Raw genomic sequence first — 72,089 nt, forward strand, 5'->3', positions numbered from 1 at the left:
AGATTAGAGTTTAGATTAGATTAAAGATTAGAGTAGATTAGATTAAAGATTAATTAGAGTTTAGATTTGATTAAAGATTAATTAATTATAAAACCAGGCTTAATTAATGTTTCAATCAAAAGATTAGAGTAGAGATCATTATCAGTAAAGACTAAAGATTTGTGTAAAGATCATCCAAAAATTAAAGATTAGAGTAAAGATTATCCAAAGATAGAAATATTAACACTAAAGAAAAAGCCCAGGTTTGCTCACCTGAACTGTATGTATACCGGATTATTTCTTTGTTGAACACCATTGTTCCCTTTTGCAGTCCCCTTGTTCTTCTTTTGCAACGGCTTCGTCATTGTTGATGAAGATTGGGAGAGAGAGGGAGGAAGAGAGAAGATGAAGAGAGTAATACGGGGTTTGGGGTTCAATCGCCAGCAAGGGTTGGGCCATTTCGATGGAGGTAGAGAGAGAGAGGGGGTGCCGTCGTCAATATTCAAGGGTGTTTGGGGCTGCCACTGTTGATGAAGATTGGGATGTCGGAGAGATGGAGGGAGAAAGAGAGAAGATGATGAGAGGAAATGGGCTCCGACAGGGAAGGTTGGGCTCTGATGGAGAGGGAGAGGGAGAGAGAGAGAGGGGGGGCTGTGTGTTTTCAAAATTTGAAATAAAAAAAGAGATAAATGGGAGAGACAAATGGGAGTGAGAGAGAGAGAGGGTCCGTTGAAAATGAGAGAGACAAATGGGGTGAGATATTTTGAGCCTTTAGATTAAATCAATCTAATGGTCTAAATTTTGACACAGGTATAAAAGTCACATTCGGATTCAAAAAGCCTCTTGCCTTATTATATAGATTTTATTCATATTTTATTTATTTATTTATTTTTTCTTTTTAAATCTCTCAATTAAACACAATAATAATGTTATTTTCAATTAGGAAGTTATCTACCTACTTAAATTAAGTTATTAATGTGTTTCAAGTGATTGATCATTCAAGCTGGGAATCGGTTAATAGTGTCTCCAACTCCATCGGGAGCCGGGGCCACATGCTCATAATAGTAGTAAGGAGGCCCAACGACTGTCTCTGGAAAGTTTTTGGGATGTTTTGGGTACATTATTAAAAAGTTAATTTTTAATTTTTTTTAATTAAAAAAGTCAAAAAAAATATCACAAAAAAATGAAATAAAATAAAAAAGACAATTTTTTTCCAACATCTTAAAATATTATTAAAAAGTGGGTTAAAATTCACTTTTCAATTTTTAATTTACTTCTCTTTCTCATAAAAAAATTAAAAAAATTAAAAAATAACTTTTAACTATCTTCTCAAAACATCCCTTTACATGATGTTAGACACGGCATTTTAGAACATTTTAGACTAACAAATAACTTCCCGTTCAAAAAACCGAATTATCCGCAGACTAGCCCGACCTGCCACTGTTATGGATGGTTTCGACTAGCTAAGGTGCCGTTTGGTAACACTTACGTTTTTAGTTTTTTGTTTATATTTATAAAAATTTAAAAAAATCAAATAAAAACTTGTTTGGTAAATTTTTTGATTTATAAATCAATGGTCTCAGTTTATAAATTTAGCCAAAAAATGAAAACACAAAAAATGTGTTTTAGTTTTGAGTTTTGAATTTTTTTTTTTACTACCCAACACTAGCCACCACCCACCACAATTTTCCACCACCGTCTTCCGCCACCACCACCCACCCCGCACCACCACCTGCCACAACCACTCACCACCCACCTGCCACCACCACCACCCACCATCCGCCACCACCACCACTACCACCACCCACCAGCCACTACCTACCTGCCGCCCACTCACCGCCACCACCACCTACCACCTACCTACCATCCACCCGCCACCTACTTGCCACCACCACTCACCACCCACCTGCCACCACCAACCACCCACCACCACCACCCACCAGCCACCCACCCGCCACCAGCAGCACCCGCCGCTACTACCAGTAGCACCCACCACCCACTCGCTACCACCTACCACCCGCCACCGTCACCCATCACCACCACCACCCGCTACCCACCTGCCACCGCCACCACCACCACCACCACCACCACCACCCACTCGCTACCACCCACCACCCACCACCCGCCACCGTCACCCACCCACCCGTCACCACCCACCACCACCTGCCATCCGCCACCCACCCGTCACTACCACCGCCACCACCGCCACTCACCCGCTACCACCCGCGACTATCACCCACCCACCCGCTACCACTCGCCATCCGCCACCCACCTGCCACCACCACCCACTACCACCACTACCCATTCGCTACCACCCACCACCTACTATCGTCACTCACCCATCCACTACTACCACCAGCCACTTACCCGCCGCCGCCACCACCACCCGCCATCCGTTACCCACCTGCCACCACCACCACCACACATCACCCGCCGCCGTCACCCACCCACCTACCACCACCACCCACCCGCCACCACCAGCTACCCACCACCCACCGTCACCACTTTCCACTACCGTCTTCCACCGTCACTTGCCACCATTTACCATTTCTCACTCTTTTTATATTTTAAATTTTTTAAAATATTTTGTCAATTACCAAACACGTTTGTAGTTTATGTTTTTCTAAAAATAAATAAAAATTAATTTATAAAATTTTTATAAATATAAATTAAAAACGTAAACGTTATCAAACATACCCTAAATGATCTGCCGTGGTTATATTTTGTAAAATTTCGTTTAATTTTAGTTACTGTCAGACTTGATCACAAAAGTTAATCGAAATCGTCTGACCGAACCTATACTGTATTAGTAATAAACATTATTTTTATATAATTATTAAATTGTTAGAATTGGAAAGGTTGATTTTTTTTTTTTTTTTTTTAGCTGGGATTGAAACGGTTGATTGAAAATAGGAGATTGGGGGCATTTATTATAGTATAATGGAGAATGCCGCTGAAATTATTGAACCGGTAGTAAATCCTCAAAGGGAAATGGGTTACTGCAGTGTTAAAAGTATAATAGTGATTGTGGTATCTTTATTTAAAATATATTATGATTTTATTTTTATGATTTAAACAGTTAAATTTATAAAGTTTGTTGAGTATTTTATATTTATCAAAAATTATATTAATCAGATATAAAAAACTATATGATCGATAATCAAAAAAATAAATAATAAAATTTTCTTTTGAGAAATAATATAAACATATACAATTCGATCATATAGTTATTGATGTCTAATTAATTTAATTTTTGATAAATATAAAATACTTAACAAATGCTACGAAATGAATAATTTAAATTATAATAAAACCACCTCAAATGAAAGCATCAAATGAAGACACCAAACTCACTACTGTACTAAAAGCATAGCACTGACCTCTTTTTCTTGCCAAAAATGTCCAAAACAAAACAAAATGTGAACGAGATTGATAAAATCAATGGGTACAGATTGTAATTTAGCCCCTCCTTCTTCCGCCATCAAATCCCGCCGAAAAAAGACCAGAGAGAGAAGAGAGAGTGAAGAACGAAACAGAGTAAACAAAAAAGAAGAGGAAAAAGATGTGAAGTAGAGAGAGAGTGCCAATGTTACAGGAATGAACAACAGCAACAACAATCACCACCTGAAACAAGATCTGGACTCCCAAAGCGAAGCAACGGCAGCAGCACATCCCCAATCTTCTCATCTTCTTCCGGGTGTGGATTTATCAAAATCCGATTTCGAAACCGATGAAAGTGTGGGAACCTGCCCCGATCAGGGCGGAGCGGACTTTGTTGCTATCTCTCTCGCTCTCGCTCTCGCTGACGAGTTGTGCCAATTAATGTTTTAAAAATCGGACCGGTGAGCGAACCGGAAAAGAAATTGGGTGGACGGGTCACCGGTTCAACCGTCGGGTCAAACCGGTCGAACCGTGACGTGATAATTAATATTATATAATTAAAAAATATAATTAAAAATTATAAATAAATAAAAATATATATAAATACTCAAATAAAAATAAAAATTGTTGTATAATATTTATTAATAATATTTAATAAAGTCATAATTGATAAAAAGAAAGTCACTTGTTTTAAAGAAATTAAAATTTTTAAGCATTCCCTCCAAACAAATTGATTCAATGTTAGGTTTAATTTTGGAGGGAAATGAAATTTTCAACTCTCCCTCCCATCAATATGTTTCAAATAATTTGATTGAATCCCACATAGAATTTTGTAGGTTCTTTTTGAAATTTTTTTTTCTATAAATAGGAATAGACTTTCATAATCTTCTCAAACTTCTAATGAGACTCTTCCTTATGAGAGGAGACTCTTGAAGTAAGAATTTTTAGTCAAAATTTTAAAATATATAATATATATATATATATATAAATATATAAGAAAGAAAGAAAAGAAAGAAAGAAAATATAAAAAAAAAAAAAATTGCCGGTCTGACCCGCCAAAACCCGGACCGGTTCACCGGTTGTCCCGGTTCAACCGCCGGTTCCGGCGGTTTTCAATTTCTAGGCCGGTTTTGCTCATAGTCCGGTTCTAGAGGGTTGACCGGACCGGAGCCAGGCCCGGTTCCCGGTCCAACCGGTTCGACCGGCCGGTCCGGTCCGGATTTCACAACATTGGTGCCAATATCCGACAACCACCAAACCACCATCAACGGCCACCTAGAGACAAGAAGACGATCAGGTCATCTCTGACTTTTTTCCTTCCAAAATCTGTCGAGAAAATAAATTCTAAAAAGTAATTTTTAAATTTATAAAATTATTCTTTCCCTTCCAGAAAACAAAACTATATTTGGAGTTTTTTTTTTTTATATTTTTTTAACAAATTAACTTCTAAATTTATAAAATAGTGCTGAAAATAAATTTTAAAATCCAAACCAAACAAGTCTTATTTTTAAAGAGTTTGTTTTTTGTTTCTGAAAATAAATTTTTAGACAGTTTTTTTTTTTTTTTGAAATTTAAGAAAAAATAGTTTGACAAAAATAAATTAATAAAAAAAAAATTGAAAATAAATTTTCAGATCCAAATCAAACACGTGGAGGATTCATTATTTGTGTATAGAAGTATGAGATTTTTATTAGTTGTTCTTAATAATTGAATGTATTACCTATTAGGTTTTAAATTTGTATCGTATGCATCAAGAAGTCTTATGATATATTTTTTATTTTGATTTTGTCCTTATTACCAGTTGGTAAAAATTTATATTTAAATTATTTTAAGCACTTTCTAAATTTTTAATTGTTTGTATTATTTACTATTCATTAATTTTTTTCAATTTGTATTAATTTCTTTTTAGATTATTTTTTCAAAACTCTTCTTCTTTCTCATCTCTCTCTCTCCCTAGAAAATACTACTATTGTAGCTATGGCCATGACCATCCACCCGTAACCACTGTCGTTGTCTGTCACTAACTACCGCCACCTCTACCGGCCACCACTACCACATTCACTGACTACTACCACTACCGTTGTTCACCAACCATCTCCACCGTTGTCGATCTATACTTCAACATCTCTCAATCAATTGACTCGTTCGCCTAACATTGTCGTCTTTCTTCCTCTTTGTCATTACTGTTGCTCTTTCTCCATCCTCCATCTTTCATCTTCCATCCTTCATCCTTCATCTGCCATCATCGTCGTTCTTTTTCAATCATCGATTCACCATATTCAACGTCGAACTTCACCAATGACTTCAAATCTAATTGTTTTCAATGTCAATCTACCATCTTTGGTGCCAATCTGGTACTTTATATGGTCGCCGATGAGATTAAGACTCTATAGTGTGTTGGTGAAGTTTCGTACATTTGTAAAACATGTTGAACTAATCTAATGAATTTATCACTTAATTCAGTGATAAATGTATTACTGATTTGTTTAATATGTTGTAAATTGCTGCTATTGAAATTTTGATATTAATATAATGATAAATTTATCACTGATTTTTGATCATGTTATATTTATCACCTCTTTCTTCCCTATTCTTTCTCTCCATTTTTATTTCTTTTAAACCAAATCTACTGTATCAGTGATAAATGTATCACTAATATATTTACCAGCTGTGTTGATTTGTATCACTGATATCTTTATCACTCATTGTGGTACGAGAAGAGTAATTACAGAGAGAAAGAGAGTTCGTAGAAGTTAATGCAAGAGACAGAGAAAAGAAGAGTTTGAATACACAGAGAGAGAGAGATAAAGAGTTTGTAAAAGTTAATGCGAGAGACAGAGAAGAGAAGAGTTTGAATACATTTGGTTGGTTAAGTAATGCTAGATACCTAAAACTTTTATTAAATTTTTTATCAAATATCTCATATGGGTGTAGACCCACATAACACTCATATTGTGAGGATTACATATCCATGTGAGACATTTGATAAAAATTTTGGTAAAACTTTTGATATCTCCAACATCTTTCTACCTTGTCCCCCTCCACACACCAGCGTTTCCATAAATGCGAAAAGACAGGCCACTGGGTCACAGTCACCAGCCTACTACACTACATTACACCACAGTTTCACATACAATGAATACTGAGCCCACTAAATATAAATAATTAGTTGGGCCGCCAAAAAAAATCTCAAATCAGTTTAAAAACACATAAAGGGAGACTTACGTGTTGGTCCTAATAAGTGAACTTATTGTCCAATAAGTCATATGATAATTAATGACGTTTTTCATCAAACACTACTAAAAAACGTCACTAATTATTAATTTTCAGCGGCCGTTTGAAAATTGTTACAAAAAATGTCCATAATTATAAGTTTTAGCAATAGTTTAAAAAATGTCACTAATTTTAAACTTTCAGCAACAGTTTAAAAAATTCGTCACAGAAAAACGTCATTAATTGTAAGTTTTAGCGATAATTTATAAAAATCGTGACAAAAGAAAGTGACTAATTGTCAATTTTTAACGACATGTAAAAAATCGTCATAAAAAATTATTTTTAGTGACAATTTTATTATGACTTATTTTCAATAAGACTTGATGAAAATTCCAACTATTAGGATATATTAATAGTTTACCCAAGTATAGGATTTTTACCAACCGATCCCACTAATTGAATCTATTACCCATTAGGTCCTAAGTTTGTATCTTATGCATCAAGTAGTTCTGTTATATTTTTTTTATCTCGATTTTGCCCCTGTTACTAGCAGGTAAAAATCCTTATTTAAATCATCCCAAACAGTTTCTAAATCTTTAATTGTTTATAATATTTATTATTCATTAATTTTTTCAATTTATGTTTAACTTCTCTCTTGATTATTTTTCCAAAATTCTTTTTTCTCATATCTCTCCCTCTCTCTCTCTCTCTCTCTCTCTCTAAAAAATACCACCATTGTAGTTATAACTGTGGCCATCCACCTGCAACCACCATCGTCGTCCGTCACTAACTACTGGTCACCACCACTACCTTCGCCGGCCACTACCACCGCCATTGTTAACTAATTATCTCCACCGTCGCCAATCTATATTGCACCATCTCTCAACCGTTTTACTCGCTCGCCTGACATTGTCGTCTTCCTTCTTCTTTGCCATTACCGTCGCTCTTCCTCTATCCTTCATCCTTCATCTGCCATCACTGTTGTTCTTCTTCAATCATTGATTCACCATCTTCAATGTCGAACTTCACCAATGGTTTCAAATCTAGTTGTTTTCAATGCCAATCTACCATCTTCGGCGCCAATCTAGTACTTTACATTGTTGCCGATGAGATCGAGACTCTTTCTAAAGTGTATTGCTGAAGATTTACATTTGTAAAACATGTTGAACTAATCTGATGAATTTATCACTTAATTCAGTGATAAATTTATCACTGATTTGTTTAATATGTTGTGGACTACTGCTACTGAAATTTTGATATTAATACAATGATAAATTTATCATTGATTTTTGATCATGTTATATTTATCACCTCTATCTTCCTCACTCCCTCTCTTTTTATTTCTCTTAAACCAAATCTGTTGTATTAGTGATAAGTGTATCACTGATATATTTATCAATTGTGTTGATTTGTAACGATGATGACGATTTTTTTTTTTGGTAATATTTTAACAAACAACTAATGAGAAATTTATCAATGAATGTGTTTATCACTGCTAAATTTATTACTGAATATGTTTTTGAACCTTATATTAATTTGTGACGATGATGAGATTTTTTTTTTGTAATTTTTTAAGAAACAGTCAGTGATAAATTTATCACTGAGTATGTATTTGAATCTTGTTAATTTGTGATTATGCAGACGAGATTTTCTTTTTTTAATTTTTAACAATCGAATAGTAATAGATTTATTATTAAATGTGTCAATCATAAATTTTTTTACTAGATTTGTCTTTGAATCTTTGTGTTGATCTGCAAATGTAAAGAATTATTTTCTAATAAGGACTCTTTATCTCCCTTATTCATTTTCTTTATCCTTATTCTTCTCTTTTTCTCTTATTGGCATCGTGGCAGTATTGACATGGTGGAAATGGAAAAAGGCAAAATTGTTTTTTTGTCAAAGGTCGAAAGTGGTCTTCAGCGCCCGATTGAGAGAGAGAGAGAGAGAGAGAGAGAGTGTGTGTGTGGGGAGGGGAACGGTTGAGTGATTTCTATATGTGGGCTGAATGTCAAGAGTAAAATGGGAAGATGTGCTAAATTATTTTGGGTCAGGACCTCATGGGAATTAAATCAGGTTTAAAGGACTGGCCCGTAACTCCCCCGGTAAACTACCAATAGGTTCTAATAGTTGGACTTAATTTCCATCAAGTCTTATTGAAAATAAGTCCTAATAAAATCATCGCTAAAAATAATTTTATGTGACAATTTTTTTTGCATGTCGTTAAAAATTGACAATTAGTGACTTTTTCTTTGTCACAATTTTTATAAATTGTTGCTAAAACTTACAATTAGTTACATTTTTCTGTGGCGAATTTTTCAAACTGTCGCTAAAAGTTGAAAATTAGTGTCGTTTTCTTAAACTGTCACTAAAACTTATAGGCCCTGTTTAGTAGGGCTTATTTCCAGCTTATTTCAGTTTTTAGCTTAATTTAAGCTATTTTGATGTGTTTGGTTCAGCTTAACAATACAGCTTATAACTTTTTGTAAGACAAAAATCAACTTATTCTTTGAGTGGGGGAGGAGAAACTTAATTTATAAGTAAAAAATCAGCTTATGTTCACAGTTATAAGGTATAAGCTGTTAGACTATAAGTTATAATCACTTTCCCATAGCTTTACCAAACGGGGCCATAATTAAGGACATTTTTTGTGACAATTTTCAAATTGCTATTGAAAATTAACAATTAGTGACGTTTTTTAGTAGTGTTTGATAAAAACATCATTAATTATCATAAAACCTATTAGATAATAAGTCCACTTATTATGACCTACACGTAAATCCCCCTCTACATGTTTTTAAACTGATTTTGGGAATTTTTTTGGCGGTCCAACTAAATATTTATATTTAATGGGCTCGGTATTCATTGTCTATGAAACTGTGGTGTAGTGTAGTAGGTTGGTGACTCTGACCCGGTGGCTTGTCTTTTTGCATTCATAGAAACGCTAGTGTGTGTGAGTGGAGGGGGGGAGAACAAGTTGGAAAAATGCTGGAGGTATCAAAAGTTTAACCAAATTTTTTATCAAATGTTTCACATGGATATGGAATTCATACAATATAAGTGTCAGGTGGGTCGTGTCAGGTGGGTCTACACCCAAGATATTTGATAAAAAATTTAATAAAAACTTTGGGTATCTAGCATTACTCAACCAGCCAGGTGTATTCAAGCTCTTCTCTTCTCTGTCTCTCGCATTAACTTCTACAAACTCTCTCTTTCTCTCTGTATTCAAACTCTTCGCTTCACTGTCTCTCGCATTAACTTCTACGTAATCTCTCTCTCTGTTATTACTCTTCTCGCACAACAATGAGTGATAAATATATCGATGATACAAATCAACACAATTGGTAAATATATCAGTGATATATTTATCACTGATACAATAGATTTGGTTTAAGAGAAATAAAAAGAGAGAGAGGGAGGTGATAAATATAACATGATAAAAAATCAGTGATAAATTTATCATTTTATTAATATCAAAATTCTAGCAGCAACATTCTACAACATATTAAACAAATCTGTGATAAATTCATCAAATTAATTCGACATATTTTACAAATGTAAATCTTCACCAACACATTGTAAAAAGAGTCTTGATCTCATCGGTGACCATGTAAAGTACCAGATTGGTGTCGAAGATGGTAGATCGACATTGAAAGCAACTAAATTTGAAGCCATTGGTAAAATTCGACGTTGAAGATGTTGAATCGATGATTGAAGAAGAACGACAGTGATGGCAGATGAATAATGAATGATGGAGGAAGAGCGACGGTAATGGCAAAGAGGAAGGAAGACAACAATGTTAGGCGAGCGAGTCCATCGGTTGAGAGATATAGAAGTATAGATCGGCAACGGTAGAGATGGTTGGTGAACAATGGTGGTGGTGGTAGTAGCCGGCAAAGGTGGTGGTGGTGGTGACCAGTGGTTAGTCACGGATGACGATGGTGGTTGCAGGTGGATGGTCATGGCCATAATAAATTCTCTTACAGGTAAAATAATGTTCATTAAATAACCCCCTCGTAAAACGAAACTACCCTTCTACATCCACTTACCCCACCGAAACTCATGGCCAACGGCACGGAAACTTTTTGGTTTGTATTTTCGATTGGTTTTATATGGGGTATTATCTTATGTTTGTTTTGTTTAATTATAGATATAATTATTAATGAAATATAATTAAACAAAACAAACATAAGATAATATCCCATATAAAACCAATCGAAAATACAAACCAAAAAGCTTTCGTGCCGTTGGTCATGAGTTTTGGTGGAGTAAGTGGATGTAGAACGGTAGTTTCGTTTTACGAGGGGGTTATTTAATGAACATTATTTTACCGGTAAGAGAATTTTAATATATCTTATCAGTAAAAGAATTTTAGGTAGTATTTTCTAAGGAGGGAGAGAGAGAGAGAGAGAGAGAGATAGATGAGAAAGAAGAAGAGTTTTGGAAAAATGATTAAGAGAGAAGTTAATACAAATTGATAAAATTAATGAGTAGTAAATATTATAAACAATTAAAGATTTAAAAAGTGTTTGGAATGATTTAAATATGGATTTTTACCAATTGGTAGCCGGGGCTAAATGAGGATAAAAAAAATATAACAGGACTTCTTGGAGGACCTAATGGATAATAGATTCAATTATTAGGACCGGCTGGTAAAATTCTCAAAGTTTTTATCAAATGTCACACATGGATATGAGATCCACACAATATGAGTGTTGTGTAGGTCTACGCCTATATGAGATATTTGATAAATAATTTAATAAAATTTTTTGGTATATAGTATTACGAGGGGGTTATTTAATGAATATTATCTTACTGGTAAGAAAATTTTATTAAATTCTATTAAGAAAACGTCACTGATTTTAAACTTTCAACGACAGTTTGAAAAATTCGTCAGAGAAAAATGTAATTAATTATAAGTTTTAACGACAATTTATAAAAATTGTGACAAAGAAAAAATCATTAATTGTCAAATTTTAATGACATATGCAAAAAATCGTCACAAAAAATTATTTTTAGCAACGATTTTATTCAGACTTATTTTCAATATGGCACTGTAAAATGACATTGTAAAATAAATGACACTGTTAAGGTGTTGGTTTTTTGTGATTTTAATAAAAAAAGGTGATTTTTTTGATTAATTATGTAATTAATAGAATGAACATTTAAAAATTTATTCTCTGTTGATGTTGGACTAATTTATTTTGATTGTAGGCGTAACTTCTCAATTGTCCAGTTCTATGGTCAAGTGATTGATTTTCTTTACTACTTGACTGGTTTTGGATGGTGCTGGTTTATTTTTCTTAAGGATGCTTGAAATTCAATCATGCAAAGTGGTTCGTTGACTTATAAAATGAGCAAAAAAGTTGCAAGAGCAAACAATTTAAGTGGACAAAAATCAATGGAGCGTGAGTTACTAGATATTCTTGCAAATGAGGTGAAAATTGAAAAAAGGCCAAATAACACTTTTTAGGATTTATTTATTTCTTTCTTTGTTTTGGTTTATTTTTAGCTATTATACTAATTTTTGTGTGATTTTATTGTTCTAAAATCAATGGAATGTCATTTTTAAAGTATATGATTTTTTCCGAAAAATATTTTAGTGTCAAGCAAAGAATGAAAATAAAAGAAATTTTTTTCCTGCAAAAACATTTTATATGAAAAATCATTTTACAGTGATTGATATTGAAATTGGAATTTTTATGCGAATCGAGCAAAAATCATGTCAAAAGGAGAAATTGAAATTTTTCTTGTCTTTTCTTTTATTTTCACATTTATAAGGAGAAAGGTTAAGGTTGAGATGGACTATAAAAAGTTGCAGTAGAAACACTTCTAAATGTGAAGGGGAAGGATTTGCAGCGATGACACTATGAAGTATAAAGTAGCTGCTTCTCATATTAATAGTCTACCTAATTTCGGTTAATAACAGCAAAGCAAAACATTGACAAGAAAATAACTGTATAAAACAAAAATATGCATCGGTAAAGTTTTACTCTGAACATTGGTTTTAATAATTCTAAAAAATCTCCAAGTCATGAGCTCGAGTCAATTTTTTTTTTTTTTTTTTTTAATCCTAGTTACTACACAGTTCAAGGAGTTGAGATAAACATATTTATAATTGTAGTGCAACCCTTTCTCAATGCAAAACAAGCTTAGGAATGACTTAGTCTGCTTAAGCATTTTCAAGTCACAACGAACTGTCGTAATTATATCAAACACACAGCAAACGAGCAAGAAAGTACACAAGTTCATAAGCTTATAAATCATGCAACTTGATTTCTCATCTATGATGGACTACTTAGGAACAATTACTGATTTTTCAATTCTTAATTACATATGATTTTTCTAGCCCAAACTCTTATTACATTCATAGAATGATAGAGTATATACTATAAAGATGTTGTCAAGCTAGACTTAAAAAACCTTCCACATGTTCGATTAAACATATCCTACATTTTGAGCCGAGGCCGCCCCCAAGAGTTGTAATGGTGGCACAGACTGGCCAAGGCTTTAGGTAACTTGGTCTGGCCGAGCTCTTCATGCTCAATCTGGCTGAGGCTTTAAGTAACTCGGTCTGGCTGAGTTCTTCATGCTCAGTCTAGCTGAGGCTTTAAATGACTCGGTCTGATCGAGCTTTTCATGCTCAGTCTGGCTGAGGCTTTTAAGTAACTCGGTCTGGCCGAGCTCTTCATGCTCAGTTTGGTTGAGGTTTTAAGTGACTCGGTCTGGCCGAGCTCTTCATGCTCAGTCTGGCTGAGGCTTCAATCAAGGCGTTATTGAAATATCACACAAATAACTGAGATAGAAGCTTGTTGTCATACAAAGTGTAGCCCATTTGATCATAAATTTATACCATATGAGGAGAGAGTGAGAGCATGCAAGTGCGTAGATTGTCAAAAAGAAAATACAACGATTGATCAATACAAAAATATAACTTCTATTAAAAATAACGTTTCAAATGCTCAGTGTTCCAACGATGGGGGAGGTCTCGACCTTCCATATCCTGAAGTCGGTAAGTACCCGGACGAGGTCTGGCTTTCACAACGTAAGGTCCTTCCCACTTGGATGCCAGTTTGCCCTCAGTCGAATTTTTTGTGGCAAGAGTTGCTTCTCGCAAAACAAGATCCCCCACTGCGAATTCCCTCGGTCTGACTTTGCAGCTGTAGTGTGCTCTCATTTTCTGTTGGTATGAGGCCCATCTGACTGCAGTGGTTTCTCGGAGCTCTTCAATTAGGTTCAGGTCTGCCTGACGCAGTTCTTCAGTTAGTTATGGATTCGGATGTAGAACCCTTGGGATAGGAAGACCGATTTCCACTGGGATGACCGCCTCAGTGCCGTATGTTAAGCGAAAGGGGGTCTCCCCAGTGGGAGTTCAAGCGGTAGTGCGGTAGGCCCAGAGTACATTCGGTAGTTCCTCAGCCTAGAGTCCCTTAGCAGCTTCCAACTTGGTTTTGATGATCTTCAGAAGAGTACGGTTGGTGACCTCAACTTGGCCATTGGCTTGGGAATGACCTGGGGAAGAGAAACATGGCTGGATTCGAAACTCTGCACAAAATTTCCTGAAGTTGGCATTGTCGAATTGTTTGCCATTGTCGGAGACGATGGCTTGAGGGATGCCAAATCTGCACACGATCGACTGCCAGATGAATTTGATGGTGTTCCGCTCGGTAATTGTGGCAAGGGGCTCTGTCTCCACCCATTTAGTGAAGTAATCAATGGCGACGATGACAAATTTGATTTGACCTCGACCAATGGGCAATGGGCCAACTAGGTCGATCCCCCATTTGGCGAATGGGTAGGGACTGCAAAGTGTGATCAATTCCGTGGGAGGAGCATAGGGGATGTTGGCAAAACATTGGCACTTATCACATTTGAGCACAAAGTCAGTTGCATCCTGATTGAGAGTAGGCCAGAAATAACCAGTGCGAAGTATTTTATGGGCTAGGGACCGGGCCCCTGAATGATTACCACAGATACCCTCATGGACTTCTCTCATCACGTAGGTTGCTTGAGCTAGATTGAGGCATCGCAGATACGGGCGTGAGAAGCCACGTTTGTACAAGAGACCGCTGACAAGAATGTAGTTGGACGACCTGGCCCTCACTTTGGCGGCTTGCTATTTGTCGGCTGGTAGTTCCCCCGTTGTCATAAATAAAAAGATGTCGGCCGCCCAAGAAATGGGTTCATTTTGGAGAAAATAGACTTGTTGTTGGTTTAGGGAAATGGCTGGTGGGCTAGGTACTCGAGGCGGACACCGTGGCTGAGGTCTGACTGGTCTGCCAAAGCTAACTGAGCCATTTCATCTGCCTTGGAGTTTTCGGTCCGAGGGAAGTGCTTGATATGGAACCTGGTGAAAAGACGAGCGAGAGAGAGTGCAATATCCCGATAAGCCCGTATTGAGTCGTCTTTGGCATCAAATTTCCCTGTGATTTGACCGACAATGAGCTGGGAATCGCTGAACACTTGGATTTGGCTTAACACCAATGTCTCTGGCGAGGCGGAGACCTGCAATCAACGCCTCATATTCGGCTTCATTATTGCTTGCATCGAACAAGAAACGGAGGGCGCATTTAAAATAACCACCCTCAGGAGTGGTGAGGATAAGACTAGCCCCACTGCCTTCCTTGCGGGATGATCCGTCGACATTAAGGGTCCAAGAGTGGGGGTTTTCTAGGTCGGTAGGGGTTGGTGGGGGTGGAGGAGCTGTGGTTTGGATGAGATTAGTGAATTCCAAGATGAAATCGACAACAGCCTGCCCCTTAATGGCTGTCCGAGGCTGGTAGGAGATATCAAACTGACTAAGTTTGATCGACCATTGCATAAGTTTGCCGGAGAGCTCTGGTTGTTGCATGATCTTTTTCAATGGTTGGTCAATGACGACCACTATGGAATGGGCTTGGAAGTAAGGACGGAGTCGTCTGGAGGCAGTGACCAAGGCCAAGGACATTTTTTCTAACAATGGGTAGTTCTGTTCTGCTCTCCTAAGAGCCCGACGAATGTAGTAGACCGGCCGTTAGACGGAGCTGTCTTTCCTGATGAGAGCTGCGCTGACTGTAGTGTTTGACACGGCTAAATAGAAGAAGAGGGGCTCGTCCGTGATTGCCTGAGAAATAAGGGGGGTTGGCCATGCACTGTTTCAATTGTTGAAAGGCCTCTTCGGACTCAGCCGTCCACTCAAAAGTTTGCCGAAGAACCTTGAAGAAGGGGAGGAACTTGTCCGTTGTGTGAGAAATGAAGCGGTTGAGGGCGGTAACTCGGCCAGTAAGTCTCTGAACCTCTTTAACCGTTCTGGGTGACTGCATTTCAATCAAGGCCTTGATCTTTTCGGGGTTAGCTTCAATGCCCCGCTAACTGACCATGAAACCCAAAAACTTCCCAGATCCTACGCCGAAGGCCCATTTCTCCAGATTGAGCTTCATTTGGTACTTTCGTAAGGTGGCATGATCTTTATGGGCTTATAATTAGGGCCCAATACACAACTCAAATACTAAGGCCCAGCATTTTCAAAGCCCCATGTAGCAATAAGAACCAATGACATCAAGATACATGTCAAGAGAAGGGCAAGTCACACAAGCAGACAAAGATTCGCAAAGTTATTGCCACTGCACATTGCCATTAATGAAGCCCCTCACAGCATTTATTGCGACAAGCCCTCTCTGTCGGGACAGAACGTCTTCACCATGAACAAGGTAAGCTAGAGCATAGACTTTCGGCCAAGGTGATAGGTCGGAAGGGACAACGAAATGATTACTAGAGGATATAGGCAAAGATCGAAGACAGAAAGAAGGTTAAGCTTCCTATCTCCAATTTATCTCTACACTCTACTTCTCTCTCTAACTTGCTTGTCGGAGGGTTTGCTGGGGGACTCCCCATTCCTCGTTGAACTCTTGTGCAGATCTTCCGGTGGGCTTGGTCATTCAGACGTAGGATTGAGGAGCGTGGATCAGTCCAACCCGTTCCTTGGAATGAACTGTATCATCAGTTGCGGCCGTCTGTGGGAATTCTCTTACTCCGCTTGCCAGTTGTGCTCATTGTCGCCAGAGGCCCTTTCCCAATAACCCTTTCATATCACTTGCAAAGGTAAATGATCACAACTAGATCCACGGCTTCCCACCCCAATGTTCCTGACCACCAAGCCGACCCTCCCAATCTAAACAACCCACCACAGTATTTCACCGAGCTCACCAACAGCATTAATCGCCTAGCCGAGCAAAACCAAGCCCTGATTAATACTCTACTCCAAAGAAACCTTCCTATGCCCTCTCTACCACCTCCAGATATCCCATCCAACCAAGAGCGAGCCCCAAGCCATACTATCCAACAGCCTAATCCAACCAACTTGGAAGGCTTGTGACCCCCTCACCCGGATATAAATCCACCGCCCCAAGCCCCACATCCATCGGTCCTGGCACCGACCCCTGAAGGAGAGGCCAGCAACGTCCAGCCCCCGCTGCCCTCCGGTGGTAACAACATTCCTCTCTGGGATGCAGAACTCCAAGCCATGAAGCTCCAACTCCAAGGAGTCATGCAGAGCATACAGCATAAATCCTCCACCACAACCAACTCACCATTTGTCGCCTCCATCCAGGACAAACCTCTACCCTCCAAGTTCAAAATGCCCACCCCATCGACTTTTTTCACGGTACGACGGATCCAGTCGACCACTTGGAGACCTACAGAACCCTCATGATCCTCTATGCATTCTATGACGAAATCATGTGTCGGGCTTTCCCCGTGACACTCAAGGGGTCAGCTTAACTTTGGCTTAGTCAATTGCCAACAGACTCTGTCTCTACTTTCCAGCACCTCAGCGACTCCTTCCTCAGCCATTTCATTGGAGCTCAGCACCAACGGCGTCCGGCAACCCAACTCCTTAACATCCGTTAGACCAAGGGGGAGTCGCTGCGCAGTTTCGTTACCCGCTTCAAATACTGAAGCCTTGTAGGTAGCAAAAAACGATGACAAGGTCATCTTTACGGCCTTCGTGGTCGGTCTACAGTCGTCTGACTTCCTTTTCTCCCTCTCTAAAAACCCCCCGATCTCCATGGCAACCCTACTCTCCAAAGCCCAAAAATACATGAATGCCGAAGATTCCCTAGCCGCTCGCCAAGATCCTACAGCAAAAAGCCCGACCCCCCAGGAAAAGCGCAAAGACTCAGAAACCAGACATACCCAGTATAATAACCCAACAAGTCAGTATACCGACCGACCCCCCCGAGCCGACCGGTCGGCACCAGCCCGGGCGGTTCGAGCGGTACACACCCTTCAATTCCTCCATGGAACAAGTCCTCAATCAGATTCAGCGGGACTACCCCCTAAAATGGCCCCAACCATCACGGACTTCTTCTAGTCGGAGAGACCAGTCCAAATATTGCTGTTTTCAACAGGACTACGACCATAATACTGAGGAGTGTGTTAACCTCAAGGATTAGGTCGAGGGCATGATTCGTCAAGGATGTCTCAGTCGATTCACGAATACTTGCCAACCTCGGGCACAAGGCAACCCCGCCCTACCTGTTCGAGAAATCAGAGTTATTTCCGGTGGGCTTGCTTGTGGAGGACAATCCCGCTCAGCTCAGTGGGCAGAACTCAGAAAAATAAGGCATGCTCAAACAAAGAAGTTGCCACAGTGGACCGACCACCCAAATAACCCCGGCAGTGGACCGAGCCTATCACCTTTACGAACGCCGACTGCACAGGCATCTGTTACCCCCATGACGACCCTCTCGTCATTTCCGCTCTCCTCTCCAATTACAAGGTCAGACGGGTTCTCGTCGACAACGGCAGTTCTTCAGACATCATCTTCCTCAATTGCTTCCGCCAGCTCAAGATCGGGGAAGAAAGTCTGTCTCCTCTCCAAACCCCTTTAGTCGATTTTACTGGCGACCGGGTGACCTTTATCGGCTCCATCGATCTTCCCATCACAATCGGCGAGTACCCGCGTCAGACCACCAAGTTACTCACCTTCCCTGTTATTGACTGCCCCTCCGCCTACAACATCATCCTTGGCCGCACTGCCCTAAATGCTTTCCAAGCTATCACATCCACTTACCACCTTGCCATCAAGTTTCCCATTGATCTTGGGGTCGGGACAGTAAGGGGAGAGCAGACCGTGGCTAGAGAATGTTATGTCGCTTCACTTAAAGAAGTCAAGCTGAAAGAAGCTATGATCATTGAAGGACTCGATGTCAAAGACGAGGATGAGTTGGTTAGGGGGGAACTAGTGGAAGAACTTGTCGAGGTTCTCATCGATCCCACCAACACAACAAAAACTGCGAAGATCGGCAACCAACTATTCACCCAGGCAAAAGCCGACCTTACCGCCCTCCTGATCGAGCACAAAGATGTATTTGCCTGGACCCACTCCGATATGCCGGGTATCGACCCCTCTTTCATAACCCATCGCCTTAGCATTGAACCCCATTTTCGACCCTTCCGCCAGAAGCAGCGCATCTTTCATCTAGAGCGCAACACTCTCATTGCTGCGGAAGTAGATAAGCTCCTTGAGGCACAATTCATTAAGAACGTGGACTACTCTAGATGGTTGTCAAATGTGGTCCTGGTCCGTAAGAACAACGGTAAATGGCGACTCTGTGTCGACTACTCCGATCCTAATCGAGCTTGCCCCAAAGACAGCTATCCCTTTCCTCGCATAGATCTGCTGGTTGACGCCACGGCCGGTCATCAAATGCTCAGCTTCATGGATGCCTTCTCTGGGTACAACCAAATTCTGATGCACCCGTCTGATCGGGAACACACATCCTTCATCACCGACCGTGGTACCTACCATTACCGTGTGATGCCATTTGGGTTGAAGAATGCTGGGGCCACTTACCAACGGTTGGTCAATGCCGTCTTTCTTCATCAGATAGGCCGAAACATGGAAGTATACGTCAATAACATGCTAGTCAAGAGCAAGCTCTTCACTAATCATCTGGCCGACCTGCGAGAGGCCTTCGCCACCTTACGAAAGTACCAAATGAAGCTCAATCCGGAGCAATGCGCCTTCGGCGTAAGATCTAGGAAGTTTCTGGGTTTCATGGTCAGTCAGCGGGGCATTGAAGCTAACCCCGAAAAGATCAAGGCCTTGATTGAAATACAGTCACCCAGAACGGTTAAGGAGGTTCAGAGACTTACTGGCCGAGTTGCCGCCCTCAACCGCTTCATTTCTCGCGCAACGGACAAGTGCCTCCCCTTCTTCAAAGTTCTTCGGCAAACTTTTGAGTGGACGGCCGAGTCCGAAGAGGCCTTTCAACAATTGAAACAGTGCATGGCCAACCCCCCTCCTTTCTCAGGCAATCACGGACGAGCCCCTCTTCTTCTATTTAGCCGTGTCAAACACCGCAGTCAGCGCAACTCTCATCAGGGAAGATAGCTCCATCTAACGGCCGGTCTACTACATCCGTCGGACTCTCAGGGGAGCGGAACAGAACTACCCATTGTTAGAAAAAATGTCCTTGGCCTTGGTCACTGCCTCCAGACGACTCCGTCCTTACTTCCAAACCCATTCTATAGTGGTCCTCACTGACCAACCATTGAAAAAGATCATGCAACAACCAGAGCTCTCCGGCAGACTTATGCAATGGTCAGTCGAACTTAGCCAGTTTGATATCTCCGACCGGCCTCAGACAGCCATTAAGGGGCAGGCTGTTGCCGATTTCATCCTAGAATTCACTAATCTCATCCTAACCACAACTCCTCCACCCCCACCAACTCCTACTGACCTAGAAGACCCCCACTCCTGGACCCTCAATGTCGACGGATCATCCCGCAAGGAAGGCAGTGGAACTGGTCTTATCCTCACCACCCCTGAGGGTGGTTATTTTAAATGCGTCATCCGTTTCTTGTTCGATGCAAGCAATAATGAAGCCAAATATGAGGCGCTGATTGCAGGTCTCCGCCTTGCCAGAGACATTGGTGTTAGCCATATCCAAGTGTTCAGCGATTTCCAGTTTATTGTCAGTCAAATCACGGGGAAATTCGATGCCAAAGACGACACAATGCGGGCTTATCGGGATATTGCACTCCCTCTCGTTCGCCTCTTCACCAGGTTTCATATCAAGCACATCCCTCGGACCGAAAACTCCAAGGCAGATGAAATGGCTCAGTTGGCTTCGGCAGACCAGTCAGACCTCAGCCACGGTGTCCGCCTTGAGTACCTAGCCCACCCAGCCATTTCCCCAAACCAACAGCAAGTCTACTTCCTCCAAAATGAACCCATTTCTTGGGCGGCCGACATCTTTTTATTTCTGACAACGGGGGAACTACCAGCCGACAAACAGCAAGCCGACAAAGTGAGGTCCAGGTCGTCCAACTACATTCTTGTCAGCGGCCGCTTGTACAAACGCGGCTTCTCACGCCCGTATCTGCGATGCCTCAATCCAGCTCAAGCAACCTACGTGGTGAGAGAAGTCCATGAGGGTATCTGTGGTAATCATTCGGGGGCTCGATTCTTAGCCCACAAAATACTTCGCACTGGTTATTTCTGGCCTACTCTCAATCAGGATGCGACTGACTTTGTGCTCAAATATGATAAGTGCCAACGTTTTGCCAACATCCCCCATGCTCCTCTCACAGAACTGATCACACTTTGCAGTCCCTACCCATTTGCCAAATGGGGGATTGACCTAGTTGGCCCATTGCCCACTGGCCGAGGTCAAACCAAATTCGCCTTCGTTGCCATTGATTACTTCACTAAATGGGTGGAGGCAGAGCCCCTTGCCACAATTACCGAGCGGAACACAGTCAGATTCATCTAGCAGTCGATCGTGTGCAGATTTGGCATCCCTTATGCCATCGTCTCCGACAACAGCAAACAATTCGACAACGCCAACTTCAGGAAATTCTGTGCAGAGCTTCGAATCCAGCCATGTTTCTTTTCCCCAAGTCATCCCCAAGCCAATGGCCAAGTTGAGGCCACCAACCGTTCTCTTCTGAAGATCATCAAAACCAAATTGGAAGCTGCTAAGGGACTTTGGGCTGAGGAACTACCGAATGTACTCTGGGCCTACCACACTACCATTCAAACTCCCACTGGGGAGAACCCCTTTCGCTTAACATACGGCGCTGAGGCGGTCATCCCAGTGGAAATCGATCTTCCTACCCCAAGGGTTCTACATCCGAATCCAGAACTAACTAAAGAGCTGCGTCGGGTAGACCTTGACCTAATTGAAGAGCTTCGAGATACCACTACAGTCAGACGGACCTCATACCAACAGAAAATGAGAACACACTACAACCGCAAAGTCAGACCGAGGGAATTTGCAGTGGGGGATCTTGTTTTGTGAGAAGCAACTCTTGCCACCAAAAATCCGACTGAGGGTAAACTGGCAGCCAAGTGGAAAGGACCTTACGTTGTGAAAGCCAGACCTCGTCCGGGTACTTATCAACTTCAGGATATGGAAGGTCGAGACCTCCCCCATCCTTGGAACGCTGAGCATTTGAAGTGCTATTTTCAATAGAAGTTGTATTTTTGTATTGATCAATCGCTGTATTTTTTTTTTTGACAATCTACGCACTTGCATGCTCCCACTCTCTCCTTATATGGCGTAAATTTATGATCAAATGGGCTACACTTTTTATGACAACAAGCTTCTATCTCAGTTATTTGTGTGGTATTTCAATAACGCCTTGATTGAAGCCTCAGCCAGACTGAGTCACTTAAAGCCTTAGCCAAACTGAGCATGAAGAGCTCGGCCAGACTGAGTTACTTAAATCCTCAACCAGACTGAGCATGAAGAGCTCAGCCAGACCGAGTCACTTAAAGCCTCAGCCAGACTAAGCATGAAGAGCTCGGCCAGACCGAGTTGCTTAAAGCCTCAGCCAGACTGAGCATAAAGAGCTAAGCCAGACCGAGTTATCTAAAGCCTCAGCCAGTCTGAGCCACCATTACAACTTTATGATCGTGGTATCGTTGCCATACTTAGTCAAATTTCGGTTCAACGTTTTCTAAGTCAGACTGGCTCTTTGCTGGGTCATGATTCACAACTTCACTCTCTATTGAAGTTTTCTTACATTTTAAACTTCACTCTGCATTGAGGTTTTCTTACATCTTATACTTCACAATGATTTACACAAACATAAGTTGAGGTTCATTGCAGAATCACAAACATAAAAACAACAGTATGCCAAACACAAGTCACAATTTTATTTATTCACAAACTTGTACATAAGTTTATTACAGTAATTCAAAAAAAAAAAAAAAAAAAAAAACAAACAAACAAACAAACAACACACAAAAAGCAAAATCTTAAGCACAAATTTTCTCCACACCACTCACTCCTCTTCACTTGAGGCGAGATCTTCTTCTTCAACGCCCTCGTCTAGGGGGATCTGGGCCACGTCGTCTTCATCAATCTTTACACTGCTGAGGTCCAAGTCTGGGAACAGCTCTTCTGCTTTACGCTTAAACATCTTCCAGCCGCTACCCTAGTACTCAGCCATCTCGTGTTTGTAGAAGTCCGACCGCTGGAAGCTTTGGATTACTTCTTCTTCACTCCTGCTCCCAGTGGTCGCCCCCGACGGACCAGCCCCCTTAGACGCCTTCCTTGCCAAGTTACTGGCGATCGCAGCATCGAGCGCTATCTGGAAGTCAGCAGACCCCTTGAACTGCTCCACTGCAGCGACGCACAAGTCGGGGTACGCTGCCCTCTCAGAGGCTGCCTTGGTCTTCTCTTCCCCTAACTCCTTCTCCAACGTTACCTTCTCTGCCGCCGCCCTGGCACGCTCGTCTGCAAGATCCCGCTTCAACCCAGCAATTTTCAAGTCTGCTTCTTCCTTTTCTTTGACCCACTGGGCGCGCAAATCTTCGTTACTGGTCATAGCCTCTTCAAAACGCTCGTTGGCGACAGTGCAAGCAGTTTGGGCATCTTCCAACTTCTTCTGCTCGCCAGCCAGCTGGAACTCGAGCGACACCACCTTGCGGCGTCTGTCCCCCAGCTCCAACTTGGCCGCGAGCAACTCAACATGGAAACGATCGGCAACGTCGCTCTGCACCATCGCCAACACCTCCACCTTCTTTGCCTTCTAAGCTTCCTTCAACCCCCTGACACACGCACTCCGCGTAACCCTTATCCAGCCCACACTCTTTTTCTTGAAACTTTCAAGTTGGGCCTTCGTCTCCTCCAACTTTACCATCAATGGCCTCATTTCTCCTTTGGCAGCTGCAACCTTGTTTAGCAGGGCTCCTGCCAAGGCAATTACCTCCATCTGAGCTAAGCACAGCCCCCTTAGCAGTTCGGCCTCGGTGAAACTGGCCATCGAGCGCACTGCCACATCTTCTACCACGCCCAAGAGCCGGTCGACAGCAGCCCTGGCTGGGCCTCCTTCTCCCTCCAGTCGCCCAGATACTGCTGCAACGTGGTAGAAAGCAGTCTTCAACCTGACCCCCTCTACATCCTTTGGCCGCTGCTCTACCCCCTCCCCAGCTCCCATCGCCCCACCTTCCACTGGATTTTCAAGGACCGTCCTCCGATTATCCATCCCTTCCGCCAATCCCACTCTGGGGGTCTTCTCTGCCATCACCTCTTTCACCTACTTCAAAGCTGGCCCCTCCTCCCTCTCCCTTACCCTTATCTTCGTATTCCCTACACCCTCCATCTCCCTGTTGGTCCTTTTCTTCAACGGGTCACTTGAGGGTGACCTCGGCTCAAAATCACCCAAGTCCTTTTCCCCCAGTGGTTTGGGACGCGGTCGGATTCTTTCCCTCAAGATCGCCTTTGGCAGACGGTCTGCCAACGTCCCTTTTTATTTATTAGCCTTGGCAAACATCGCCCTATCCTCCGACTCTTACGTCCTCCTCTTCGCCTCTAATTCTATTGGCGCAAAGTCTCCACCGATCGGCTGAGGACCCAACTTGGTGACAAACAAGACTGAGGGCTGAACGAGGTCGTCCAATTTGACCCCCTCGTTCTCCCTCCATGCCTTCTTCACCTTCTTCACCCTCTCCTCTACTGCTACTCTCAGCTTTGGCTCCAGAGACTTGGTGGGCGTGCGCACTCCAACTCCTCCGCTTGCGGACACGTAGAACCACCGCGGTCTCCACCCCTTTATTGATGATGGTAACCTCGCCATCAGGCCCCTCCATGTCACCGCTTGCAAAAGTCACCCAAGTTTCTTGCTGGCCCGACGCTTTGTAGCATGCAAAAAACTCGTCCACCGTCATTTCAGCCTCCTCATTTGCCTGCGGCCACGCGCTCGCACAAGCCAGTAAGATCTTCCATGCATTGGGCATCAGTTGGCCTGGAGCCACCTCCAACCGATCCAACACCTCTACTACTATCCGGGGAAGTGGCAACCTCAAACCCCCCTTTAGCGCCTCCTCGTACAGGACAAATTCCCCCAGTCGCGCATCGGACGCCCTTTCCTGTGATACTGGCAACTTCAACTCTATTTTTGCGGGAATCTGGTATTTCTTGCTCATACCCTCCAACTCCTCCGCCGTAACGATCGACTTGTCGGCCTTCATATGCCAATGATCGGGCTCAACCTGGCTAATTGGCCGTGCAGCTGCAATAATTGCGGACGAACGAGGTCGCCCCGCTGGCTCCCCCTCGCTTCCCATTCGCCTCTCCGCCCTGTACTGCTCCGCCAAATCTACCGCATCGTCGTCGTCCAATGGATCAACCCTTGCGTTTGTTGCTTCCTCTTGGGCCATCTCTCTCGCGTGTCTGCGAATAGCTTCAGACGCTGGTGTGAGGTAATTCACGAAATATTGCAACGGTGTATCACTCAACATGAAGGAATTTACACTTTGAATGTTTTGATTTTTTACAAAAAAGTAGGTAAAACGAATAATACCAAAAGCCCAAGGCTTGCCTGTATTCCAAGGGTTACAATTAATTTTTGCCAATTTGAAAATTTTCCCAAATTCGCCAAAACTGTCTTTTCAAACATCTTATAATGACCTATCGTTTCACTTCTTCCCAACGTCTAACCTTCCCCGCTCCAGGATTCTGCCACGTGTACGATCATGATTCAATGCTCCCTTCCCCTATCCTGTCATTTCCACTTCAGATCACCACGTGCCCCGCCGTCCCTCGAGCCCCGCGCACCACTACCCACCCTTCGCAGTCGCCCCTCCTCACGGTCGGCCCTCTTCTCATGGTCGGCCCTTCCACTCGGCCACCCTTCGCGGTCGGCCCTCTCCGTAGTCGGTCCCTCCGCTCGGCCACCTTCGCGATCGCCCCTCCCTATGGTCGACCCCTCCACTCGGCCACCGTTCGCGGTCGGCCCTCCTCATGGTCGATCACTCCCCTCGGCCGACCTTCACCTTGCCGGTCTCTCACCACCTTACGTTTCTTGATTATTCCCTTCGTTGGACTAAAGTTGCACTTGAGAATGGGGGACTACTGACATGGATAAGCCCATAAAGATCATAGCCCACCATTTAGGGCCCAATTCACAACTCAAATACTAAGGCCCAGCACTTCTGAAGCCCCATGTAGCAATAAGAACCAATGACATCAAGACACATGTCAAGAGAAGGGCAAGTCACATAAGCAGACAAAGATCTGCAAAGTTATTGTCACTGCACATCGCCATTAATGAAGCCCCTCACAACATTTATTGCGACAAGTCCTCTCTGTCGGGACAGAACGTCTTCACCATGAACAAAGTAAGCTAGAACATAAACTTTCGACTAAGGTGATAGGTCGGAAAGGACAACGAAATGATTACCAGAGGATATAAGCAAAGGTCGAAGATAGAAAGAAGGTTAAGCTTCCTATCTCCAATTTATCTCTACACTTTACTTCTCTCTCTAATTTGCTCGTCGGAGGGTTCGCTGGGGGACTCCCCGTTCCCCGTTGAACTCTTATGTAGGTCTTCCGGTGGGCTTGGTCATTCGAACGTAGGATTAAGGAGCGTGGATCAGTCCGATCCGTTCCTTGGAACGAACTGTATCATCAGTTGGGCACCAAACAGGAGCACAATTTGTGCTTCCATGCAAACACTAAATGGAAAGTAAGCAACTTACTAGGCAGACAATAAATCCTTGAAGAGTCATACTCAAAACCATTGATATATGTATTAGCAATCCAATTACATAACACGCTGTTAATAACTCTATTAAGTTAGATAGATCTTCACTTTTTCAACCATGTAACAGCCTCATGTAAAAAAATATAGCTAAAATGTGGAAGAAAAATGTAGTCCTAGATAAGCGATTCATGTTTGGATAGTTTTCTAAATTTATTGAATTGAATAGCTTTAAAAGTGAAAAACTCAAATAGATGTCTAAAGATCTAAAATATGATAAATAAAAAGAACAAGAATCAACAAGTAGAAAATGAAAAGAAAAAAAAAAAGAAAGTGGCTTTGAGGTGCCATAAGTATTGTCTAAATTAGAATAGAGCAACCTCCACCCAAATTGTGCTACATTTAAGCATGGCAAACCAAATGCTTCCAGAATTTCAATCACATCTAATTGAAAAAGGACATTTTGATTTTTTTTTAACCTATATTTTTCTTCAATTTATATAATCAGAATCGGACAGAGAAGACAGTAATTACACAACACCCAAAGTGCTTCCAAATCAAATTTACAATCAACATATGTAGCTGTTGCAACTAGGGGTGTCCGCGGTTCGGTTTGGACGGTTTGCGGTTCGGTTTGGACCCGCCCGCATCTATGCGGTTTGGGAAAAAATCAACCCGCAACCGCCTGCAATGCGGTTTGCGATTTGTGCGGATAGGGTTCGCGGTTTTGCGGGCGGTTGCGGATGGTTTGCGGTTTGAACTTTTTTTCCAAAAAATTATTTTTAAACCTTTTTTTTCTCCCATTTTGTCAATCTTTATTTTGGACCTTTTTTCTCATATTTTCTAAAATGCTCCAACATTAATAATTAATGAACTAAAACTTATAAAAAAACTTATAAAATAAAAAACACAACAAATTCAATTCATAACCTAAACAAATCATTCAAAATCTACATTCTATCATATTAACTTGCATTCATCCTATCCTACATTCATCATTCATAATCCAAATAAGAAAATCCTACATTAAAAATTCAACATTCATCATTCCTAACCTCCAAAAAAAAAAAAAAAAAAGAGTAATTCTTCATTAACTTACATTCATCCAATGTCACGCCCCTAACTTGCCCCTAAAAGTTTGGGCATGACCTAAACAGAAAATGACACTTAACCTGGTTCCATAGAGGGGCCTGCCCGGAAGCTATAAAACATAATTGATAAAAACCAGAAAGTATGACATCCATTGAGCTACTAAGTCATGCCAGGATCAAAAACATTTCACAAAACAAGTACATTAAAAGCCAAAATGCATTTAAGAGTTGGTTATTTACAGGCATATACAAAACTAACCCCGAGATGGGGTATATAACAAAATCATTAAGTACATAACAACTTAAGCCAATATCAAAAGTGTGAGTCAACATCTAACAACTTCACAAAAGTAGGGTCTCGACCCCAAGCTTGGCTGTGCCTAGGCTGACAAAAGTATGACGATGCCGAGCTAAGATCGACCTCCTGGTTGATTACCTACAGAAACAGACATAACATAGGGTGAGCCAAGCTCAGTGAATAATAGTACTAGTATGCTAGTAAATATATTTAATGCTATAATCATGCCATTAGTCTGTCTCTGTACGGCTTGTAGGGACAACATAATCGGTTTATAATTGTCATAATGTGGCCCCTGGCCTAAGAACTTCACACGTTCGGAAAGAGTCCTTGGGTTCACAATTTACAATTCATCACATAAACTTTTGGTTCTGTTTAATCCACAAGCTCACAATAGTGACATTCATATTTCACACATCGGCCCTTGGCCTCATAATTTCATTATTCACAAATGGCCCTTGTCCACATTAGTTCACAATTCACAATTGACCCTTGGTCACGTAGTTTCACATTAGGGCTCTTAGCCACATTAATTCACAAATGGCTCTAGGCCACATTGAGTCACAAATGGCACTAAGCCACATTGGTTCACAAATGGCACTAAGCCACATTGGTTCACAAATTCATAATTGCCTTGATACATTCCAGTAGTCACAACTTTCATATAAGATGTGTACAACTTCACAACCTTTTTCAATGTTTTCACAATTTCGTGTCAAATTATTTATAGCAGATATGTCATTTCATACCAATCATTTCATGCCAACACAAGTTTAATAGTGACATTTGTAACGTCAAGATATAACGTCAGTATATCATACGATGATACTTTCTACAAGGTCACACGTCATTAATAATAAATACTGAGTAGGGATACATTGAAGTACTATTACTCACTGTATTGTGGCGGTGCACTTCCTTTTGAGGTGTTTCCTACACACATGAACACATGAAAGATCACATTAGTCCCTTTTTCCCTTGTTAAACCAACATTCGGTTCACTTACTTTGATTAAATTAACGAACATTCAAACAACATAAATTACAGATTTTGACAACATTAGAGGACCCAACACGCAAAACGGAGCATCCCAACTTTTCTGCCCTGAGCCGCACGTGCGGCTAGGATCTCCCGCACGTGCGGCACACCTCCCGCACGTGCGGCATTGAGGCCCTGCACGTGCTTTTTTTGCAGTGTTGGAGTCCAGAATTTTGCCATTTTCCCGCACGTGCGGCAGTGACTCCCGCATGTGCGGCTGAGGTTCCCGCACGTGCGGCGATTCTGCACTAAAGGTCCAAAATTTTTGCATCATTTCTTCTCCTAGTAGACATGTTTAGGGCCTCAAAAATCTAGCTTTAAATTACCAATACATAAGCTCAAAGCATGTAAATACATGTGAACAAGGATCAAATTACATCTTTCATTTGAGTAAAACAAATCAAATCATAATCCACAACTTAAATTTACTCCAATTCACAAGACTCCTACTTGTTCTCACATCTCAACTCATAACATAAAATTATATCATATACTTGAATCCAAACAAGTCAATTGAAGACATAGAGGGAGGTCTCTCATAGAGACTTCAAATTGAATCAGAACATGCAAGGTAAGGTCATTTTATTCATTTACTTCTCATACTCACAACACCACAAGTCCAACTCTTAGGAATAAGATCTTAGAAACATCTTCACATAAATTATGACAAGAAGGGTTGTGGATGGAAATTAGACAAACATGTACATACCTTAAGCCCAAATCTCAACCTTCTTGAGGACCCTCTCTCTCTACCTCTTCAATTCCTAAGTGTAGAGTTATGTTTCCTTGGCTTGTCAAATGACCAAGAACACTCATATATTTCCTTGAAGAGAGAATGAGACGAAAATCAATCGTTTACACACCCGAAATTGAAATTTCACAGAAGTGCTTAATATTACTTAAAAATTATGCTGGTTCCAAATATGTGAACAATTTTGACTTATTAAGCCGCTAAGGCCCTCGATTTCACTCGATCGTTCTAGGAGTAACAGATACGTTTCTTTTCTAACAGATACAATTCATTCCACAAGGCATTACAACATAGTTACTTGAACTTATTTTCTTATACGGTTTCATCTTAGACATTAACAACACAGTAACAACACAGAATAAAGGACGGACATATATCACAAGCATATATGAGGGTCGGGTTGTTACATCCAAAATGCAAAAAAATAAAATAAAAATTCATTAAGTTACATTCATCCAAAACCAAACGCAATTAAAAAAAAAAGTTGTTGTCAAACTTAAACTTCATTCAATACAAACCCATGAAATAAAATTAAAATACTTCTAAGATATCAAACTTCATCTTCATGAATCACATCCAATTCAACTTTCGCAAATTCCAATTCTAATTCCATGCATTTGGTTGATGAACCCTACACAAACAAATTAAAAAAATATAAACTTTAATCTTCAATTATAGATAGTAAGAAATGAAAAAATAAACAAATGTCTATATATTGCATCTCAATATAGTAAGAAAATGTGTTGATATGAAAAAATTACCAATGACCAAATGGATATTAGACATCAATTATAGCATCAACATTATAAGTTGAAGTTGAAGTTGAAGATGAGCTTGACTCCAAAGTACCTAATTAGAAGTCAAGAAGAGAAGATTATTAAAACTTACATTAGAAAATGAATAATAATACAAATTAAAATAAAGATAAATAAATTCTTATTTAGCCGAGTCATATTGCTCAAATTCTTCCACATCATCTATCGCCTTTCGAAGAGAAATTGGAAGGTTGCTTCGAAGCCAATTTTGAGTACATACAAGAGCTTCGACCATAGAAGGCGAGAGTGAACTACGAAATGGGTTAAGAATACGCCCTCCCGTACTAAAAGCCGACTCCGATGCAACGGTAGAAATAGGCATGGCCAACACATCCCTAGCAAGTTGTGATAACACCCTATATTTGGTTGCATTCAACTTCCAATAATCCAAAATCTCATATGTTTGATTCTTTGCAAAATGTTCAACCTCGGATAAATATTGTTCCAATTCCGACTTAGATCCACTAGTGCATCGCCCCTCCAAATAAGAATTAAATTGAGAGTCAACTAAAGAATAGGGATCATCATCATCATCATCTTCCACCATATTCACAACTTCACTCACACTTGGAAGTTTCTCATTTGAAGGATAGAGTGTGACATAATGGCTATACAAACGACTCAAGCAACTCTTAACCTTGTCTACCATCTCTTCCACCTTCCTATTATCTCCAAGAAATAAATTGGAAAAACAAAACTCCAAGTATGTCATTTTTTTGGTAGGATCAAGAACCACCGCAACATACAACAACAAATTGATTTTGCTTCCATCCCCCCAATACTTGCTAAACTTTAGCTTCATAGTCTTTGCCATTGTGCTCAAAGTATCATCCTCCTCCAAAATTAATTGGTTAATTTTGCTTTCAATGACAAACATCTCTTTGTAAAAAGCATTGGAAGTAACAAAGAGAGACCCCGAAAATTTCTTGGTTGCAACATAAAATAATTTTAGAAACCTCAAAAAAATTCTACACTTTTTCCAATCCAACTCATTCGGACTTCTTCTTATGCCACCATCAACATCATTGAAATAAGGTTCAAAGTTGGAATCCACAAACTTCAGTCGGTTAAAAGCCTTCTCATACTTTTCGGCGACCTCTAACATCAAATAGGTAGAGTTCCACCTAGTTGGTACATCTAGGCATACAAGAGCTTTTGAATCAAGTTTGAGTGTGGCCGCACACTTCTTAAAAACATCATGCCTATGAGGAGAAGACCTCACATATCTCACCGCAAGTCTAATGTTGGCAATAGAATCATCCATTTCTTTCAACCCATCACTCACAACGAGATTAAGAATATGTGCACAACAACGCATATGAATAAACTCATGTTGCAAAATAGTCCCCTTCCAATCTTTGGTTATCGTTTTCAAATATTGAATGGTAAGATTATTTGAACTAGCATTATCAACTGTTAAGGTGAATATGCTATCAATGTTCCACTCAATCAAACACGACTCAATTTTTCGACCCAATGTTTCTCCTTTGTGATCCTCAACTTGTTGAAAATTTATGATTCTTTTTTGAAGTTTCCAGTTATCATCAATGAAATGAGCAGTCAAACACATGTAACACAAATTCTAAATAGATGTCCAAGTGTCCGTAGTAAAGCAAATTCTACGACCCTTCATGGCCTTCTTTAACTTATCCCTTTCATTCTTGAATATATTGAGCACTTCTCTAGATATGGTTTGACGAGAGGGAATTGGTGTGAATTTGGGTTGCATGGCATTACAAAATCTTCTAAACCCAACACCCTCCACAAATCTAAATGGCAACTCATCAATGACCACCATCTCCGCAAGAGCCCTTTTACAAGTATCAAAATTAAAAATTGTTGCTACAACCTCAACACCCTCTTCATTTTGCTTCGGTTTAAGATTTAGTGTTTGTTGACCATCTGTATCCCTATTTGGATATTCTTTACAATTAGGTGTATGACTCCTCAAATTACTAGTCCCATGAGTTCTAGAGTCAGCCATATACTCTTTCTTACAATATTTACATACGGCTCTACGCTTCCCATCGGTCCCTACAACTTTGTCAAAATGATCCCAAACTGTGGATGGTACTCTCCCCCCTCCACTACTCTCACTCTTTCTCTTTGGGGGTCTAGGAGGCTTAGGTTCAAGTTCAGGTTCGGGTTCGACTAAGAGAGGATTCATTTGAGAATTAGAGGATTCCGGAGGTACAAGATTGATTGCGGGAGATTGAATACTATCCTCCATTTAAACTGGATTACAAAAATACAATCACAGAATCAATTTTACAGACATTAAATAAACAAATAGAACAAACAGATTGGAAGTGTTTATTTAATTCACATGACAAATAGTACAAACTCCAAATTGTATATTCATTTGAGAATCTAGTCTCAATGTGATGGATACTCAAATTCAAACTCCAAATTGTATATTCAATAACCATACCAACTCTGAAGCTGCTGGATGAAATGAAAAAAGGGCAACACCCAAAAATATAATATTCAACAAATTGCACAAAGAAGCATCACATTTGTATGCGAAAAATATAATGGTGATGAATATAACAATATGAATATGAGACAGAAGAGCAACACCCAAAAATAAAATATAATGTGTGCCAAATCTAAATCAACAAAACACAGATCAGATTTTTACAAATCAAATCTAAATCGACCCAACTATACCAACTCTGAAGCAGATCAGATCAGATTTTTGCTGAATATCAACACAGACAGATCATTATTTATCAAAAAAAAAAATATATCAAATTTTTGCTGAATATCAACACAGACAGATCATTATTTATCAAAAAAAATATATATATCAACACAGATCAAATGGATACAAATCAAATCTAAATCGACCCAACTATACCAACTCTGAAGTAGATCAGATCAGATTTTTGCTGAATATCAACACAGACAGATCATTATTTATCCAAAAAAAAAAAATATCAACACAGATCAGATGGAATCGGTGTTTCGCTGAGAGAGAGAGAGAGAGAGACGGAGACAGAGACTTACCTGAAGTTACCGAAGGTCGATCGGTGCTTCGCTGAGAGAGAGAGAGAGATGGAATCGGTCACTTCGCTGAGAGAGAGAGAGAGAGAGAGATGGAAGAACAAGAGTGAGATGAGAAAAGAACTGTGAGAATGAAGATGTTTTGAGAGATGCTTAACTGAGATGATAAGAGTGATCAGTGGTTGCTTTGCTGAGAGAGATAGATGCCTGAGATGATGAGTGTGATCGCCGATCGGTGGTCGCTTCTCGCAGACACAGAGATGGAAGAGAAGAACAACGGTGGTGAGGTGAGAGAGTGAAATGAAATGAAATGAGAGATATGTTTTGAGAGATTAGGTTAGGGTTTGTTTAAACGGTCCAGATTTGTTTGGGCCAAAAAAAATCTAGATGAACGGCTCAGTTTTTTCTTAAAAAAAAAAAAAAAAAATTTATATAATACGGGCGGGTTGTGTCGGGTACGAGTAAAACCCGCAACTCGCCCGCAACCCGAAATTCTCTCATTTTCCAAACCGCACCCTACCCTAATATATTTGCGAAACCGCCTATAAACGTGCGGTTCGGATCGGTTCGGGCGGGCTGTGCGGGTCGGATAACCCACTGCCCACCCCTAGTTGCAACGGACTCAACTAGGGGTGTGCATGAGTCGAGTCGGACCGGGTTTGACTTGCATCCGTCACCCGAACCGACCATCTCGGGTTGGTTATGGAGGAACCCGATTTCGACTGGTTGAATGCTCACAACCGAACATGTTCGGGTTGAATAGTTTTGGCCGGAATGTCGAAACCGACCAATCTCCATCATATTGCAGATCTAGCTCAAAAAATCAAAACAAATTTTTAACTTTGTACATATATTTTTTCAGATGAAAAAAAAAAAGAAAAAAAAAGGAGAAAGAGACCTAATTTGAGTAAATTGAGTTCTTTTAATGGTCTAATTTTGGTCTTTAATAATAATTAAAAAAAATCTAGCACAACAATGGATGAGGCTCTTGGGCCTGGGTTATCCTCCATTAGGAAGTTTGGGGTGTGTGTGTGTGAGAGAATTATGAGGACCATACCACTACACATAATAAGAAAAGAAAGAAAAGAGAGTAAGAGCGAGGGTACCTGGTCTATGGCTTTGGGTCTTGAGGCCGGGCTAAGAGAAAGAAAGCAGAAGCGCGAGAGAGAGAGAGAGAGAGAGAGAGAGAGAGAGAGAGATTTCTTTGAAAGGGCGATGAAAGAAATCAGTGGGAAGAGGGGTGATATATAATAAACATTCTCTTGCGAGTAATATAAATTATCTTACCGGTAAGATAATGCACATTGAAGGGTGTTTGGAAAGAGTTTTTTTTACTAACTTTTTTAGTTAAAATAATATTAAAAGATAAAATAGATTAAAATAATTAATAAGGTTTCGTTTGAAAATATATATTTTTAATAATTTTTTATTTTTTTATTAAAATGTAATGTAAAAAATTAATATATTTAGGAAGAATTTTTTATTTATTTATTTATTTTTTTTAAGTTGTAAAATAAAATAATATAAATAAAGTAACAAAGAAAAATGACATTTTTGCTTTTGAAAATTTGCTGGTCAAGCCGTGAACATGGGGTTTCACCTGACATGGGGTCAAGTGAAGTGATGGAGCAGAAAATCTTGCAGGCATGGACAGTTATATAGGCTTAGGTGTTTACGGGGGTTGTTGGCATATACGGATGTTTTGGAAAAAAAAAAGAAAAAAAGAAAAAAAAAAAGGAAAAAGAGAGAAGCTAATTTTTAGATATTTACGCGTGAAATCACTTTTTATATTTTGTATTCATAAAAAAATAAAATAGATTAAAAAAATTAAAAAGTCAAATTTTTACTTAGGCTTAGTTTGGGAAGTGGGTTGGTTTTTTGGCTTTTTAGTTTTTTTGGCTATTTTAGCCTGGGCTTAAAAGTTTGGTTTGGGAAGGGCTTTTTGACTTTTTGGCTTTTTTAAGTTTTTTTGTGAGAGAAGAATGTAATGATTATGGGTTGGATATGATGTTTTGTTTGTTATGGTTAAAATAGCCTATTTTATTTTTTGTGGTTAAAATAGCCAAAAAAACCTGCAAACCCACTTGCCAAACACAGGCTTAACTTTCTACAACATTACATATGGATATAGCTACCTTCACCCATTTTTTTATGTAAAAATATTTTTTTTAAAAAAATACTCTTCATTGATGTAGCTACAGTTATACATATATTTTAAAATATTTTTTTTAACTTTTTTAATAAAAATATATTTTTTTAAAATACTCTTCATTGATGTAATTACAGTTAACAATCAATCTTATTTAAAAATATATATCTATATAATAAGGGAAGAGAGTTTTTGAATTTATCCTAGAGACAATTGTCCTACTAGGACATTTTAACGGTCATGATTCGTTTATGCTTGAAGATGGATGGTAGAGATAAAAACCTTCTCACTCACTCTAAGGGGTTGTTTTGGATGACCTAAATAAGTACACTTTTTGTCTTTTTACGAAAAGATGTGCAAAAAAGTAGAGAGGTGATGTGATGGAAAAAAGATAAAAAAATAAAAAGTGCGTACTTATTTTGAGTAGCCAAACTTGGCCTAAAACTTTCTACCCAAAAGCCACAAACTTTACAACCACCCATCCTCAACTGTTGCATCTCACTTTTCCAAATCTCAAATTTCAAATTTCAAAACACACCCATTCACTCCCTACAAAGAGAGACCCACGCTCATCAAACTCTCCAAACACTGCCTAATCGTGATTAACCGACCACCAAGCTCCGATTATGGTCTCCATTCATAAGACTCGGGGTTTTTCTTCCAACTCTCTCTAGGGTTTTCACACCAATCTCCACCTAAAAATTAGGGTTCCAGTGGTGGTGCTTTCAATTCAACCCGATCCGATCTTCTCTTCTCTTCGAGATCGCTCACTCTTTATCTCCAACTTCGAGTTTTCCCGCAAAAATCGACGGCCACGATGGTCACAGCCTCTCTCTCCCCTCCTCTGCTTCCTCGGAGTGCCATGGATTCTGGCGCGACGCTGCTCTGGCAGTCCCTTCAGCTCTGTTTGTGCTCTACTTGGCTTTTCACGACATCGCCACTCACCGACTACGGACCACCTCTCCTCGCCTCTAGCTGTCATCGCTCCTCTCGGCCACCGACCATCGACTCTCTTCTCTCACCCTCCTGTTTCGTCTCTCTCCTCTTGCAACGACATTGCAACCATTTAGAGGTAAACTACAACTTAGAAATTTGCAATCCATGATATTTTTAGAATTTTAGTGTTTCTTTTTGAATTATTTTTCATATGGGTTATAGAATTGAGGGTTATAGGGAGGAACATTGATTATTATGTATGTTTGATGAGTTTTGTGGTGTGAAAGATTGAATCTTGGGGTCCGAAATGAGCACCCAGAAGCCGGCTGTGACGGTTCGGGACCTGGTTGAGGAAGCCAAGAAGCAGATTGGGTTGTCTTATCTTATGTCTTGTAAGTTCTGGGTTTTTTTGTTTCATTGAATTTTGTTGCAGATTCATCGTACTTTTTATTGATTAATGGTGAAGATTCATTTTTTTAATTGGTTCAATTGGGTTATTTACTCTGGATTTTGAATTTGATTGTTGTGTTCATTCGGTTGATGGTAATTTATTCATCATGCACGATATCTTGGCCATTCTTTCCAATTTTTGTAATTGATTATATATCTTTTACTTTGTTCACTTATTCTTTATTTTTATTTTTATTTTTCCACAAATTTAATATCCCAATACAACATCAACAGGTGTGCTTCTGGGGTGCTGGCAGGTTACTTTCTTTACTTACATTACTTACACTTATCTTATTATACATATAAATATGTATCTATTTATTTTTGTGTGTATTGCGGTTGTAGAATTGCGTAAAAGTCACATATCTCTGGATCCATATTATTCTTTGCTACTGAAGCCAGTTGTATTAACCTGCCATTATCAGAGAGGCATCTTTATTCTGATTGGTGTTGTGACCATGCTGAAGTCCCTTGGAATTCCTTTGAACATCTTAGGTACAGTATTGAAGGCATTCGTCCAGGAAAGATGTCATAATAAGGGGATTGAGTTACTGGAATCTATCCAACTGGGCAGTGGTTCTTCAATTTTCTTAGTAGAAAATAATGTGGTGGTTAATGGTCTTGGATAAATATTAATTTTTCCCTTCAGTTTCCACGTAAAAGCCTTTGCACTTGCTGAATTCTATTTAGTCATTCATTATGGTAGGATGATCAGGTGTAAATTGTGGTTTTTCATTTCAACTTAGGGAATGCGACTTTGTTTTCTGTCTTTGACATGTTGTTCTCTTCAGTGAAGTTCTGACATTCAGAACTCTTAACTCTCATCTTATGCTGTGTTGCTGAAGTCATTAATGAGATTGGTATCTCCAATCAAACTTGACTTTGCTAAAATATAGGTCGCATTCTTAAATTTTAAGTGTGATTTTGTCCGTGAGGCCCTTCATGACCACAACCCTTTTTCTCTTTCAAATTTTAATTGCAACTACTCACCTCAACTCAACAAGTCGTATCCCAATTCCATGGCGTCAACTTCATGGATCCATTTCCTCCAAGTTATTCATAATCATTCTTGATTAAGTTGAAGTTAATCATGAATCATGATGTTCCTTATCACATCATCCCATGTTCTCCTTAGCCTTCCTCCTTTTCTTTTACCGCCCTTCACGTGGATCGGATCACTCCTCACAAGCACACACTAAATATGTAGCTGAAGTCTTATTTGGGGTTAGACCCAAATGGTGCTCTGCTGAATGGAACCATTAAGAGCACTAACAATACATTTTGTAATTTATATATAGAAAAATTAATGTGGTTTAAATTCATTATGGTTGTAGTCTTCACATTACCTAGAATCAATTTGCATATTGATTTTGTATGCATGTTTTTGTGATTTTTATGCGTGTATGGAATTATTGTCATATTTAATTTAGTTTCGGGATCTTCCCAATTATATAACTCTCCACAAGAAAATGATGTTTTATATATTTAAATTTATTATTAGCAACACATTTAATTATTTATTTCTTGGCGAATTTTAATTGAAAGAACAACAATTTTGTTTACGAAAGATAGAGGGTAACTCTTTTAGATTAACGTTAAAGACTTGCACTTGGGAATTTACAATTTATTTGCAATGATATCGCAATGGAGTTGAGTTACATGATTGAATTTGTATAAATCAAAAGTTAATATGTAATTTGTCATATCATTACATATAAAATTAGAAGAATTTTTTTTTATTGGTGTGAATTCTTTTTCCAATTATTATTATTTTGTTTTGTATTGTTTCGTTTTGTTTTTTTTTTGGGACATATACGATTGATCATTTCCCATCATTTCTCCTCTTATTTTATTAAGCGTAACTCTAATTTAATGGATAAATAAAAAAAAATATTGGAAATAGCATATTAGTTGTTTTTTAAGAACAATAATTACGAAATTGAGGTGATTCACCAACAAAGTGGCTTATCAAGTAATGTCAGCTACTCCATACATAAAAAAAAAAATACTAAGAAAAATAATATATAGATCAAGAATTCAAACACAAAACAAATGTTAATAAAAGTAATGTATGTTTTAAATTCACTTCACATGTGAATTCGACTATAACAAAGTTAAACCACACACTACTTGATTTTGGTTTTTATTTTTATTTTTTTGATATACTATTTAAGGCTATATTTGTTTGGGTATACTACATAATTTCTCTTAAGTAGTTTTACGAAAAATCATCTAGGTTGATTGATTGATTCTAAACATTTTTGGTTGTTTGATCACAACTTTGAAACACTTTTCATAAAATATATTTATGATTGTTAACATTTTTGCAACACATAAATTGTAATATAAGAATTTTATTAAATAGTGCCTTCAGACACAGACAATCTCTAGTATATTTTTTTATTCATCTTCATTGATGTAACTACTCTTCACCTACTATGATAGCTGTCTAGCTATATGCAGGCTGTTTTTGACATAAAAGAGCCGTTCGGACAGAAATTTTTAAAAAAAAAAACAAAACAAAACAAAACAAAACAAAACAAAACAAAAACAAAATGTAGGGGTAAAAGGGTCATTTGACGCTGCTAAGGGCACAGATCAACGATTGCAGCCTAGGGTAAGTGTGTAGGATAAAATTGTAAGTTTTTTGATTTTTTTTTAGTAATTTTTTAATTTTTAAACTAAAACAGGCACATGTTCAACAAAGTCTAAAATAAGTGTCATATAAATTTTATAATTATTTTATTTTTTCTCTCATAAACATTATATCAAATTATAAAAAAATTCAATTATTTTTTCAAACACAAAAATTTTAATCTCTTAAAATAGCTAAAAACTAAAATAACTTATTAAATAACAGTTTCCTAAACACCTACCCCACTGTCACTGACCCTGCTATTTAAAAAAAAAAAACTACCGTTCCACTTACCATATTAGCATGACCGTTTCAAAGGTCCTGTTTGGTAGAGCTGTGAGAAAGTGTTTATAGTTTATGTCTTAACAGCTTATAGCTTATAACTATGAACATAAGCTGATTTCTGACTTATAAATTAAGCATCTCCTGCCCCACTCAAAGAATAAGCTGATTTTTTACTTACAAAAAGCTATAAGCTGCATTGTTAAGTTAAACCAAACACATCAAAATAACTTAAATTAAGCTGAAAACTAAAATAAGCAGTTTTTAAGCTGCACCAAACAGGCACAAAGTCATGACCAAAGTCACAAATGATTCAACAATGATTCATCCCACTAAAAATATCACCACTAATAGCACTAATGCATTAAAAAAGTAAAAAAAAAAAAAATACAACTCCAAGACCAAAACATCACATCATTAATGGCGAGACCCACTGCTACCTAATTAGTGGGAGCACTAATTAGTGCTCCCAAGCATTTTTCCAAATGATTATATATTTGCATTTTTAATTGATTTTATTTGGAGTATGGTTTTATGTCTATTTTTTGTTTAGGTATGTATATATATAATTGTTAATGAAATTGGCTTTGTAAAATCAACAATTGTTGTTGATGTGAAGCTCAGTAAATCTCCACCGGTTGCCCGATGTTGGGCTCTTATTTCACATATTCCATCTTGAAGCAAAGAATTTCATGCTTGGCTTGTTTTAGATTTTTTTAGTTTATTTTTTATGAGTATTTTTACTTTGAATGGATTGATTTTCAGTTAAAATTAATAAACTTCGTGTTGACTGTTAAAAAATAAACAGTCCATAAAAAGTTCATTAATAATATATATAAAAAGTTATATTTTGTAAAAGATGATATTTCAATTAAATTTGATGAATTTAAAAAAAAAAAAAAACAATGACAAGTTTATTTAAATGATATGTAAAAATATCATTTTTTATTAAATTATTGATATATATTGTTATTTTATAGTCAACTTTGCAATTCATCTCTTATTTTTTGTCTTTTTAATTTTAATTATTATAATTATCTTATTAAACTGATTCAAACGCTGAAAATGATATATGCAAAACACAAAATTACACAAAATAATTTTTTTATACCCAAAAATTAAAACATTGTAAAAAAAAAATTTAGACCGATTGCTTCATTCCAGTATCAAAATAAAAATTTACAAATTCAAACCAATTACTTTATTCCACTATCAAAATAAAAATTACAAAATACTGCCTATTTATAGCAATTTTAGCCCATTATTATCTTCTCCCATTGACACCAAAAACATCCACCTCAACAACTTTGAATAATACTTATTTAAAGCATTGAGTAAATTACACTGACACCTCCTGAGGTTTACGTTTATTACAGTTCTTCCCTCACCTTTTGAAAATTACATTTCCTCCCTAAGATTTAAAATTTCATTACAGATTTCCCATCAGCAATTTAATTTTTTTAAATACCAATTTTGCCCTCACTGTGTAAATTACATTAATACCCCTCACATTTTAGAAATTGCAATCCCCTCTATAAGGTTTAAAATAGCAATACCAATTGTCCTCTCGATTAATATTAGTTGCAAAAAAAATTCAATGAAAAAAAAATTAATTGGAAAAAATTGAAAAAAAAATTTTGTTAGTAAAATTTTTAAATTTCTGTTTAAAAACCAACATAAACTCGTTTTTTGAATTTACGTTTTCCAAACTGAGACAACCATTTTATAAACCAAAAAAAAATTGTAACAGTTTTTAAAATTTTTGTACATATAAATTGAAAACGGAAAACGAAATGATTACTAAATAGGTTTTAGATGGTAAAAATGTCGTAAAATTAACAAATAATTAAATAAGTTACCAACGTAAGAAATAACTTATTAAATAATTCTCAGGATATGTATGGTTTGATTTTTAGAAATTTTTTTAAAAAATTAAAAATTAATCTGGTTAAGAAATAAAAAATAAATAAATAATTATCATTTTTATATAATTTTTATCTTTCGAGTGGTTAGAAATATTGATTTACAAATTAAATTGAAGCAACCATATGTATGTATATAACCTGCCCAAGAGTTAAAATGATAATTATTTTTTACCCATAAATGGGAATTATTTTTTATTTCTTAACCAAATGAATTTTTAATTTTTAAAAAAAAAATTCTAAAAATCAAACTATACATAGCCTAAGAATCATTTGATAAGTCATTTCTTACATTGATAACTTATTTAATTATTTGTTAATTTTACGACATTTTTACCATCTGAGGCTTGTTTGGTAACCATTTTGTTTTCAGTTTTCAATTTATATTTACAAAAATTTTAAAAACTGTCATAAAAACTTATTTGATAATTTTTTTGCTTTATAAATAGTTGTCTCGGTTTTTAAATTTGAAGAAAAATGTAAATTCAAAAAATGAGTTTACATTGGCTTTTAAACAAAAAATTTAAAAATTTACTAACAAAATTTTTTTTCAAATAATTTTTTTCCAATTAATTTTTTTTTCCAACTAATACTAACCAAGGGAGCATTTGATAATGTTACTTTAAACCTTAGGAAAGAAATTGTAATTTCTAAAATGTGAGGGGTGTCAATGTAATTTACCCAATGAGGGAAAAATTGGTATTTAAACAAATTAAACTGCTGAGGAGGAAATCTGTAATAAAACTTTAAACCTCAAGGGGGAGATGTAATTTTCAAAAGGTGAGGGGGAAACTATAATAAATATAAACATCATGGGGTGTCAGTGTAATTTACCCTAAAGCATTTTTAGTCCATTATTATTATCTTCCATTTAAAATAATACCAATAATAAATTCAATTTTATAAAAGATATATAACAAAATAAAAAGGTAATGTGATACAAAATAAATAAGTACTCCCTCCGTCTCAAAATATTAGTCTCTTATTTCATTTGTCATTATTCCAAAATATTAGTACCTCTTCAAAAATCAAGTACAAAAATAATATAAATTTCCTATTTTGCTCTTCTTTTAAATTAATAAACAATATAAAAAGTACAATTATGACATTGATATTCTCAAAATATGTACTATCAAAAGGGTAATTTTGAAAATTAACTTTTTTAAAGTGCAATAATTGTACTACTAAAAAAAGTTAAATTCTCTAAAAAAAAATCATTATTTTAAGACAGAGGGAGTAGAAAAAAATTTCTTAACTAAAATCACATATACCGTTTTGTGCTGACCACGAATAGGTAAAGGCGACCATTGCACTACCGAGACCTAAAACAATCTCCGGCAAAATAATATCAGTATCACTACAAAAATGCAAATGTTTTTTTTTTTTTTTCTGTGTTTTAAATTTTAGGGCAAATTACATATACCTTCTTCGAGATTTAGTTAAATTACAGATATCTTTTTGAAGTTTTGAAAATTACATCCGTCCCCTGAGATTTATATTTTCATAACAAATTGCCTCTTAATTTGTTATGCAAATATAACCTTCAGGGAGAATTTGTAATTTCTCAAACCTTGAGAATATTTGTAATTTAACTAAACCTCGAGGGGTATATGTAATTTATCCTAAATTTTAAATTAATTTTGTCAAACCTACCCATCAATCAACAATTGTTTATCTGTCATATCAATTAATTAATTAATTATTTTTTCTCTTAACACCTATAAATTCAACTAAAAGAAAATTACAATCATTTCAAATTTCAAAAATTCTAAACCATGTTTAAGATATATTAAATTTTCAAATTCCAAACAAATTTTTTAGAAAATTAAAAATTAACATCAAAATCAAACAAAACAAGCATAATACAACAATAGTAGGGACATCAAATTTTTTATAAAAGAATTTATCAAATTACTCACATAGATGTGAAATCCACATAACATATGAGACCCACACCATGCGAGTATGTGCTACCCACAGTCATTTGAGTGGTTTGATAATTTTAATGGTAATTTTGTTAGTGTCCCTAACATTTTTGCACATCATATTTAGATTAAAAATTTAGCTGACAAAAAATATATGAAAAATACTTTAGACCATCAATTTTAAACTATTAAACCAACTACAAGTGATGGATTATAAGCCATATTATTTAGAAATTCAACTTAAATGTAAAAATTATCCGATAAGTATTTGTCATTTCATTAAAAATTAATTGTGAGGATCCAAATTAGTAAGAGATAGCATTACTAAAAATATTTGTACTGACAAAATAAATAATGATAAATCGTAATAATAAAATTCATCTCATATTTTTGTGCTCACAAAAAAAATGATGCGACAGTTGCAGTCTTCTAGGTTTGACTAATCTCTTCCCAATAAATAAAAATAAAAATTGTGCAAACAAAAATAAGTTGAATGATCGTACGCTATCTAAAGAGTAATTCTAGAAACCCTAAATATTTTACTAAAAGTTTTATCAAATATTTATATGGGTGTGAGACCCACACAATATAAGTCTCATGTGGATCCCATACCCATGTGAGATATTTGATAAAATTTTTAGTAAAATTTTTGAGGCCTCTAACATTTTTACTATCTAAAACCTGACTTATTATCTTATAAGGTTATATTTAAATACCAATTTCGCCCCCAATCGCCTCATCTCTTCTCGGTAAGATAAAAATTATGCTGATAAAAACAAGTTGACATGACCAGTGCACTGCATAAAAAATGACTTATTATCGTAATATTTAAATAATGATTTCACCCCAACCACCTAATCTCTTTCCCTTATGCTGACAAAAATAAGTTGACATGACCAGTACATTGTTCAAAAATGGTTTAGGGGTGGTTTGAAATGATCTAATTAAGTGTACTTTTTGACTTTTTGTAAAATATAAGTTAGGTATGAATTGGATTTTAAGTGATATGGTAGAGAGATGATATGATTTAAATAAGATGATATGAATTAAATAGGATAGTGACTTTTTCACTTTTTTAAAATATTCCAAACAAAGCCTTATTATCTTACCTATAAGATAATGTTTAAATACTGATTTCACCCCAACCGCCTAATCTTTTCTTGTTAAGATAAAAATTATGCTGACAAAAATAAGTTGACATGACCAGTGTACTGTTCAAAAACAGAATTTTTGTCTTATCGGTAAGATAATGTTGAAATATCGATTTCGCAGCCGTTCGCATCAATAAGTAATTTTTGACCTCTCTTATATTTTTTATTTTATTTTTTTCTTATGTCTATCAATTCAACTAAAAAATAAAAAATCTTATGATTATCAAATTTAAAACTAATAACAAATCTAATTACATTTTACTTGACTTAATATCGATGGAAATATATTTAACTTCTCTTATATTTTTTTATTTTTTTAAGTAATGATTGTCAATTCAACTAAAACATAAAAAATCTTATGATTATCAAATTTAAAGTGATAATAAATTTAATTGTATTTTACCTAATATCAATGGAAATATATTTAACCACTCTTATGTTTTTTTTGTTTTTTTGTTTTTTACTTATGCTTGTCAATTCAACTAAAAAATAAAAAATCTTATGATTAACAAATTTAAAACTGATAACAAATCTTATTACATTTACCTGATGGAAGAGAGAGTTGAATCGCATCAGAGATGAAAGTGATCACTGTGATGGAGGAGAGAGAGATGACCACCTGCAAGGGGGCAAGGCTTGACCAATTATCTTAACAGTAGATGTTATATCATAGCGGTAAGATTGATATATTACCGGTAAGATAATGTTAAAATACTAATTTCGCTCTCGTCCACATCAAAAATAATTTTCTTTCTCTCTTATATTTTTTACTCTTTTTTTTTCCCTATGATTATCAATTGAACTAAAAACTAAAAAATCTTATGATTATCAAATTTAAACTGATATCGAATTTAATTATATTTTACCTGACTTAATATCGATGGAAATATATTTTAACTCTCTTATATTTTTTACTTTTCTTTTCTTATGATTATCAATTCAACTAAAAAATAAAAAAATCTTACGATTATCAAATTTAAACTGATAACAAATCTACTTATGTTTTACGTAATGCAAGAGAGAGAGTTGAATCGCATGAGAGATAAACATGATCACTGCAATGAAAAAGAGAGAGAGAGATGATGACTTGCAAGGGGGCAAGGGTTGACCAATTATCTTACCGGTAAAAGTTATATCTTAGTGGTACGATTAATATATTACCGATAAAATAATGTTTAAATACTGATTTTGCCCTCGTCCGCATCAATAAATAATTTTTTTGCTCTCTTATATTTTCTACTTTTTTTTCCTTATGATTATAAATTGAACTAAAAAATAAAAAATCTTATGATTATCAAATTTATGCTGACAACAAATCTAGTTATATTTTACCTGACTTAATATCGATGGAAATATATTTTACTTCTCTTATATTTTTTTACTTCTTTTTTTCTTATGATTAACAGTTCAACTAAACAATAAAAAATTTCGACTCATCCGAAACGCCAAAAATAAATTTAAAAATTAACTCTCCAAATCATACTAAACATATTATATTAAAAAATTTTGAATTTAAACTGATAACAAATCTATTGATAAACTTGCATCCCTCGTCGATCAAAGTGGTCACATGATTGGTGCCACCACTAAAGAACAACGCCATCGCCTTCGTCTCCTATAGGATCACCTGCAAGGGGTAAGGGTTGACCAATTATCTTGCCGGTAGGATAATGTTTAAATACTGATTTCGCCCTTGTCTGCATCAATAAATAATTTTTTTCCTCTTATATTTTCTACTTTTTTTCCCCTTATGATTATCAATTCAACTAAAAAATAAAAGATCTTATGATTATCAGATTTAAACTGATAACAAATCTAATTATATTTTGCCTAATGCAAGAGAGAGAGAGAGAGAGTTGAATCGCACGAGAGATGAATATGATCACTTTAATGGAAGAGAGAGAGATGATCACCTGCAAGGGGGCAAGGGTTGACCACTTATCTTACCGGTAAGATTTATATATTACTGATAAGATAATGTTTAAATACCGATTTACAAATTGCAATTGCTAAGCACCCAAGGAATTGTGCCTAGAGGCAGGCCTGAATAAGCGTATTTTTACAAATTAATTCTAATTATGACATTAACGAAGTGACTATTTCATGCCAATTCAAAACACAATTAATTAACCAGTCAATTAATTAATCCAACAATTTGACAATTAAGTCAAAATTCCATCAATCTCATTAAATAAAGAGTAAAATCAACCATGAGACAATAGATATATCATGGAAACCCCATAGAAACCCGCTGGTATATATAAGGAGAAAACCATAATCCTAACACCCACAATCAATCCACTATAAAATCAAACGGTTACAAAAACTCAATTGAAGGAATTACTTCTTTTTACCCAAGTTTATGTACAGTTGAGTTTACCACAAACTTGATCTCTACGCCAAAGCAGCCTTGACATCTTAAGCACCAAAGATTTGATGGCCACCGCGAAGCTCTCCACTCCGATCTTCGTCTTCAAATGTTCCATTTCCAAATGATCATGGTGTTATAGGGATAATGAGATAATTGTGAAGGTTGTGAAGTGAAAATGATCAAATCTAGAAGAATCCTAGGGATTCAATTATTATTATTTTTTTTTTGATAACTCGTTATTTGACCAACTAGACCAACTAATCTCACCGTCCACTAATGGAAAAACCAATTAATGCCAAGGCAATTCCTGTATGGATTGGTTCCAAGAAATTGTTTGTACTTAAGAGATTTAAACCTAATACCTTGGAGGGAGCACCTCCAAGCCAATCCGTTTGGGGTTAATGATTCAATTAACTAAAGCTCTAGATTGATGTAAATGACATATGCATGAATGAACTTTTCAAGAACAAGCTATGGAGCTTTCCTTGACGAAGCATATGAATCTATATCAGTTATAACTATCATTCACATGTTCAAAATGATGAAATGAGATCTTTGAACCATTTCAAAGAAAAATGGACATGAAAGGAAAAAGATTGGTGTTGACTGTTGTTCACATGGTGTACTTAAATAAAACAAATAGATTCATATTTAACAATTTAAATTTTAAGAAGCATGTTGAAATTTACAAGTAGATTACACATAAATACATAATAAAATAACATAGCAAAAGAAAGCAAACCAAAACCTACACTAGACAGTATTCTTAAAACAGATTCGTTGCCTCACTGATTGGGTGCAAAAGGTTCTTTGACGTCTGTCTCCCAGGATACGACGGTTAGACCAACTATAGCGAAACACCTACAGTGTAACTTTGGTGAACAGAACTAAAGCAACACTCTCTCTCACTAAGAAGAATAAAATCTAGAGAACTTTGGAATACAAAGAGAGCAAAATTTCTGGTTTAGAAAGCAGAATGAGTGGGTATCTTTTTGTACAATAGAGAGAGAGAGAGAAAGAGGCTCTCCTGTAACCAACGCAGGATTTAATTATGTATTAATCTGCAAACCTGATGGATTAAAGTCCATCATAAATAGAGAAGTAACCCGCTCTATTATACACAGGTGTTTTGTGTATATACTGCCCAAAAAGATTAAGATAGGCGGGCCAAGCCCAAGCCCCATACTCAATTTAGTAAGGCCAAGATCCAAGATCCACGACCCACGGATCACAAATTCGACCCAGTTTGGGCAGGCGGGCAACGCGTGCGTGTGTGGCAATTTTTGCATAACCAACTTGGACTATAGTCTTGGCCCAAGTCCATCCTTGAAGCATATAATTCCATTTTTTCAAAAAATTTAGATGCCTCAAAGGGCTCACACCCTTAGGCAAAATATGAGAATTAAATACCCACCAATGGTCTCATCTACAATCAATGTGGGAGTTTCACACATTTCCCAACACCTCTTTCATGAGGCTAACTTAATGAGTCAATTTTTCATTCAAATCTTAATGATTTTTTGTCTTTTTTTTTTTTTTTGGTGGCGTAAAGATTTCACTATAAAGAATCTAAAACCACTTTAATCCACCTCAATTGAGGATTTTCACTCACTTTAATATTACATTAAAGTCACTAAAAAACCATTATTTTCCAATAATCCCCCACATGAATAAAAATTGACCAAATAATAACAAACGGTTAACGCTTAACAACAAAGACTCGGAGAGAGAGAGAGCAACGGAATAACTCCTATATCGAAAAATGTAGCTTTTGGCTTTGAACTCTTCCTAGTGAAGTCTATCGAATTTACTGGTTGCCTAATGAACACGAAGTCTTGAATTATTCTGCCATTTATGTAAACTAAGACAAAAGACCTCACACAGACATTACTCCAACTATCATTCTGTTCTCACTGTTGTGTCCGGTTTGGCCTTGGAGCACTAGCCTGGTTCAGTGAGTGGTTTAAAGAATTCAGCCTTATCGATTCTTATAGAAGCGACCCCACTTCACACTCACATAGGTGCCTCTACTTGAGTATCTTGCTATACTCAGCTCAACAACTCAAAACACTAGTCATTAAAAGCACAGCTTAACCTCTACACTTGTAGGTATCATTGACAAAGGAATGGCTGGAGGTTTAACCTTTTCAATGACATACCACAATTACACATAATTAGGTTGTCCCATTGAACCTAGATCTTGGGATCTCCAGTCAACTAAGTTAGGTTTCCATTCCGGTAACACCTTACACTAAAGGCATTAAACCCATTCCTTCTGACGACTTCTCTACTAACAATCGATTTAACCCTTTGGTTAGCAGATTCGCAATGTTGTCCTTGGACTTCACATAGTCTAAAGTGACAACTTCGTTAGCGAGTAGTTATCGTATGGAATTCTATCTACGACGAATATGTCTAGACTTTCCATTATACATATTACTATGTGCTCGTTCAATCGTCGATTGGCTGTCACAATGAATACAAATGACTGGTACATGTTTCGACCAATATGGAATATCTTCAATGAAATTGGCGAAGCCATTCTGTCTCTTCTGTTGCTTTATCCAATGCTATAAACTCCGATTCCATCGTTGATCGTAAGATACATGTCTGCTTGGAAGATTTTCAAGACACGACTGCCCCTCAAAAGGTGAACACATAACCACTAGTGGATTTCGAATCCCTAACATCAGATATCCAATTCGCATTGTTATAGCCTTCTATTACTGCTAGATATCTGGTGGAATGTAGCCTATAATCCCAGGTGAAACGTAGATACCTTAACACCCGAATGATACCCGTTTAGTGAGTGTCATCAAGATTGCTCGTGTATCTACTAAGCTTACTAACAGAGTAGGTTATATCTGACCTTGTACAACTCATCAAATACATCAAACTCCTAATGACCCAAGAATATTCTAGCTGAGAGACACTTTCACCGTTATTCTTGGTTAAGTGTAGACTCAAGTCTACTGGTGCCGTAAACACACTTGTATCTAATTTACCAAATTTCTTTAAGTATTTTCTCAACATAGTGAGATTGAGAAAGTACAATACTATCAAATGTTCTGATAATCTTAACACCAAGAATTACATCTGCAAGGCCCATATCTTTCATGTCAAACTTAGAGTTTAACAATATCTTGGTAGTTCTAATCATCTCATCATTACTACCAACAATGAGTATGTCATCAACGTATAGACATTCAATTTGATTTCTGCATTTGTGATGGGCCTTGATGGCAGGAGTCTTTTCCTCTATCCCTCCATGTGTATAAAAGAAGGCCCTCTCATTCAGTTTTCACACCAAAAACTTTGCTCTATTTTTGTGTTTCAAAATTTTCCTCCAGTTTATATTCTTCCTAGTGAGAGAGTGCTACTTCAATTATGTTCGCCGAAGCTATGTAGTAAGTTCTTTGTTGTAGCTAGTCTAATCGTTGTATTCTAGGAGACAAACATCGAAGAACCTCCAGCACCCAATCGGTGAGGTAACGAATTTGTTTTAAGAAAACTGTGTAGTGCATGTTTCGATTTGCTTCATTTTGCTAGTTTTATTTTATTATGTATTTATGTCCAGTCCACTTATAATTTTTCAACATGGAATTCAGTTAATATATAAATCTATTTGTTCTATATAATCACACAATTTTATCAACATTGATAGCTATATCATCTTGAGGAAGAAGGTGAATCTATATTAGCTATAACTGTCATTCACATGTGGAAATTGATAAAATCATATCTTTAGATTGCTTAAGGGGGAAAAGGGTTATAAAAAAACAAAATTAGCATCGACAACACTTGGGCGCTTCTCAAGAGCAACATGATCTACAACACTCAAGTGCTAGTTGAGCACCGCTTATAGCAATTCCAATGCTTGTCAAGCATGTTGGGATCACTCCGCTCATTACTATCTCAACCATCACTTGGTAGCCTAGGCCAGGAGCAAAGCCTAGGTATCTATTGCTCGGGGATCATCGGACACAAGTTCATCAAGGTTGCTTGGCTATCTCCCTTAGGAAAAACAATTCATCCTTAACAAGCCTTCGAGAGAAGGGAAAGACAACTGCTCCTTAACAAGTCTTTGAGAGAAGGGACATTAAACTTACGCTTACTGCATACTAGGAAACACCTTCAAGATATCATACTTACCTCTACAACTACTATCATGTAGCCTTCCTGAGGTTTGAATCATAGGGCATACTAGTAAAGTTGATATTGTTACACTGTTTTTGATAGAACTTAACCCCAAAAACTAGCTATTGAGGTGTAGGTGCCCTCATTCTTATATACTTCAAATTACTTTTGTACCGAGGCGACTTCGTTTCTCATTCTCTCTTTAGTGCAACATGCTCACTCGGCAACATCTGCCGCGTGCAGGCCAAGGACACGCAACCTACCCATTCCTGGGTGCTCCGGCTTTGATACCATGTTACACTCTTTTAGGTAAAACTCAATCCCAAAAGCTAGCTATTGAGGTAATTGTGTCTTCACACTTATGCTATAGGTTTTATAATAGTAAACAAACTAACTATGAGTATAGTTAAGTTGATTAGAGCTTGTAAATTTCACAATCAAAACTAGTGTTTAAATTTTGAGATACTTACGTGTAGGTCCTAATAAGTGGACTTATTATCTAATAGGTCTTATGAGAAAAAATTGTCATAAAAAAAGTCACTAATTGTAAATTTTAGCAACAATTTATAAAAATCATGACAAAAAAAGTCATTAATTGTCAATTTTTAGCGACATATATAAAAAATTGTCACAAAAAAATTATTTTTAGTGACAATTTTACCAAGACTTATTTTCAATAGGATTTGATGTAAATTAAGTCTAACTATTAGGACCTATTGGTAGTTTACCTAAATTTTTTACTAGTAACTTTTATATTCTTATTTTTACATTAAAAAAATATTAAGAAATAATAAACAAATATATCATGGTCAAATTCGGTTCAGAACCATACCAAAACCTTAGAATCAGGATTCAAACCAATTTGAATAATTCCACCATTTTTTAAATCGGAACCAATGATTTAGACAAGAATGGACTGGTTTACAGTTCCACCAATTTTTTAACACCCCTAAATTGGACTATATAATCTGAAGTTGGGTTTATATGCAATCAATGTACAACCCATCATGGTCCAACTATATATAAATTAATCTTCTCTCTCCTTTTCTTTTGTTATTATTTTTTTGAATAGTTTATAAACATCATTTTCGAATGTAACACGAGGGATTGCTTCCCAGTTCCTACTAAATAAGAAAAATTACTTCTTCTATCAAAAACCAAGTTTTCTAGTACAATTTGCAACATAAAGAAAATTTATTCACCTATTATGTAACACTATAACCAACACCACCCGTTTGCTTGCTGAGAAAACATGGAAAAGAAAATGAAATAACTATCCACGTCAAGTTTGGCGGGAATTAAATTCCCATAAAAAATATAAAATAAAAAAAAAATAAAAAACACACACAAAAAAGAATTTGCATGAAGGTCATGTTATGTGGGCTCCAAATCACACTACAAGAAATAACAGTTTTGCCGACCAAAATATTAGTCGCCATAAGCCGCTTTTTTAGTCGCTGATATCATTTAGCGACTAAATTTTTTTGTCGCCAAGTTAGTCGCCTAAACCCCGTCGGCCATTGTTTTAGCGACTAAACATGTGTTTGGTCGCTGAAAGTGAAACATTTGGCTACTATTTTTTTTTTGTCGGCAATGTTACCTTTTAGCTACTAAATTTTAGTTGGTCGGCAAAATTAAATGTTTGGTTACTAAATTATTGGTCGCCAATAGTCAATTATATATTTTTTAAATTATACATTTACCGACCAATGTTTTAGTCACCAATACTCAAGGAATCGGCGACCAAACCTTTAGCCGCCAAAAGCTCATTCGTAAAAAAAAAAATTACACTCTGCTCTTGTAGAGATTCAAACCATCAACCTTATACAACACACTCTTTCCACTACGCCTCCATAACACCATATGATTGTATATTCAACATATATTATTTATATAGTACATAGACCCGTATTAATATAAAAGTATACTAGAGATTGCCCGTGCCTGAAGACACTATCTAATACAATTCTTATATTACAATTTATGTGTTGCAAAAATATTAACAACCATAAAAATGTTTTATGAAAAGTGTCTCAAAGTTGTGATCAAACAACCAAAAATGTTTAGGATCAATCAATCGACCTAGATGATTTTTCGTAAAACTACTTAAGAGAAATTATGCAGTATACCCAAACAAATATAGCCTTATATAGTATATCAAAAAAATAAAAATAAAAACCAAAATCAAGTAGTGTGTGGTTTAACTCTGTTACAGTCGAATTCACATGTGAAGTGAATTTAAAACATACATTACTTTTATTAACATTTGTTTTGTGTTTGAATTCTTGATCTATATATTATTTTTCTTAGTATTTTTTTTATGTATGAAATAGCTGACATTACTTGATAAGCCACTTTGTTGGTGAATCACCTCAATTTCGTAATTATTGTTCTTAAAAAGCAACTAATATGCTATTTCCAATATTTTTTTATTTATCCATTAAATTAGAGCTACGCTTAATAAAATAAGGGGAGAAATGATGGGAAATGATCAATCGTATACGTTCCAAAAAAAAAAAACAAAAAAAAACAAAACGAAACAATACAAAACAAAATAATAATAATTGGAAAAAGAATTCACACCAATAAAAAAAATTTCTTCTAATTTTATATGTAATGATATGACAAATTACATATCAACTTTTGATTTATACAAATTCAATCATGTAACTCAACTCCATTGCGATATCATTGTAAATTCCCAAGTGCAAGTCTTTAACATTAATCTAGAAGAGTTACCCTCTATCTTTCGTAAACAAAATTCTTGTTCTTCCAATTAAAATTCGCCAAGAAATAGATAATTAAATATGCTGCCAATAATAAATTTAAATATATAAAACATCATTTTCTTATGGAGAGTTATATAATTGGGAAGATCCCAAAACTAAATTAAATATGACAATAATTCCATGCACGCATAAAAATCACAAAAACATGCATACAAAATCAATATGCAAATTGATTCTAGGTAATGTGAAGACTACAACCATAATGAATTTAAACCACATTAATTTTTCTATATATAAATTACAAAATGTATTGTTAGTGCTCTTAATGGTTCCATTCAGCAGAGCACCATTTGGGTCTAACCCCAAATAAGACTTCAGCTACATATTTAGTGTGTGCTTGTGAGAAGAAGTGATCCGATCCACGTGAAGGGTGGTAAAAGAAAAGGAGGAAGGCTAAGGAGAACATGGGATGATGTGATAAGGAACATCATGATTCATGATTAACTTCAACTTAATTGAGGATGATTATGAATAACTTGGAGGAAATGGATCCATGAAGCTGACGCCATAGAATTGGGATCCGACTTGTTGAGTTGAGGTGAGTAGTTGCAAATAGGGGTGTGCGCGGTGCGGGTCGGTGCGGTTTGAGAGAAAAATAGAAACCGTATGGCGGGTGGCGGATTGATAAAAGTGCTATTAGAATTTGCCATTTTCCTTATCTAAAACCGGCGGTTCGGTTGGCAAATAATGGCGGATTTACCTTGGCGGTTCGGGCGGATTGGCGGTTTATAAAAAATATAATTCAAATTACAAAACTTAAATCAAAGAGTAAAAAAAAAGCGAGAGATACTGTGATGTTAAGCATCTTGCGAAACTTTCTTCTGATGCAGCAAGTGTAGCAACAACATGATAATATCAACGACTATGCCATCAGTTCATTACAAGCATCTGTGGAAGCTACAATGATCAAATACAATACATAAAATTCCCCTCGAGCAGTAATGTAATACTATATTCTAAGGTATAGAACAACAAGCAAACTTAAGTAAAAAAGAATTTTTAGAATCTTATAAAACATGATTTAATAGCAGTGCGGGTCGGTGCGGTTTAGAAGAAAAATAGAAACCGGCGGATTGATAAAAGTGTCACTAGAATTTGCCATTTTTCTTATCAAAAACCGGCGTTTCGATTGACAAATAATAACGAATTTGCCTTGGCGGTGCGGTTTGGTGCGGTTTTGGCGGTTTCGGCGGTATTATGCACACCCCTAGTTGCAAATAAAATTTCAAAGAGAAAAGAGGTTGTGGTCATGAAGGGCCTCACAGACAAAATCACACTTAAAATTTAAGAATGCAACCTATGTTTTAGCAAAGTCAAGTTTCATTGGAGATACCAATCTTATTAATGACGTCAGCAACACAGAATAAGATGAGAGTTAAGAGTTCTGAATGTCAGAACTTCACTGAAGAGAACAACATGTCAAAGACAGAAAACAAAATCGCATTCCCTAAGTTGAAATGAAAAACCACAATTTACACCTGATCATCCTACCATAATGAGTGACTAAAAAGAATTCAGCAAGTGCAAAGGCTTTTACGTGGAAATTGAAGGGAAAAATTAATATTTATCCAAGACCATTAACCACCACATTATTTTCTACTAAGAAAATTGAAGAACCACTGCCCAGTTGGATAGGTTCCAGTAACTCAATCCCCTTATTATGACATCTTCCCTGGACGAATGCCTTCAATACTGTACCTAAGATGTTCAAAGGAATTCCAGGGGACTTCAGCATGGTCACAACACCAATCAGAACAAAAACGCCTCTCTGATAATGGCAGGTTAATACAACTGCCTTCAGTAGCAAAGAATAATATGGATCCAGAGATATGTAACTTTTACGTAATTCTACAACCGTAATACACACAAAAATAAATAGATACATATTTATATGTATAATAAGATAAATGTAAGTAATGTAAGTTAAGGAAGTAACCTGCCAGCACACCTGTTGATGTTGTATTGGGATATTAAATTTGTGGAAAAATAAAAATAAAAAGAAAGAATAAGTGAACGAAGTAAAAGATATATAATCAATTACAAAAATTGAAAAGAATGGCCAAGATATCGTGCATGATGAATAAATTACCATCAACCAAATGAACACAACAATCAAATTCAAAATCCAGAATAAATAACCCAATTGAACCAATTAAAAAAGATGAATCTTCACCATTAATCAATAAAAAGTATGATGAATCTACAACAAAATTCAGTGAAACAAAAAAATGCAGAACTTACTGTAAAGACCCCAAAATGCATATAAGAAATCATTGGGTATTTAACTATGAGATGAGGTGTTTTAATTTAATTATATCTTTTGGAATTGAAGCATTATCTATTGAGTTACGGATTTAAAATTGAAATTACCGACCTAATGGGTTCAGAAATCAAAATTGAGTACTTAAATATGTTAATGGAAATTTTTGGAACTATTTGGGACAATTAATTGGAAATCTAATTTGTCTGATTCGTTAATGCACGTTTGGGTAGTTAACTTTATACTGCAAATTGAAGGCATTAGAGGCTTCAGAAACCAGAACAGGGGACATATTTATGATCCTCATAATTTTTAGAGTCATCTGAGAAGTCTCTCTATTGTGTTATGTTGGTGTGTATGTGTATACTTATATTATGGGTGCCTTATAAGTGGATGGACTCATCTCTTAGAATAAAAAAAATATATATCTAGAGGAAAGGGGAAGCCATGTGAGAGAGGGGGGGATAGAGAACTCAAGGAAAAGAAGGAAGGAAGAGCTTGAGAATGAAGAGGAAAGACGGGAAAATTGATGGAATTACTTCAAGAGATTGGCTCTAGGTATGTAAAATCAACTTAACCCCTTAAGATTGATCTATTACTAGTTTAAATTCATGATCTCAAATGAAGAGAAACCACCTAATTGAGTTGGGGTTGATAGATATAAGTTTAGATGACCTCTTTTCATGAATTGAACCTTGATTCCTTAAGAGTTGGTTAATTGAAGAATTAAAGTCATTATATTTGTTTATTTTGAGGTTATGATGTTTGATGGAGAATAATAATGTAAAATTGGTCATGTATTAAAGGGTTTTGGGCTTTGATTTACATGTAATTAAGGTTTGATTTTGAAAATGAGAAGTCCCAAATTTTCAGCCATTTTCGGACTGCAAACTGTCCAGGACCGCACGTGCGGCACTGTTTCCCCGTACGTGCGGAGACAGCTCTGTCCAGCCAACTTTGAACAAGCATATTTTTTGCATCCGGACTTCGTTTTGAGTGATTCTTGAGCCTAAAATCAATCCCCAGAAGTCTAGTTTCCAATAGTGCTTGTCTCACTTCCAAATTCTAAATAAAAAAATAGTTATGCCCAAATTAGTGACGACTGTTCACTTTCTGTTTACCGGTTTGTACCGTTTCTTCGTCTGAACCTTTTTCCTATCGATTCCTCCTATCGTATGAGGCATGGATTATAACCTATGGAGGACTAATGAGTCTTGAACCACCATAGCTATTGAGTGAAGAATAAAAAGAGATTGGTTTTATTTTCATAATCAGTTATATGCATTGTGTTTGTAGGTCAAGACGAGGACATCGTTCCACCGCTATCAGAGACCTATAGCTGTGAGTAATAGTACTATAGTCGCACGTTCAAGTATTGTTAATGATTCTCATTGTTAACATTTTGTCCCTTGCAAGTAATTAAGTTAACAATATGTTGATTGGAAAATCTAGAAGCATTATTGAGCAGTCCATTCTGTTTATTGTTGACAATGAATACTAACTTTCTGTTATTTGCAAGATAGCTATAGTGATTCATGACGAACAAATAGAACGTATGAGGATTATGGAACTATGGTATTCCGGTATCTCTGGAATCATTCAATCGGTAAAATGTGTTTACCTTTCGTTAATAATTATCAAGAACGTTCTGTTAAACTTAAGTTAACTGCATTAACTCATGTGAATGATGCAATGGTTACCATTAGTACTCTGTTAATTGCAGGTCAACCATGTTAACATATATGAACGATTAAACAAAGGTGTATGTTACTGATTAATAGCTCAAGTGAACCATGTCATTTCTTAATGAATAAAGAGAATTTGTGTTCATCTTCGAAGAATCAAAATAATTGGAAAGTTATGTGAATCCATATGAATTTGAAGTTATTTTGTTGTGTTACATATGAACTCGAAGTTATTCAAAATCTACGACATGAACGCAAAAGTTTAACATCATTATGTGATCCACATAAGAATGTGAATTATTCTATTTTGTTAAGCACACGGTAATGGCATGATATACTAAGAAATGCTCTATTTTATGATATGTGACGCTATGAATTAATGAATGATTATCCATATATGTAAAAGTATTCATGGCATACTTAGCACAAGGCCCTTACCCGGGGGTAATAATACCGTGGTCTTATGGCCCTTGCCCGGGGGTAATAATACCGTGGTTCAAGTATGTTACAAGATATCTCTTGCCACTGACGATCTTGTACGGGTGGGTTATGTTTTGCCATCGACGGTCTCGTACGGATGGTACCACCGACGGTCTTGTACGGGTGGATTATGTTTTTCCATCAACAGTCTTGTACGGATGGTACCACCGACGGTCTTGTACGGGTAGGTTATGATCAAGCTTGAACTCTGATTTCTGTTTCTGATTCAAGCATAAGTAAGAATATGTATGAATATGTTTCTATTTATCCGTTCCGTTTATGCTATGTTATAACATGATATGAATTGATCGGTCTTTAAGACCTAATGATTTTTGGTATGGAACAAAGTGTTGTACGGAACTAAGTGCTGCAATGCGAGTCACCTCTAGAATCCGTACGAGCTATCTCTTGAGTCCATACATATGTTCAAGGGCTTAATGCCAACTTTTCAAGGGCTTCATGCCAAATGTACAAGGGCTATATGCCAACATGTTTAAGGGCTTCATGCCATATGTTCAAGGGCTATATGCCAACATGTGTAAAAGCTTAATGTTAATATGTTCAAGGGCTATCGCCAATCCATTCAAAGGCTTAAAGCCATTACGTTTCAAGATTGGGCCTAAGGCCGTTCTAAAATTAGTACAGAATCAGATTAATTATATGATCTCCGCATTTACATACACATTGATATGTAGTAAGTAATTACTTTGGGAGTCTGTCTTAACCCTTGATGCTTACCCTTCAATTGTCAACCTCAGTATGCCCAGGCTCCCAGACCAAGCCCATGCATTTATGTGAAGTTTTGTTAAGATTTTGGCGTGCACTTTAATTATTTATTTAAGGTTAAAATGTATGTATATACCCCCTTTCTTTACCAATGTTCGGATATACGCCTATTTATATGCATGGGTATGTATATAGATAAATGGCTCTCACGTATGTGATCCTGGCATATTAGTTTTAGCTCAATGGATGTTATTCTATGTTACTTTGTAATATTAAATGCTTCCGTTCAGGCCCCATATATTATGTATATCAGGTCATGTGTCCGTATCTGCATAGGTCATGCCCGAACTTTTAGGGGCCAGTTTAGGGCGTGACACTTACAGGACATGAGATAAGACAACCCAATCTGCTTATTGGCTTCCTCAGCCAGGTCCCGAACCGTCACAGCCGGCTTCTGGGTGCTCATTTCGGACCCCAAGATTCAATCTTTCACACCACAAAACTCATCAAACATACATAATAATCAATGTTCCTCTCTATAACCCTCAATTCTACAACCCATATGAAAAATAATTCAAAAAGAAACACTAAAATTCTAAAACCCATTTTCCAAAAAGAACATTATCAAACCCATCACCAAACTCAAGCAAGAACCAAAAATATTGTAACCCAAATCCAATAGGAGAGAAACCTACAAAAATATCATGGATTGCAAATTTGTAAGTTGTAGTTTACCTCTAAATAGTTGCAATGTCGTTGCAAGAGGAGAGAGGCGAAACAGGAGGGCGAGAGAAGAGAGTCGGTGGTCGAGAGGAGCGATGACAGCAAGAGGCGAGGAGAGGTGGTCGGTGGTCCATAGTCGGTGAGTGGCGATGTTGTGAAAAGCCAAATAGAGCACAAACAGAGCTGAAGGGACCGCCAGAGCAGCATCGCACCAGAATCCATGGCACCCCGAGGAAGCAGAGGAGCAGAGAAAGAGGCCGTGACCATCGTGGCCGTCGATTTTTGCGAGAAAACCCGAAGTTGGAGATAAAGAGTGAGCAATCTCGAAGAGAAGGGAAGATCGGATCGGGTTGAATTGAAAGCACCACCACTGGAACCCTAATTTTTAGGTGGAGATTGGTGTGAAAACCCTAGAGAGAGTTGGAAGAAAAATCCCGAGTCTTATGAATGAAGACCAAAATCAGAGCTTGGTGGCCGGTTAATCACAATTAGGCAGTGTTTGGAGAGTTTGATGAGCGTGGGTCTTTCTTTGTAGGGAGTGGATGGGTGTGTTTTGAAATTTGGAAAAGTGAGGTGCAACAGATGAGGATGGGTGGTTGTAAAGTTTGTGGCTTTTGGACGGAAAGTTTTAGAGTGAGTGAGAAGGTTTTTATCTCTACCATCCATCTTCAAGCATAAACGAATCATGACCGTTAAAATGTCCTAGTAGGACAATTGTCTCTAGGATAAATTCAAAAACCCTCTTTCGTTATTATATAAATATATAAAGATAATTATTTTTTATTGAACATAATTTATGTAAAAATAAATTATTTACTAGGAAAAAAAAAGAGACCACTTTTGGCGACTAAACATAACTTTAGTCGCCAATTCTATACTTTTGGCTACTAATTACTTTTTAGTCGTTAAAAAATAAAATTTCCGCGCTAAAATTACCACTTTTGGCGACTAAATTTTTTTTAATCGCCAAAAAGCCTCATTTTTGGCTACTAAACATCTTTTTAGTCGCCGAATGCCCCACTTTTGGCTACTAAATTTTTTTTAGTCGCCAAATGGCCTTACTTTTGGCTACTAAAATTTTTTTAGTCGGTAAAAGCTATATATCGGCGACCAAACAAATTTTTAGTCGCCAAAAATCTTTACTTTTAGCTACTAATGCTTTTTTAGTCGTCAAAACCTATACTTTCACGAGTAATCCGGGATTCAAAATACCATTTTCCTAATTTTCCCGGGAACCAAACACATGAAATTTCAAAGAAACCACCATCATAATCTAAACAAAGCGATACCCATTAAAGATAAACTTTGATTAAAGGAAATCCACATACCTTTTGCTCCTTAAATCCATAGAGTATTGCTCTCTGTTTAATAATCAAACCTTTCGCTGTCTATTCCTCTAGTAGACATACACAACACACTCACCAACCACCAACAATGCCACTCTTAGACTCTCTTTCACACCAAATCGCAATCGCAATCACAAAAGGTCAATAATGGTAGCGATCCACCCTCCCTACACGATTGTCAAGACTACAGTGCTGCTTAAGATCTCTCCAAATTCAGTTCGGTAGTTCAGGCCCGAACCATTACCATTTGTTTGGTAGTCTACAATTGAACTAACACCATTTGTTCGGTGTTTTACACTTGAACCTCCACCATTTGTTCATTATTGGTTTTTTGAACTAGGTGGGATGATTTCAAATGTAGAGAAATCAAACATGAGCATGGTGGTGGAGGGCTCTATGGTTGTTTTGTGGGAGGCGGCGATGATGAATAACTAAGATTAGCGGAATGAGAAATTTGGATGAAAAAAATGAGGTAGAGGATTGCCAGTGGAAAAAAGGGAAGGAAAATTGATCTAGAGAGGTGAGTCGTTGAAGAAGAAGAGTTTGCCAGTGAAAGAGGGGTTGAAGAAAGGTCTCCAATGGAGGATCAGGCCTGTAGGAAAGGGGTTGCCAGAGTTGGGAGTGGAGCCGCAGATTAGAAAATGTTGAGGTGAAGGTTTAAAGGGTATATTTGGAATTATGATGAAGGTTCAAAGAAAAATGAGAAAGGGGGTAATTTTAGGCCTCGTTTGGGAACAGGCTAATTTAGTAACTTTTTGGCTATTTGGCTAAAATATGAGCTAAAAAAAACTAGTATGTGTTGGGATGACTTTTAGCTTTTTGTGAAAAGATGTGCAAAAAGTAGAGAGAAAAGAGTAATCTTTGACTTTTTGGTATGAGTTGTTGGGTTTTTGATTTTTTTATTGATTTTTTGACTTTTTGGCTAAACGGAACGCTTCCCAAATGAGGCCTAGAAGTTCAAATAAATAGAGAGTCCTAAAAAGAAAGGCAAAGACATTCAGCACTACTCTAATTTTATTAAGACTAATGATTGAGATCTCCATCCCTACAAGACTTCCACAAATCTGAACTACTCATGATGTGAACCTCACACATATATGAGTGGGCCACACACATACATGGAGGACAAAGATCACTTTCGGAGTATGGGGGTTATTCCCAAGGAGGTCCCATACATTTTCTTTTATTAATTATGTTGTTATTCAACACATGCGAATAATAATAATAATAAATAAATAAATAAATATAATTTTTTTTTTAAATGTGGTGAACGCTGAGAGAGATCTAGAGGTTATTTGGGAACTATTACAATAACACACTTTTTTTTTTATCATTTCATCTTTTTAAAAACATACCAATTTTTTACTTTTTATTTTTTATATATATATTTTTTTATAAAAAAATTAAAAATACGTAAACATCCCCTACTTTTCTTGACCCTCTCGATTATTCTCAATTCGTAAAACAAAAATAGTGATTGATGACTGATTAATTTTTCCATTTTCAAAGACCTCTAGGCTAACTAATGAGGTCAAAGAAAAGAATTGAGACACTATACTCCTAGTTGCTTCTTCCTTGTTAGAGTATATAATATATTAGTAGATAGTGAGCCTCCCTTTTGGTGCCTTTAGGTGCTAGTGCTTCACTTTCCATCATGAGCCATCATTGTCCATTGTTTGTAAGGATTGTATTTTCTCCTATATAAGGAGTCCCTCACCATTTGTAACATTGAACATTTAATAAATCAATCATAATACATACAATTTATTCTCTCTCTATCAATTTATCTTACATGGTATCAGAACTAGGTTAAGAACTTAGTATTTTTCGCTTCACCGGCGGGCGGCAACCTCACCTTGGCCGCCAGCCGGACCTCAACCTAGTCCGCTAGAATTTTCTACACATATCTTCACTCTTCTTCACCACCTCGCCGAAGCAAACCCAAAATCCCCCCTTGTATTATGATTGATGTATGGAATGTTATGTTGACCTCTCTCCTTTATAGAGGAGAGGAAGAACAATTACAAACTGAAAGTAGAAGCACAAACCAAACAACATTATTAAAGGTACATTATTAAAGGTTTGACAGCTAATATATACTAACAGCCCCCCTCAAACTCAAGGAGGATAGGCACTAACCAACTTGAGTTTGGAGAGAGTAACAAAACAAGAAAATAAACTGACAAATAAAAGTGGAATAGGAGAAGAGACACTGTATGGTCGTGTCAGACCGTTGGTGAAGACACTGTATGGTCGTGTCAGACCGTTGTAGTAGAGATGCTGTAACCATCATGGTTGGCACCATCATGTGTTGGTTTGCACAAACACATGGGCCCAATTACCACCCACTTGTATATACACTATACATTGTTCATGTATCCAATCCAACATTATACTGAGCACGGCAGCGTCAAGGTGTGTCCACTTCCATTCCACACATCTCTCCCTTTTTATCTTACTTTTTCCATTTCACCAAAAAAAAAAAAAAAAAAAAAATGAAACACACATTCAACACCACCTGATCGATTTTTCTGCTCCAACAACCTTGTACCATTCTTGCCATCTGACTTGCACAACACCCTTGTTTTATTCATATCAGGGATCCACTCCGCTCACCTTTGAATTTTCATTCTCACGACATGCAAGTGGGCCTGTCCCGCATGTACCCCCCACCTTTATTTTGCAACATCCATCTTCCCCACATCATTTCCTTTGTCTTTCCACATCATTTCCTTTTGCTGGGCATTAACCCCCACTTTATTTTGACGCATAGTTTCTTCATTGAAAAAAAAAAAAAAAAAAAAAAAAAAACCCTTTCTATCATTTTTTCTTTCACATCTTCACTCTGTGTTGAGCTGTTTTACTCCACTTTATTAATCCCTTTGTTTTAACCTCAAATAGGTTTCTATCTTCACACCTATTTGAGTTTGAGGGGGGATTATACATATATCATGGTGAGCATGGTTACACACCATGCGAACCACTCCAGCTAATGAGCATGGTTATATACTATGGGAACCACCCAAGCCACCCCATGGCGCACTCCCTAAGTCGCCCCCTTGGTGCACCACCACAATCTTCTACATCGGTCCGACATGACCCCATAAACTGTCCCGACATTTGATTCCGGTTAGCTTTTACAACGGTTCGACATGACCCCATAAACTGTCCCGACATTGATTCCGGTCAGCTTCTACATCGGTCCGACATGACCCCATAAACTGTCCCGACATTGATTCTGGTCAGCTTCTACATCGGTCCGGCATGACCCCATAAACTGTCCCGACATTGATTCCGGTCAGCTTCTACATCGGTCCGGTATGACCCCGTAAACTGTCCTGCTACCATGGTCCGACACGACCATACCGTGTCTTCACCAACGGTCTGACACGACCATACAGTGTCTACTATCCTCTTTTATTTATGTATTAGTTTATTTTCACGTTTTGTTCCTTTCCAAACTCAAGTCGGTTTGTACCTATCCTCCTTGAGTTTGAGGGTGGCTGTTAGAGTATATAATATATTAGTAGATAGTGAGCCTCCCTTTCGGTGCCTTTAGGTGCTAGTGCTTCACTTTCCATCATGAGCCATCATTGTCCATTGTTTGTAAGGATTGTATTTTCTCCTAAGGAGCCCCTCACCATTTGTAACATTGAATATTCAATAAATCAATCATAATACATACAATTTATTCACTCTCTATCAATTTATCTTACATTCCTTGCGAAAGTGACGTGGACATTTTGCATGAATCACCAGAAGCTTCTACAATTAAAATCTTAAATAAAAATAAATAAATATTTCCAAAAAATCCGGCCTTAACTAATTGATGAGCCTTAATTAATAGAATCGCTATATATATGCATGTCATATCTATCTGTGTGTATTTATATATTTTCATTCACAATAGCTGTCGACACATTCAGCACCATCCTCACTCTCTGTCTCTCTGAACTATGGCTGTCGAGGTCTGTGTTAAGGCTGCTGTTGGTGCCCCTGATGTTCTTGGAGACTGTAATCCATCTCTCTCTCTCTCTGCATGTATATATATATATATATATATGTGTGTGTGTGTGTATTATCTTTCTGGCAAATGGGTTGTGGCGATGTGATGATTTTTATGGGTTTTAGGTCCTTTTTGCCAAAGGGTGCTTCTGACGTTGGAGGAAAAGAAAATCCCATACAAGATGCATCTGATCAATGTGGATAACAAGCCCAAATGGTTAGAAAGACAACCCTTCAATTTTGGGTCCTCTTTTTTGGTTCCCAAAAATCATATAATTTTGGGTGTTATGTGAAACTTATTAGAAAACAAATGTGTGTGTGTGTGTTTTTTTTTGGGGGGGGGGGGGGGGGGGGGGGGGGATGATGATTGTTTAGGTTTTTGGAAGTTAACCCAGAAGGGAAGGTGCCTGTGGTCAAATTTGATGACAAATGGATTGCTGACTCCGATGTTGTTGTTGGCATCATTGAAGAAAAATACCCTAGCCCTCCTCTCTCTCCTCCCCCTGAGTTCGCCTCTGTGTATGCCCCTTCTCTCTCTCTCTCTCTCTCTCTCTCTCTCTCTCTCTCTCCATGTATTTATATTTGTGCATGTATTGTGTATTTAATTTTGTATATCTGGGTATGTAAACGTTTGATTGTGTTTTAGCTTTTTTTAGTGTTTAATCCGCTTGGTCGTAAGGGGAGAAAATGTGAGAAAAGGGCAAAAAAAAAAAAAAAAAAATGAAAATAATTATAATAATAATAATGATTGTGGTATCTATTTAGGTAATAAAAGAAAAAAAAAATTATATTTTCTCACTATTTTGACGTGAGAGAATAATGATATAAGTGGGTTTTTTTCTTTTTTCTTTGTTTTTTTTTTTTTTTGGTGGGGACAATTTTAGTATTATAAATATTTGAAAACCAAATCTCAGCACAAAAAATAAAATGAAATAAGCTTATTAAGCCATCTCCAACACAAAATTTGAATTTGGTGAAAAAAGACAGCTTTTTTTATCTCTAACAATTTTATCAAAATGATATCAAATTGAGAAGGATCCAAAATTTTTACCAAACTGAGGAATTGGGGTAGATTTCACCATTCTACTGCGTTGGAAATGGAGCCCACCGGACGACTGGCTGGACATCCGGCTAGTTGTCCCCTGGTCGTCCAAATTACACAGCAAATGAAGAGCAGCAGCTTGGGATAAACCTGGGATCCAGAAGTTGTGCCTGCAAATCACAATAAGAAAGCGAAAAGTAAATTAGTATTTCATGAAAGATGAAGTTAGTTCCAGGGTGTGTTTATTTGGATCTTGGATTTGTAGATGAAAAAGGTTTTATATGAAATAGAAACCAGATTGTCACTTTACCCTTTTTCAATTTCTGTTTTTCCTTGACAAAGTTATGATCCAAACATGGCATAGGGAGGGGGGACTTACTAGTGAGGGTTTGAGCGGTGGTGGCAGTGCCTGAGAAATCACAGCTGACAGTACCTTGACTCTTCTTCTGAAAGTAGCTATTAACAGCATAGTTACAGTGATCCTTAAGAGTGTTGGGGTTGTAGCAAACACCATTTTGAAGGATTGCACCACACAGTCAGCTCCAGCTCTGCAAGCATAATCTATGTCCTGATAAACTGAGTCACTCAATTCATCTTTACAAACACAATAGGTACCACCTACACATACAAACACACAAATCCAACCAAATAATAACAGATCAGCGCATACAAAATTCAAGAGGAAAAAAGTTTAAAAAATAAATAAAAAATGAAGTATGTAACTAAAAGGGGAAATTTTCATTTGATGGGTAAAAATTTAACCAGGAAAAATAATGAAAAAAAAGATCAAAAATCCTCTTTTCTAGTTTATATGTACATCAGTTAACTGTTTATATCAGATTTTGGAAGGAAATCATAATTGGAGGCAAAAAAAAAATGGAGGGAAAAAGAAATGGGAACCAGAAATGGAGGGGGGAAAAAAAATTCATTTTCCCTGTCCGGTCAACCGGCCGGTTGTCACCCTGGATGTCTCTTGTGTTTTGAGCTACAGTACACCGTTGAAGTGACTGATATCAAATTGAGAATCTTTTCTTTTTTTTTTTTACTCAAATTTGATGAAAAAAATGGTGAACCATTGGAGATGCCCTAAGATAGTTCTTCTTCTCATCAATTCTTATCATTTCTCACCCATCCAAAAGGAATGGTGTTCTGTGCTTAGGGTTTTTTTGTTTGTTTTTTTTTTTTTGGTGAATAAGTCATAAATTAAAAACAAAAAACAAAGAATGTATACATTTACAAGCGGCATATTTCAAGTAATACAATAAATCTAATACTGTCCCCCCAAAGTGGGGGAGATCTAAAAAAAAATTTAAAAAAAAAAAAAAAAACCGCAATTGTGCTTCAGGGTTGTGTTTTAAAGTCGTAGTAATACTGCTACTCTACTGTTTGGTTCTTGTTTTCTTTAACAGTAGTTTAGTGTCATTTTCAAAAACATTTTGTGCTCTAAGTAGAAATAAACCTATTTGTTCTGAAAAATATGTTTACTGGAACATGCTTTTAATTTCATGACGTGGAAATTTTTATAAGCTATTAGAAATATATTCTTTGTGTTTTAAAAAACAGGTAAAATTGAAAACTGAAATTAGCTGAGCCCGAAAATTGTCGTGTTGCTGAATTTTTTACCAATGTCGCTCCCAGAAACTTTAGAAACCAGTTTAGGTTTATCCTTCCTTATGCTGTTTGTTCTGTTAATTGTTGTAATCATTTCATTTGTAGTTTTATGAGTTTTAATTTTGAACTTTGGTTTTTATCATGATTTATCTGTCGATTTTCTTCCTTATCCCAAGTGCCTAGATCAATCAAAAGTTCTTGTTTGTTTGAACCTATGACACATGGATACTTCTAAAAGGGAGTTGTATTTGTATTGTACCCATAACGGATACCAATACTTCTCAAATACTTGCAAATATGTATCGGATACTTGATTTTAATTTTGAAAAGTATTAGATACTTTTCCCACACTCTAGGTCACATATTATGAAATTAAAATTATAATAATTTTTCCATATTATTAGAGTATAATTATTAGATTACATATAAGAATAATTTCATATTTTGTTATTCCTTACTGAAGAAGAAAATAGTGAGATTAAAGTAGTACTTTACTTTTTTTAGATTTTATCAAATTATCGGATCCACAGACAAAAAGTAAAATGACTGTTGGCTCTTAAACTAACATCTAATTCCAAAGTAATGGTTTTTCACCATTCTTTGAGTTCATGTTTAATATAATTTTGAAAATTATTTTTTTTTTCTACATATTCTGGTCATACCTGTATCTTATTTTTTAGATTTGTTGTATTGTTGTATCTGTATCATATTGTATCTCTATCCTGTATTCATATCCATGCTTCATATGCTTGAACTAATTTGGATTTAGTCTTTTATTAATTCTTGCACTCAAACTTCTGTGAGATTATAGCGGTTTCAAAATATTTCCGTCTTTTGTCAAGTTCTTGAAGAGCAAGGATCCTAGTGATGGGTCCGAGCAAGCTTTGCTAGATGAGTTGAAGGCACTAGATGAATATCTCAAGGCACATGTAATGCTTTTTTACTTTTGAATTGTGACATCATGAATAACGAGTTAGAACTTTTACTTTTGTTTATAGTGGAAGTTATAGTAGTTAATTAACTGATACGATGATCAGGGACCGTACATTAATGGGGAAAAAATTTGTGCTGCTGATTTGAGTTAGGCGCCAAAGCTGTACCACCTTGATGTGGCTCTTGGCCATTTCAAGGGCTGGAAAATCCCTGAAAGCTTGACTCATGTCCATAATTACATGAAGGTATGATGTTAGTTTATTGACTCTGGGTTAATTTGTGCTATGACAATCTATTTCTGGATCTAAATTTTTTATATATAAGCTGCTTAGCATGTTCATTATGAAACAAGGTGAGCCTTCTGTTTTTGGAACATTTTTTCCCCCTGAACTTGTGTTTAGGTTGATTGATGCTGGGAAATTGTTGTTTCCCTGTTAGTTGTGTATTTCACAGTCTGGAATAGGTATGCTATTGCAGTTTTGTATACAGATAATTGGGCATATCGTGGTGATACGTATTTTGGTATTATTTAGAAAAATAAAATGCACTAGGCCCGTCTTTTGTTATCAAATCCATGCGGACAAGTTATCTCAGGCAGTCACACTACACATATTTGGGTCTCGCGGTAGTGATAATAATTGTTCATTGGATTGCTTTCTGGATATTAAAGCCCAAAAGTCGAGTACAAATTTAGGAATTCCATTTTATTCTTGAAGAAAAATATGCTTTTTTGACTCAAGGAGAATTTTTTTTTTTTTAGCAAGAGGAAAACTACGTACCACTCTCCTCTCTTTGTGTAGGTATATTGAAAGAGCACTTATTTTGTTCTTTTTAATACTTTTTGGAAATAACTCGAAAAAGACTCGATCCAATTGTAAACTTTTTGGAAATTTAGAGAAAATTCGGAGTTAGTACTTGGTAGACAAGGAAAGCTTGAAGTGCATAACATCTTGATAAGGATTTCCTTGAGCTGCGAAGAGAGCAATTCCCTATTGTTGTTGGTTCTTTTATCCCTATGTCCAAATATTCCACAAGAAACAAAGAGTTGAAACTTTTGAAATGATTTCTACTATCTTTAACATTTTCCTTTGTTTGATTAGTTAAGAAAGAAAAAACACTGAAGAATAAAAGAGAACTTAAAGGATTCCATGGAACCTCACAGTCCAGAAAGTGATTTCCTAGTTCTTCATGATATTTTGGTATACTACATTGGGAATATCATTAATGATCAAATGGTGCACCATTAAGCACTAGTCAATTGCTGTCAAGCAAGTGAAGAATGCCGCTTAAGGAGTATCAACGCTTCAAACTCTTACTGCTGGGAGCAAAACACCACTAAAACCTCATCAAGAGATGGTAATACAACTCATCAAAAAAGTGCACAAAGAGCAGAATATCATAGCTCTGCAGAATATCAATCATAGCCCTCAAAATAGTCTAATAAAGTTTTTTAATATTGTGCTCTGCTTGTTCACGTCGTAATGTTGCTAGATTGTCATAGCTCTGCAGTAGTTAGTGCTATTATGTTGCATTGTTTCTTTCTTTAAGTAAGCCGCAGTTGGATAATGGCTAGAGAGTTTTAGACTTTGATTTCAGCTTGGTTCCTTTAGTGACATTAGTTGGTTTTATATTGAGTTGTGTTCAGTATTCTCTCTCTCTGTCTATATGTATATATTTTATAAATGTTTTCTAAAACTTGAACAGAGTTGGAAATATCTATGCCATGAAGTGAGTAGCACTTTCAAGTTGTGTCTGTTTTGACAATTATCAAATGTTTTCTGCTTAGGTCATGTTTGATTCACAAGATTAATAGTGAAGTATTAATAATCCTATTAAATTAGTGTGGTATTCACTATCTAATTGGATTAATATCCATTGGATTAATAATCTCACCCCTACCCCATTACTAATAATCCCACAAATTTGTTGGATTAATTAATTAATCCATTGGATTAATAATCCTAAACCAAAATGTTAAAACAAACATAGGATAATTGGGCTCACGGATTAATAATCTCAATCACATACTCTAATCCACCCAATCAAACATGCCCTTAGAGTACACATCCTAACATTTAGTTTACCTATTTTCTTGCAACTATGGTAGAATGTTTGCAGCATCTGTTCATGCCGAACTTTGGTCTTTCCTCATCTGAATGTTAAACTACTTGACAACTACACCAGACATTAATAAGTTTTAATTTTCATGTGATGCAAACTGCTTGAGCCTGAGCTTATGGGATGCATCTCAAAATGCATAATTCTAGGTTAAATGCCTGAATTTCGTGGTTTGAAATGTGTGAGCATAAAAAAATTTAGATGTGCTACTCTGTATGATTGAAGTGTTCAACCCTTCTGATTGTTATACACATAATAGGTTAGCAAATGGACCTTTATACACTGTTTTTCTTTGATTTATGGATAAATGTTTGTTCGAATGCACCTAAATAAAATCTTAGTCCCATCTTAGCATTATCCCTGAATTTGTACAAATTAGTTGCTTAATTTTTTATTGGAATTAGTTTTGTTTATGCAAGTTGACGAAGGCATTCGTACTCAATGTATTATTTCCGATATTTGCTCTTTGTCTCGTCTTTTGAAACTATGGTTGCACATTTAATGTAGATTATTGATATAACCTATCGATAAATGGAAATGTCACAACCCAAACCCGCCCCTAAAAGTTTGGTCCATAACCGGCCTGAACATAGGCCTCAAATCATAATTTTAGAATAATATCTAACCATATACGAGGTCTTAAGCGGAAGCAATATCAATAAAAGACAACAGCCATTGAGTTTATGCATACATGATGGTTTAATTGGATTTAAGCATTCAAATACATTTCCAGAGTTACATATACAATCATAGAATTTATATAGATCTCACACACATTTACATAAGACTTAATAATTTATATAACTCCCAACACAAATTAAGGCCTCCACACGGAGACATACCCCAAATGACTTGGCAAACAGGCGA

General features: G+C 36.8%; 1 protein-coding gene and 1 pseudogene across 2 annotated transcripts in view; both read left to right on the forward strand.

Annotated features, from left to right (window-relative positions):
• The first annotated feature begins 20,117 nt into the window (after positions 1-20,117).
• Positions 20,118-21,153, forward strand: LOC145797893 (uncharacterized). Its single transcript, XM_082885331.1, has 2 exons — positions 20,118-20,620; positions 21,075-21,153. The coding sequence occupies exons 1-2, from the start codon at positions 20,118-20,120 to the stop codon at positions 21,151-21,153; spliced, it is 582 nt and encodes a 193-aa protein (XP_082741457.1).
• A 44,241-nt stretch (positions 21,154-65,394) lies between these two features.
• The window catches only part of LOC114278095 (glutathione S-transferase DHAR2-like), a 9,769-nt pseudogene continuing 3,074 nt past the window's right edge, over positions 65,395-72,089 (forward strand). The window contains exons 1-5 of the transcript XR_014337956.1: positions 65,395-65,527; positions 65,645-65,735; positions 65,894-66,037; positions 68,983-69,100; positions 69,209-69,349. The product of XR_014337956.1 is annotated as a glutathione S-transferase DHAR2-like (transcript). The remainder of the gene's footprint in view (positions 65,528-65,644; positions 65,736-65,893; positions 66,038-68,982; positions 69,101-69,208; positions 69,350-72,089) is intronic.

This window comes from Camellia sinensis, chromosome 8, assembly GCF_055761805.1.
Source record: "Camellia sinensis isolate YWXY chromosome 8, ASM5576180v1, whole genome shotgun sequence".
Classification (NCBI taxonomy): domain Eukaryota; kingdom Viridiplantae; phylum Streptophyta; class Magnoliopsida; order Ericales; family Theaceae; genus Camellia; species Camellia sinensis.

Excerpts from the sequence above, each read along its gene's own strand:
- LOC145797893 (XM_082885331.1), top strand. The coding sequence starts at position 20,118 with ATGCAACAACCAGAGCTCTCCGGCAGACTTATGCAATGGTCAGTCGAA. Across the intron at positions 20,621-21,074 it reads CTCGTTCGCCTCTTCACCAG|GATGCGACTGACTTTGTGCT; the intron begins GTTTCATATCAA and ends ACTCTCAATCAG.